At 39.2% G+C, this 72,089-nt stretch overlaps 1 protein-coding gene across 1 annotated transcript; it reads right to left on the minus strand.

Annotated features, from left to right (window-relative positions):
* Positions 1-23,879: 23,879 nt before the first annotated feature.
* Positions 23,880-27,093, minus strand: LOC146369185 (uncharacterized). The gene is made up of 2 exons (XM_084911204.1): positions 26,806-27,093; positions 23,880-24,116 (listed from the first exon to the last, which is right to left on the minus strand). Exons 1-2 carry the CDS (start codon positions 27,067-27,069, stop codon positions 24,018-24,020), a joined length of 363 nt encoding a protein of 120 aa, XP_084767330.1. The 5' UTR covers positions 27,070-27,093; the 3' UTR covers positions 23,880-24,017.
* Between the last annotated feature and the right edge of the window lie 44,996 nt (positions 27,094-72,089).

A 72,089-nucleotide genomic window follows, 5' to 3' on the forward strand; every position in this document is an offset into this window, starting at 1 on the left:
CAAGATAGTTGTCTAACAAAAAAATCTTTATAGAATATATTAGCTGACAATACATTATACATTCAGCATTGCTGGGAGCTGAGGAAAGATGATGGTATTTTACGTTTGCCTCTGCCTCCTTATTCATTTTTTTTTTTCTAAGACAGGGAAAAAGTGATTCTATGTGAACCAAGGTCAGTGTAATTCCTAATAAATTCATTACTTAACATACAAGGGGGAAAAGAGACAATTCAGATAGGTGCCCTTCAGAAAAGAGAGATCAGCTGAGGATGGGACATCCAAAAATGTGTATGTATTAGAGCGGGAGCTTTGTACACTTTTCTGTATATAGTACAGCAGTTAATTAGATAATCTCAAGAAGGAATATGAAGTAATAGGTGGCAAAAATTAGTTAAGAAGCTCTTTGATTCTTATCAGGTCACTTTCCAGTGTACTAGTCAATATTTGAAGTGATATACTTACAGTATTTGCTTTCTTGTCGGTAATTAGATCACATTGTTAAGTATGTAGCAAGTACTCAAATGGACTCAAATAGTTAACATATTCTTGGTACCATCAACTACTCTGTCTTAACCCCTGGGGGTAACAGCCAGTTGTTTTAGAGCTTCCAGTCTAGCCAGCAGATATCCTGGTCAAGACATTGTTTGTTCAGTCTGGGCCATCATAAACAACAAACAAAAGAAATTTAACAAAGAATATGATGCTAATTACACTAAAGCTTATGAACTCAGCTAAAAATTGATCTGGTGTTTGTGGAGGCTGTTTGAGTACAATGAACTCATTGTAATGCTCAAAAAGCCAATGTGAGATGATTTGAGTTTTGAGACATAGCATCCTAATGGAAGCAGCAATCCGAAGATGGGTACACTGTGCTCATAAAGGAATGGACATGGTTAGCAACAATAGTTAGGTAGGCTATTGAGTTGGTCGAATAGCTCGTAAAAGGCCCAAAGTAGGCCAAAATATATCTCCTACACCATTACACCACCACTACCCTGAATGGGTGATGCAAGACATGTTGTTTATGCCAAATTCTGACACTACCATCTAAAATCACGACTCATCAAACCAGCCATCTTCTGGTGCTTAACTTTACTGAGCCCATGCAAATTGTAGCCTCAGTGTCCTGTTCTTAGCTCACAGCAACAATGACAGGTGTGGTTGTCTGCTGCTGTAACCCAAGAGCTTCAAGGTTCCCCATGTTGTGTGGTGAGAGATGGTCTTCTGGATAACTTGGTTATTTGAGTTACTGTGACCTTCTGGCATTTTCAGTCAGATATTCCAGAGACAGGATATTTTGTCTTTTTTTAAACCAGTCACTATAAACCTTAAAGATGGTTGTGTGGGGAAATGCCAGTAGATGAGCAGTTTCAGAAATACTCTAGCAGCCTAGCAGACTAGCCCCACTGCACTCTAAAAACTAAAACTGACATTAACTTAAATTTTTTGAGGCAACACTTTAAAATATTGAGTTGATTGGAAACCAGTCAAATCTGTTCAATATACTTGATCAATTGAATAACTAAAGCTCAAACATATTAATTTGAAATGAATAATTGTAGTTGTTACACAAACATGAAAAAATTGAGTAAATAATACTGACATGCTTGGTCAATGTAACTGAAATATAGATGGTCAGTTAATCCAAAATTTTGTTCCATTTACTTAATATTGTAAACTGAACGTAATCAAAATTGTATTTAATATTAATATTATATATTAATATTGGCCTGTATTTGTATAGCGCTTTACTTAGTCCCTATGGACCCCAAAGCGCTTTACACTAAATTCAGTCATCCTGAATGTGTGTGTGAATCATTCAGTCATTCCCACACTGGTGGTATGCTACATTGCAGCCACAGCTGCCCTGGGCACCGGGCCCTCTGACCACCACCAGTAGACAACCGAGACTGTCGATGCTGGGGCTCGACCCGGCAACCTTCCGATTACAAGACGAACTGCCAACTCTTGAGCCACGATCACCCCCTAACATTCAAATATGAATGTTATTGTATTTCACTGGTAGTCTAAGTCTAAAAAAACCAAACAAACTAATATGCAGTTGTGTGTTTCATAATACATGTATGAAAAATGACCACATGTTAACATTTTTCCAAATGAAAATTTAATTTTCATAAACATGGCAATAACTCAAAATAAACAAGCACTAAAAAGACAAGAGCTTTTCCCCTTTTAGCTCAAAACTTCACATACTTTAAGGATAAATGGCAAACCAGGAGAGCAAACACAAAAGCTCAGAGTATTTAAAAAACAAAATGAACAAAACAATGAAAAAGGCTCATGGTACTCAATTACTCTACGATATCGTGTTTTACTTACACTTTTCAGTTGTAGTTGCTGACAATAAATAATATTGATTTGAATATTTAATGATTTTAGTACAAGATACTGATGCGTATAGATACCTATTTCTCAAATATTTTGATTCAATTTTAAACAAAAATATTAAGTACATGCAAAGAAGGTATTCTGTGAACCACATACTGATTTTTTTGTCTGAGATAAATGTAAATAAATACCTTAATTTAACACAAACACATTAACATTTTAGACATTTATTTCAACTTATCAAACTCAAATAATTACTAAAAGGATATTCATAGATTTTATCAGGCTCATCTAACTTGTATTCATAGTGATATTTACTAACCTTCTGAATTACGTTTTAGAGTGTGGCAATAACAACCACGCCACATTCAACATCCCCTTAAATCCCCTTTCCTCCTCATTCTGATGCTCGGTTTAAATTTCAGCAGGTCACTTTGTTGTTGTCTACATCCTTAAATGCATTAAGTTGCTACCATGTGACTGGCTTATAATCTATTTGTGTTAATAAGCAGTTGAATAAATGTACCTTATAAAGTCCAGTGAGAGTCTTCATACCAATTAATTAAGTTCTGGCATCTAATAATATAAAGGCGGCTTGTTAAGTCATCACTATTGCTATAAGCTGAAGTGCACCCTGATTGTTTTGCTTTCGATTTCGATCTGTACAGCCGTTTCATAATCATTTGGACACCAAGGTCACCACTGCTTTATCCTGAAGGTCTTATTGCCGAGCACCTTTTTATTCTGTTTTACAGCCACCCACATTCACAATATTTTATGTATTATAATTACAGGCCTTTCCAAGCAAGTCATTGTTGTTCAGAAAAAACAAGTGTTTGACAGAAAGAGTTCAGTAGGTCTACAAATTAATATGATCCAGCTTTTGTCACATCTGGCTTTACACAGTAAATATGATATTATACAGTCCGAAAAGGTGGCGTAATATTATTGCCTTAGATCCACGCAAAACAGTTGGAACAATGACTGACAGTATAAAACTGAAATGTTAATAGGCAACTTCTGCACCAATTAATATCACAGAAGTTTTCCTTAATAAGAGTTTCTTAAGATGGCTGAAACCAATTAATCTCCCTTTTGATCATTAAATCTTTTTTGTTACTTCAAAGGAATAATGCTAATTTGTAAACTGGAAATGTAATATTCTGCATGTCAGCAACAAAGAGATTTCGTGCAAGACTTTAATCATGTCTTTCTCCATTTGTAATGCCACAGCAAACATTAATCAATTGCATGCTACTGTTTTCCACATTAAAACTATGAAGTGTCCCTTTAGGCGACTTCATTTCCAATACTTCCTGATTTTTTTTTTTTTTTGTAAGATGCAAGATGAGTTGGGAAGGTCTCAATTAACACAAATAACCCCAATATTTGTCTTTCCCACCTTCTTTCTGTAATCACGTTTTTATTTGGATATCCTGAAAATACCAGATAGTAGACCATTTAAGTAGCTACCAAAACAAGAGAAATAGAAGACACGTTGTTATTTTTGTATCATTATCTAAAGGTTTTATTAAGCCACCAAATCATTGATGTATGGTTTATCTCTCGTATTGGGTGATCCATTCAAACTGCGCTATACATTACAAAGGTATAGTTAATGGCAAAAAAAAAAAGTTATATTAAAAAACAACAAAGTTAAGGAAAAGGGGTCCCAAGGTGTTATATAAAGTAATTCTTATTAATCATGATCATAATTTATTAACTTACTGCTATGTCCAGGTCATCCGCATGAATGAAACTATAAAGACATAAAAATATAGACATTCCAAAAAAGATCTGCATGTGAGAGCAGCAATTAAACCTGCCAGTTCGCTAGTACCAAGTCTGTGTGATGTCCAACTGCACCTATGTAGGAACGAGTGGGAGTCTCTTGTCCCGCCTCCTGCACATTCTTTCCAGACAGTTCCCTGACCTAAACTAAATGGAATGTTTCCAAAAGTGAAGCTTGTCTAGTGCAGACTATCTCCTGCTGTGTCAAAAAGAAAAAATCCTGAACTGAGTCTCTTTACTTTGTGCTGAATTCATGTTTCTTTAAAACATACAAGCTTGTTTCACATCCCTTAGTCTCCCAACCAGTGGCACCATCAGCAAGGATAAGAAAACACTTATCCACATCAGAATTGCCGTATTTAGGCATTGCAATGAAAACTGTCAATAAAAAAAGAAAGAAAAGAAAAGAAGGAGGCACAGGCTAGGCTCAAGACACACTTGATCTAAGATGAGTGTGCAATCTATATTTTAGATACCCATCTTCATACTGACATTGAACTGACTGAATCATTGTCCAAAGGTCTTTTAAATAAATGACTACTTTTTCTCCTCATAAATAATACTTTCTCTTTATGAAATATGAAAATCATTACATGGCTTAAGTGGGAACAGAAAGACGGCACACTTGATACTTTTCGATGGGAAGAGAGGGGCCATAAGCAATAAAGCGGCTAAGAATTTATCAAAAAAACAAAACAAAATCTTGTGAATTTTTGAATTTTTTGAATTTTTGAATTTGAATTTTGAATTTACAAGTATAATACAAAATGAAAAGAAATGGAATCCTGTGAGAAAGGTAAATAAAAACACAATGAAAAGATTTGCAAATCTCATAAACCCATATTTTATTATTCACAACAGAACACAGGAAGCATCAAGTCTTTACACTGAGACATTTTACTATTCAATTAAAAAAAGGCTTGAAAGTAAGTGCTACTAAAAAGAAATAGCTGGAGAAAGATTTTGCAACCCATTAGGATAATTGGCAACGGGGTAACTGTCTAGCTGTCAGTAGAGCAGTTCATTTACTAATCAGAAGGTTGGAGGTTCGATCCCTGGCTGCTCCAGTCTACATGTCAAATATCCTTGGCCAAAATATTGACCCCAAGTTGCTCTGTGATGCATGTGTGTGAATGTGAGACAGAAAACACATCAAAGGAGTTCTTTAGTATGATTGCATTGTTTACATGCTATCATCATTAGCTTAAAACATTTGGTGTATCATTAAAATGAAAAATGGCAAAGAAGACCAAGGACTGTTGAGCAGCTAGAGTCCTGTACCAGAAAAGAATGGGACAACATCTCTCTAATAGAGGATGCTACCCAGTGATAAACAGGGCATTGGTCTATCTTTTTTGAGACATGGTCCTGTCACCAAATTAAAAAATACAGTTTAGTTCACGTGCTTTGTTTATCTGTTTATTTATTAATTTCTATTACTGTTATTTCAGTTATTACAGTATATGTGTAGTATGATAATGTCTAAGTTGACAGTGAGGAAAAAAACAACAACAAAAAAGAAAATGGGAGAAAATGTAACAAAGGGATAGAGCACAAATACCAAAGTATGATGTATTGCTAACTGCTGCACTTGTAAGAAAAAAAAAACAAAGAAAAAAACATACAACTCCTAGAACAGAAAAATATGAAATGCATGTGTCTTTGTCACAAAATGTAACTGCTAATGAGAGTAGATGTTGGCCATCCGCAGCCCCCGGGAATACCAAAGACCTGAGGGCAAACATCTCGGCGACAACTGTGGCTATCCCAGCAGGAGAAGGAGGGATGGGTTCAAGATGGGGCATCCACAGCCAAAGGGTGAGAGTCCCAGAGAACCAAAGTCAGTGGATGACCAACCCCACCAGAGGTTTGTCACCCTGGCACAAGCAGAAAACAGGGCCCCAGGCACCCAAGAACCACCCGGCATCCGTTAGAGCCCCACCCTCCATGACCATGTCCCACAGGGGCCAAGGCTCAGCAAGCCCCAGACCCACTCACTCATTCAGACATACCCACCCACTAACAGCACACGAAGACACACACATACCCCCCTTCAAAGTGCAATCAAGCAGCTACACCTACCATGTAAATATTGTTGTTGTTGAGATTGGTACCAGTACCAGGAGTATCAGTATCTTATTGAGAAGGTCTAGCTTGGAAGGCTAATATAATACTATATATTTCGTATGATTTAAATTTTATAAAGTAAATTTTCTCAGATATTGTTGAAATCACTGAAGATATTTTAATTTTCTCGACAACATCATTTTGAGACAACATATAATTTTTACATTTTCCAACTGTATGCATAAACACCCAAACTTCTCTTTGAGATAAACAATACTTATATTATATTATATTAATTCTGTATTTGGCAAACATCTTGTTTTAACAGAAAAATGCTCCTTGATCACGCACATAGAAAAAAGGAAATAACCTTTGAGTTGAATGTTACACCATCAAAATATATGAAACTGCTGTTCTACTTCAAGTTGCTTGGTAAAATCATTCAAAGTAAGGGCTTCCTCTTTGTCATACCTGGCCCTGTGTTTCCTTACCTAATGGCCCAGAGCACAAACAAAGCTTAGGAACTTAAAAAAGTGGCTGTAGCTCTGAAGCACAAAGGCTTTTTCGTCTTGGTTCTGATATCCAGCTGACATCTTGGGTCCTGAGGGAGTTTTAGTTCCCTGCAATTTTTTTTCCCCCAGTAACTGCTATAGACTTGGAAAATACGAAGAAAAGGAGAAGAAAGGGATTCACTGAAGGCCAGGGTTGCAAACTGGGAATTTGACTTGACAGCTGGCTTGACTTGGCTTATTAATCTTCTTCACACAAGTCACGAAAAATGGCCTTGTAAATGGTTTATATAACTGGTCATTTTAATAATGAAAACATTTCTGGCAATATTTTCCTTCCAACTATAGAAAAGTTTATAATAAGTGTGTCTTTTTAGCTCTCATTCTATGATTGAATAAAAGTTGAACTCAGACCAAACACCCAAAGCAGTGTAAAATAAATTTTTTGCTCTCATGTGACATTTTTCTTTCCATGATAAAGGCAAACATTTTTCAAATACTGTGAACAAGTTATGGATAAGTATATAAAATAAGACTACAAGATCTCATAACCATAGTACACCTTGATTATACCTCATGTCACACAGATTTACTTGACAGCTTCAAAACCGAACTAGATTGAGTTCAGATGGGTTTCCATCCGATTCCTCCTTGAATGGTGATACTCTGTTAATGAAAACTCTTTTAAAATGACTTTACTAGCTCACACACTCATCTGACCGGTCCTGATTGCTTTGTCTTCATCAGTGCGGTAGTGCTGATGGCAGACCATTTACTGACAGCATATTTTGGAGGCCACAGCAAAATTTCAAGCTCCTATGAAACATCTGCAATTTTAAACAATCCATTCATAAGCAAAAAATATCCCACATCTGAATCACCTGTGTGGAAAAGTAACTGTTATTATTTTTAAGGCATATTATTATCATACTAATAGTTAAAATGCACCACAGCTGGAGAGCATCATCACTTATTTTATGGACTTTTTGGGTGAATATAGAATAGAATAGAATAATCCTTTAATTGTCCCATAAGGGGAAATTTGGTTGTAACAGCAGCCAAAAAGACAGATATACAAACAAACAGTACACAGGACACGGAACAGAAACATACACAATTTTTACATATTTACATCAAGGACAGTGGTTACTATATACAGAGAGTATTGTACAGTTATTAAATTAAATAAAAATAGCTACAGATAAGAGGCAAAGCAGGTTGTAGTGCGAATCGGTTGATTAACTTATTGCAGTTACAGCGCAGATGTAAACATCTATGTTTGTTGGGAGCAGTTCTGATTGTACAGTCTGACAGCTGCAGGGAGGAAGGACCTGCGGAAACGCTCCTTCATGCATCTAGGATGCAGCAGTCTGTCACTGAAGGAGCTCTGCAGTTCAGCAACATTTACATGCATGGGGTGGGAGACTCTGTCCATCAGAGGTGTTATTTTGGCCAGAGTCCTTCTGTCTCCCACCACCTGCACTGGGTCCAGGGTGCATCCCAGAACAGAGCTGGCCTTCCTGATGAGTTTATCCAACCTCTTCCTCTCAGCTGCCGATAAACCGCTGCTCCAACATACAACACTGTCAAAAATGACAGATGCCACCACAGAGTCATAGAAGGTCTTTAAAAGTGCTCCCTGGACTCCAAATGACCTCAGCCGCCTCAGCAGGTAGAGTCTGCTCTGACCCTTCCTGTAAAGAGCATCAGTGTTGTGGCTCCAGTCCAGTTTATTATTCAGGTGAACACCCAGGTACCTATAAGAGTCTACTATCTCAATGTCCACTCCCTGGATGTTCACCGGTGTCAGTGTGGTGGGTCTGCGTCTCCGGAAGTCCACCACCAACTCCTTGGTTTTCCCGGCGTTGATCAGCTGGTGGTTCTGCTGACACCAGTCAAAGTCCAGAGTCCACTGTCTGTACTCTGAGTCGTCCTCACCTGTGACGAGGCCGACTATGGCAGAGTCGTCAGAGAACTTCTGTAGGTGGCAGCGTGGGGAGTTGATGGAGAAGTCTGCCGTGTAGAGGGTGAAGAGGAACGGTGCCAGCACAGTTCCCTGTGGGGCCCCCGTACTGCAGACCAGCGTGTCAGAGACACAGCCCTGTGACCTCACATATCTTGCCTGATATTTTACATAAACTGTATACCAGATATTGTATTGGATATGCAATTGCCTTTAACAATATTATCTTTACAGCAAATTCCAGGCCAGCAATTGCTGCTTTTGATAAAATTTACAAGCAAAAGCAAGTTTTGCCCCTTGGCCTCTTGGCAAGGCAATCTAGTACTTTCGGGTAGAGACAGCAACACCTAACTTGATAGCTGAATGGATGGAGACAGTCCCATACCTGAAAGTTCTATACTCACTGAGACAGCAAAAAAACAACATGTACAGACTCACAACTCAAATCTGACAAACTACTTGAACAGTGTGATAATTATGTCCCAAAATAAGTACTAAAAAGCAGATATACATTCATAATGTTAAATGTTTCCAATGCTCGTTAGTCAGTGAGCCTCACAATCCGAGGTTCCATTAGTGCCAGAATTCACATGTGCACTCCCTATGAAAATATTCTTAGCATGTCTTTTCGGCTTTGAACTGCACATTAGTTATTATTTATCTTTTTTATCTTTTTTTTAAAGTGTGTGCACGTAATGCTCAAATAATAAAAATATTTCTCTGTATCCTGTTGCCCTTTTTTTCCAGTTACTGTTTGATGCCTTGATATGCACTTTTTGTGTTTTCGTAGCATGTCATTTTTGTTTAATGTTTCAGCAACAACATTCAGAACTACAGCACGACACACTCACACCAGATCAGCACAACAAGTGCATTACACTGCAGTCAAATGAAACACTAGGATGACTTTTATGATAACACAGTCCAATGCCACATGTTCACAGCGGTGAACAGTATTAATGTTCCCAGTGCAGTTTTCATAAACAAATTACACATATGAGTCAACAGTGAACTACTGTAGATTACAGCCCTATAAACAGCCCTACTATAAACATTCTGTACTCTACTAACAAAATGTTAGTAGAGTAAAAAAATCTGCCAGGCCAAAAAAACACCTCTAAAATGTATCAAAATGTTCAATCAGCCTGAAACAGTTGCCTGGCAAAGCACTGATTTCTAGAAGTGAGCTAAAGAAATTATCCAAATTAATGATACAAAATGAAATGAGCTTAAGTGTATCAGTTGTCATAGAAGAATCATATTCTTAACTATATTTACATTTTGCACAATTACCTTTTACATCAGCAGATAAGAGTAGTTTAATTATACAAAACAAATCAGCAGCCAATACACACTACCGCACTTCTAAAACAGTGTGAGAACATTGCTACCCATACCAATTCCTGCTTCCATCCCGTTTGAATAAACAAATTAATTTTCATATGACCAAAATGTTATACAAATATGAATTTGTATAACATGTTTAAATTGCATTTAAAGTGTAAAGTTTCCTGATTTCCTGCAACACTTCATTTTCAATGCAAAATAAATAAATATTTAATATAACACAGAGACATATCCGAAAAGGATATGTAGTTTAAAATAATCCATTTATAAGCAAAAAATATCCCACACCTGAATTACCTGTGTGGAAAAGTAACTGTGATTATATTTCAAGCACGCAAGCATGACCTGTATTTGCAGATCAGCACTAGCTGTGGAGGAAATTTGGCCCACTCCTCTTTCCTCTTTGTTTTTAATAAAAATAACTGATCTTTTTTCTCTTAAGGCAGACAGCTCATTCGAATTGGATTGCTCTTTACAAAGGCGAGAGAGGTGATAAATGTACTAATCATCTCTGGGCTTTACACTCTATATAGTGATGATTAGGCACACTTAACATTGATGTGGGGAATACAGGTCATCCAAAGCCGTCATACCTTATGGAAATCTGTATCAATTAAAGAAGAGAAGATGTCATTTTTCTCATTATTGTGTTTTCTGTTCTCACTGTAACACCCCCACCCCCAACAGCCACCCACTTTCTATCTGCCTCTTAGGAATTCTTGCCTCCCTTGGCGAGAAAAAACAAAACAACATACTATTTCATCTGCCTTGGAGAACACAAACAAACTTACCATTCGAGCTCTGCTAGAGTAATTCACGTCGTGGTGTATTAACTTTAGTGCGATTTCCCTGTGGTTGTATATTCCCATTGTCCTGGCTCTGGAAAGCGAACATAATTTTCAGATGGATGCACATCCTCTCGTGTATCCATCTGAAAATTATTTGAAGAGTCAAAGAGCCCGTTTCATTTGATCAAGAGTAATAACGAGCTTTCATTCCGAAAATATATATTAGCTGAGCAAATCACCATAAAAGAGAGTTAAAACACTTTTTTAAAAATACTAATTTCAATTAGTATTTATGAATTAACATATTCATTTAACTTATGGTGTCTCTTCTATTTTGTATTGTATAAATCTGTATCTATGTTCTAAGATTAAAATCCCATTACTATTAAAAGGCACCAAGTCAAATAATTACCAAAGTATGATTTGTGCAGAAATGACTTGACAGCTAATGAATACTAATAACTAATAAATTATCAGAAAACCAGCAGCACTCACGCCATAAAAAATCAGTTGAGGCATTTCCAATGACCAGAAAGATCTGATCTGAGCTCCAAGAGGGCATTTTTGCACCTACAATGTTTCAAATGATGTTAAAGATCTAAAATGCTAAAATTTGTATCTATTTTGTTTCAGTTTTGTTTGTTTTTTTCCTTTGGACGAAAGGACACAAAAGCTACATATGAACCATTTTTAAAATGCAAGCCTCTTTTTGTTGATGCACCATCTGCTTCAAAAACATTTGGGTAGAGAAACTGCAAACACATGTTTTGAGCGACATTTAATCAGAAACATTTTAATGTTCAGTGAGCTTAATAGGGTGAAAACTTCTTTAGCAGATGCTATTTAAATGGGAGCACAGCACAGCCTTATTAGCTGTATTTTACTGACACAGGATCCTGTCAGGTGGGGGGAAAAATGGCAGGAGGACAATGGTCTAATGTGAGAGGTATACCTCCCGGACCACTCAGCCCTAGAAAATGGCTGACAGAAACTCATTCAAAAAAAAATTATAGGCTGTTCTAATAGGAATTTCATATGGGCCCAGCATTAAAACTCTTGAGTCAGGAATGAGAGGTAGGGAAATAAGTGTAATGTCAAAATTGTGGTAGGAACATAGAAAGTTTGTAAGACACAGGATCGCTCTGACACTTTGAATTTTGTGTGTAATGCAGTAATGATAAAATAATGCTTTCTGCAAATAATTACAGTCAGGTCCATATATATTTGGACACGGACACAAGTTATGTTATTTTACCAGTTTACTGAAACATATTCCATATTCCAATTACAGCTGTATAATGGACATGGACATAACGTGCAGACTCTCAGCTTTCATTTGATTGCATCCACATTTAAATTGGATGAAGGGTTAAGGGGTTTTAGCTCCTTAACATGTGCCACCCTCTCTTAAAGCAATTGGACAGTAGACTCAAAGGCTATTTCATGGGCAGGTCTGGGAAATTCCTTCATTATGTCATTTTCAGTTAAGCAGATAAAAGGCCTAGAGTTGATTTGAGGTGTGGTGCTTGCATTTGGAAGATTTTGCTGTGAACAGACAACATGCAGTCAAATGAGCTCTTCATTCAGGTGAAATAAGCCATTCTTAAACTGAGAAAACAGAAAAAAAAACATCTGAGAAATTGCTACAATATCAGGACTCTCAAATTCTACAGTTTGGTATAGGCTGAGAAAGAAAGAAAGCACTGGTGAACTTAACAGTGCAAAAAGGCCTGGAGGTCCACAGAAGAAAATAGTGGTGGATGATCACAGAATCATTTCTATGGTGAAGAGAAACCCTGTCACAACAGCCAGCCAAGTGAACAACACTCTTCAGGATGTAGCCGAATCGATGTCCAAGTCTGCCATATAGACAAGATTGCATGAAAGTATATACAAAGGGTTCGCTGCAAGGTGTAAGCCACTCATAAGCCTCAAGAATAGAAAGGCTAGATTGAAAAATACCTTTAAAAAAAGCCAGCAGAGTTCTGGAAAAAACATTCTTTGGATGGATAAAACCAAGATCAACCTCTACCAGAATGATGGCAAGAAAATTTATAGAGAATGTGTGAAACAGCTCATGATTCAAACTGTACCACATCATCTGTAAAACTTGGCCGAGGCAGTGTGATGGCTTGGGTGTGCATGGCTGCCGGTGGCACTGGGACACTCGTGTTTATTGATGATGTGACATGGGACAGAAGCAGACAAATGAATTCTGAGGTGTTCGGAGACATGCTGTCTGCTCAAATCTAGCTAAATGCAGTCAAACTGATTGGCAGCATTTCATAATACAGATGGACAATGACCCAAAACATACAGCCAAAGCAACCCAGGAATTTATTAAAGCAACAAAATGGAAACATGATATCAAGGAGAAACACTCAACAAAAAAAAAGAAGTTGCATAAGGACCTGAGCATACTGATAAAGTTTACTATGCTGACAATTTGTCACAAAGTAATTTAAAGTAAGGTAAGATAAGGCAAGGTGAACTCAAAGCAATTCTTTGCATCACTCACAAGTTACACAGCTGACCGATAATTTCAAAGCAGTAATACACCTTCCTGTCAGAGTCGATGTCATTTGTACTACCAAGGGCCTGTCAATTCCAATGGCTTTACACATGTATACTGGTAAAAATCATGAATAGTATACTGTAATTCTGATGCTAAAAACAATCCACTTATAGCTACACAGGGAAGCTTTACATCGTAGTTCAAAAAATCCATTCAAAAATTGTTAAATTTGTTATTTGCCTGATTTTCATGACTGTTTTGGGCTAATTATTGCTTGATGTCCCAACATTTGCTTTCAATTTATTACATTTAATTTCCTATCATAATTTCCATTGCATCAGCTTCTCTTTAATGATGACTGGAATAAAACATGTGTTCAAGATTTGCGCTCAGAATAACCTTTTTTCATGCAAATTACAAATAGGATGATAAAAAAAAACATGTATCTAAACACATGTATATCCAAGTAGCACAAATACACTATTAACAACACACACACACACACACACACACACACACACACACACTACCCTCTTTCTGGACCAAACATACATGCACAGGTCCAGGGACTAGTCAGTATCCAAAAACTATTTTCACACACACACGTCATATTGGGTGGAAGCACCTATGTGCCCTCACATGCAAACACACACACCCTGACTAAAAGAATCAGCATACACAACAGGGGTGTTCTCATTAGCCGTGCGCTAATGAACATAAATTCAGTACTGCCTATTAATAAATGAACAGACGATGGTTATCAGGCTTCAGTCTCTCCCTGTGAGGGACTTTGCTTTTTTTCTTTTTCTTTTTTTTTTTTGCACTTTAATTAAAAATAATAACATAGTATTGCCATTGTGGGCATACAACCTATACATTATGCAATTCATTGGATTTAATTCAGAGCTTTCCATAAAGGCAGCACCGTCAGAACAGAAAGATCAAAGACAGATTCAGACTCTTCATAATTTGCATTGGTGCAACATATTTTTAAGAAGTTTAAATCCCTTTAACAAGTGCACTGTTATACAGGAAAAGCAAGAGACCATCTGTTGCTTGGGAATGTTTAAAAACCGTCTGTGTTTGAAAAAAAGATAGGTGAGTTAAAAAGCAGGATTGAAGAAATGGTGCAATTTGAGAAAATTAAGGAGCTGCATTATGGAAACTGTAGCCTCTGGTGTTTTTGGAGTTTGGGTCTGTACTAGTGATTGCACCTATGCTGGTCATGTAATTCAGCTCCATCGATAATAGGGCTTGTATTTCCTTTTGTATCGATTAAACCAACATATTGTAATCACTAGAGAAAATTAAAACTGGATAATTACAGACAAATAGCTAAATTAGTCAACACGAGCTTGGATTCATGAAGATAAAAACACACATGCTCACAGCTGAGGAATTAAAGCACCAACTGGAAAGACGACCACCTGCTAACCAAACACCAGCTGTACCAACCAGTTGTCTGCAGGGACAGTTGTACAGTACACTCACCTGCTTTCAATTAAAAGAGGCCACTTCATGTCAGAACTGCTTGGTCAGGTGTAGCAATCATTTAATGTTTAAATTGTGGAGAGGGGAGCGTAAAAGTCTCTTTGTGGCTTTGATGAGTTTCATTCAAAATGAAAATAAGTATGCATGTCCCTTCATGCTAAAATGATCGAGTTAATTCCTCGACAAAACTTCATCGTAAATTTTATACCGATCCAGTGTACTGTACCAACTCAGTCAAAAGGCTATTAGGTAAAGTTTTGACATTATTAGAGGAGACAGTTTATCCGTTTAAATTTTGTCTTATCTACTCTGATTAAAGCAGCTGATCTGCACATTTAAAAACAACTGAAAATATTTAAATTGTAGATTAAAGAGACAATGGCTCACATCTTCTGTAATGTAAGAATGGCTGCGGGGATGTGAAGCAGCATTGGTATTCATATCATGATTCAAATCTGATGAGAGCATAGCAAGAGGAGGACCTTAGTGGATTCTTGAAGTCACGCAAGCAAACAAATCTACATGACTACTAAAGGAATGATCATGAGCTCCCAGATTTCCTTAAATGAAATGCACATATTTTGAAAGAGAAATTCACACCTCTTACACACACACACACACACACACACAAAACATCAAACTAGTTGGCAGAGCAAAGGGGTGTAATTTAGTGGGCGTACAAAACTGGTTTTGATTACAAGCCTAGAGAAGAATTGCTGACCCTCTTATCCAGCACTGAGAACGTGCAGGTCATCCACTCAGTTCCTCTGGCCCATTCCAGAATAATGAGAGCCTGTCTGAACCAGTGGACCTTTGCTCGCTGGACTGTTAACTTCGCACAACATGTAGCACAGCTGGCACAAAGGATTCAAATTGAGGTCTGAAGTAGACCTGGAGTATCTATCTATCTTAAAGATATTGTTTAACTCATTTACAAGAATCTAAAATAAAGAATTGAAAAAAATGTTTAATACCACTACATTAGCGGAATGTGTAAGTGAATACAGAGTGGTAAAAAGAAAACTTCCAGTTCTAAGGTTTTATGTATCAGGGCATCCCATATGGAAAAGATATATATAAATCTTATAAAGTTTGTATCTGTCTTGTGTGAAACTTGTATGAAAAGTATATAAGAGTGAAAACAGATATAAGATCCCTTGAAAAATTATATAATGAAACTTGTATGTTTTGGATACTTACTAAAACAATATATGAAAGTAATGAGAAAGTGGCCACTTTCATGAGTAATCACATATAAGTTTTTAATATTTCTTTTCCATATGGGATTATACCCTTACTGCATAGGAAATAAGAGGATAAATACCAGCCAGCTGTTGTTAACCAAATGCATTTGTTTAAAATTTTTATTAGCAAGTGTGACAACCTTTGTAAACTGACATTTTCAGGTCTGGAGCATCCAGGTGTGTGTTAACACACTGCCAAGGAGGAAGGACATCAGCAATGATCTTAAAGAAGGAATTGCTGCTTTGCATCAGTCTTGGAGAAGTTATAAGATCTTTTCCACATAATTTGAAGGCCATCATTCTCCTCTGAGAAAGACAATTCACAAGTGGAACACATTCAAGACAGTTACAAATATTCCCAAGAAGAGAAACTTCAAGAAAATTTGGTAACACTTTATAACCCAACCCGCGAATAAGGCACAAGTACCTGGTACTTACATGCAATTTGCAGGCAACAGTTTTTCCAGGAAACAATGAAACAAGAACACTGTAAGTACCCTGTACTTTCTGGGGTGTAGGCCGTATTATGGAGTGACAAAGGTGCAAATACCCTGTAATACGTGCAATTTACAAGAAAGTACAGGAGAGTAAGATGTTAGATGGGGAAATAGTGTTTGATTTCTGGAAATTTGCCATGAAATACCCCAGTACTTAAAATTAATTCAATTAATTTTATGTTATTATTTTTATTGCTTCCTGTACAAAACTTGTTACTCGAAATTACATGTAATTACAACTACAGCGTAATTGTTTCATTGTTTACTGCAAAAACCTGACTAGTTGCCTGCAAAATGCATGTGAGTACTTGCACCTTCGTCACTCCATCACACGACTTGTACCCCAGAAGGTACTGGGTATTTATGGTGTACTTGTCTCATTGTTTCTTTCAAAAACCTGACTTGTTGCCCTCAAAATGCATTTAATTGCAGGGTACTTGTACCTATTTGTGGTTCATGTTATAAATTTTTACCGAAAATTCAATCTCAGGTTAGACTGTGGAATAATCGGAAAGAGAGAGAAAAATATCAGACTCCACAGGCCCCAGCGAGCATGTTAAATGTTAAAGTTCATGAAAGTACAATTAGAAAGACACTAAACAAGTGTGGCTCGTTTGGTAAGGTTGCCAGGTGAAATTTTCTTCTCCCTGAAAAAACACATGGGACCACAGTTTATTCATGCAAAGGTGCATCTTAACAAACCACAAGAGTTCCTAAACAATGTTGTTTGAACAAACAAGATCAAAGTGTAGATGTCTGGCCATAATGCACAGCTCCATGTCTGGTGAAAAACAAACGGCACATACCAAGTGTCAAGCACATTTGCAGAGGTGGAATGACTTGGGCTTGTTTTGCAACCACAGGGACTGGGCACCTTGCACTCACTGAGTCAACCATAAACTCCTCTAAATATAAGTATTCTTGAGTCAGATAGGAGGCTGTGTGACAGCTAACTAGATTGGGACAAAGTATGTTATGCAACAGGACAATGATCCCAAGCCAGCACCAAATCAATAACAGAATCGCAGAAAGAAAAATCAAAGGTGTTGCAATGGCCAAGTCAAAGTCCAAACCTGAACATTATTGAAATGCTGTGTTGGGACCTTAAAGACCTTTTTCCATTAGTACCTGCATGGATCAACTCAGCACAGTTCACCACTGAGTTTTCTTTTAGGTCATAGTACCTGGTACCAGTTTTTTTAGTATCTGCTCGCCTGGGATTCCAAGCGATCTGGGCAGGTACTAAAATGTGAGGTAATCAGACTGCATGCCACCGATTGGCTGGTCAGAAGCATCAGTCGATGAGTCATGAGAGCATTTCATTTATGAAACGGCCATTTTTGAAGCCTGGCAATGATGGAAATGGCTACAAATAACAATGCTGTGGTCCTCGAGTCCCCAAGCAACAGGTATATTCTTTCCTCAACATCGCACTTTTTTGTACTGTTTGTGTCGCATATTAATTACGTCGCAGGACGATCAGAGGTCGATCCAAGTTGGTGCTAATGGAAAAGGGGCTTAAGAGAGCTATGCATAAACAAATACCTGAAAACCTTGTTGAACTCAAGCAATGCTTTAAAGAAGAACTTGACGATATTCCTGCTAAAAGTTGCTCTACAAGCATAGGGTGCATTTATACATTTTTCATATGTTGTTGTTCAATGGAGATTGTATTGACCTAATTTTGAGATTTGCTAAGGACAACCTTAGAAATGAAAGAAAGTGTATTCTCTTTGCTGTGACTATATATAAATACACAGACAAGGTAAATAATGGGTAATTTCTAATGACATTAGAGCCAGGTTGACCATAAAATGCAAAAGGTTTTCCCTCAAAGTAATTTGGCAGCCTCATTTTGATTTTTTTAGTTCTTCTGTGACCTCTCTGTATTTCTCTCCATATTACAACTGCCTCTTCTACTTCCTAACTTCTTCAGAAAAAAAACATATTGTTCTTATTAACTTTTTAAGCAGTAAGATGACAAAAAACAATAACAAACAAACAGAAAAACTGAAGAAAAAAAACACAGTGGTCCATCAACATCATAAAGTGCAAAAAGCAGTTTTCACTCACCAAACATTTTCATGTATGTGGAGGTTCCCCTCATTCACTTTTGCTCTATAGATATCTCATATCTAATATAAATATTATATATTTAAGTTTTATAAAATAGAGTATAATTTCTATACCTCTATGGAGACAGAGTCTTTTAGCATTCAGATTGACAAGACTTAAAAGTAATGGTCGTAATCCGTGTTCTGACAAAACATTACCAGGAGCTGAAGTAAGTTGTTGCTTCCAGCTGTTTCTGTGAGTCTTTCATCTGAGCTACATCCATACCTGCAGCATCAGACAGCAACACGTTTCGTAAGCTTCTGTGGAGAAGAGGATTAATGTGCATTTAAATATGTGGCACAACAGCTGTAACTTTATTAATTACTTATAATAACTTATCCCTAACATGGCTACAGTTAATAAGCCACAGTTTTGCAACTGTTGCTAACTTAACGCTACGAAAGTATGCATTGATATATCCCTATGACCAACTGTAGAGTGTGGCATGTTCAATCATCAATGTAACTGTCAAAATAGAATTTTTCTCTGTATACCACTACAGTGGACTTCAAAAATCAAACAGTCAAGATAACATTAAAGTGTATGTTTTCAACTTTATATTAAGGCCTTTAACAAAAGCATCCCCTCAACTCTTTAAGAATTACAGCCATTTCTGCATTTGACGGAGGCTGAAGAGCCAAAATAAAACCATCAAAGAGATAGCAAAACCTTCTCTGGGGTGGCCAAATCAACAATCTGGTGCATTCACAAAAATAAGGAATGCAGTGGCCAACTCAGCAATGCCAAAGGGCTTGAAGACCACAGAAGACAGCTAAATTGGTACCAGAATGATAGGAGGTATGGTATCATCTGAAGCTTACCACATCATCTGTCAAATGTGGTGGGAGCAATAATATGAAATGGACATATGGAACTGCCAGTGTTTATTGATGATGGGATTGCTGAAAAAAGTAGCAGGATGAATTATGAAGTGTACAGAACTGTTCAGCCAAAACTGAAAACTGATCAGACAGTGCTTCACAGTACAACTGGATAATGTCCCAAAGCATGCTGCAAAAGTAACCCAAGAATGGATATTTTTTATTGGCCAAGTCAGTCACCTAAACCCAATAGAGTAAACTGAAAACTTAAGGCAAAGAGACCCACAAACAGGCAGCAAAGCTTGTTCATGATCACACAGAATTAACAATCTTGCAGCTAGAGTTCACACTTATGGTAAAATCAAAACTCTTCCTATCAGGGTTAGAGGCCAAGTATTTAAAAATGTTTAGTGTGTAGATATACACCAGTTAGTGAGAAAAAGAGAGTTGCACAGCAGGGGCGATTCTAGGATCAGAGCTTTGGGGGTGCTGAGGACCCAGAGAGCTGCCCAGCCAGGCAAGATAAACTTGTCACAATGAGACTTCTTCCCTGTCTCTGTCAGTCCCTGCATCCCTAAATGCCTCCAGTTGTCCCGAGTTCTCGCTGACTGTCTCCTTGGTGCATTTAAACCCCTGTTCCTCCCTGTCCTCGTCATCTGTTGTCTTCATCTCCGTTATCAGTCATCATAATTTTACCATCTCTGTGCAAGTCTGAAAATTTCTTTATTAAATCATAAGATTCTTAAATTCATCAAGTCTCTCTGTGCCTGGGTCCTCGTCTCAAAACATGAGATCACTGCTTTGTACATTTTAACACAATCAAAAGTACCTTTTGATTAGCCTTGTCTCGTGGTTTCTTGCTTTGTGGTAGGTCTTTATTCTGTTTTCACTGAGATATTTGAATGCTAATCAATAAATCGATATTCAATTCTAAAAAAAAATTCTAATCCCCACATTTGTGAAAGAAAAGCAAAACACTTATTTTTGAAAAGTTTGTAACAAAACCATCAAATCTGATAAAGGTTATTTAAATGCTGCAAAAGAACAATGGATTGGAATAAAAAATACATATCCTAACCTTAATTACTGGGGGAGAATAATGAATGATGCTCACAGTGAGTAAAAAGTAAACTGAGTGTATTTTTTGGACAGAGATTCACTTTTAAAGTGTGGGTATAATATAATACAGATATATAAAAAATACACTCCAAAAATAGAAGAGTCCTTGAAATGTACAAATGTACAAAATATTAATTAAAAAATAATAAAAATGGAGGCAACTGTGCCTATGGTACAATGTATGAAAAGATCTTTGCTGCAGATACTAATATGGCTCTGCAGATTTTTTCTTTTATTTTAACCTATGTCGCCTCACCTTGAGGCTGGCAAATCACTGTTTGGTGATCAACTCTCTCAAGCAGTTTAACAGTTTCTGTTGTGCCTGTCACTATTCCTGTCTGTTTTCTTACCTGAGTCTTCCTGACCTTGTACTTTCCCCTCTTTCCTCTCTCCCTCTTTGAACTGACAATCATATGCAAATACATTGTATTAGATGAAAAAATTAAATTAATATGAAAAAATACTATTGAAATCACTAATAAAAAAGTCCTCAGTGTACTTTCAACCAAAAGGCAAATAACCAAACCACATAAAATATATAAATACTGAAACATTGATCCAACATTATCCTTTATTGACGGATCATTTGACCTTACACTTTTAACTGAATGTGGCTCCTTTTTTTGAAAAAACGTCCTTATATCCATTATGAACCTGGCTGTCTCTCTCTACACAAACACCCCCCCCCCACACACACACACACAACAGCAGTTATAAGGTTAATGGGAATCCAGTCAGTTAGCTACTAATTACCTTGGGTTTAATATCGGCACATATGACAAAATAAGCAGCTTCTCTCATTCCTTTTCAAACAGGACAGTGGTAACAACAGCAGGCTACAGACAATTTTAAGTTTTAGATTGTATAAATTTCAATGGGAGCAACAGGACGGTCAAATGTCGCTGAATTTACTACAGAGTAGGACGGATTGCAGGTGTCGTGTTATTCAATTATACGCGGGTCCACTGTACGATTCATAACCACACTTTATTTTCTTGTTCTTGCTCTGCCCCACATAACATAACATTCTATACAAAAACACACCGGTCTCGCCCTCTAGCTGCCATCAGCCTAACTACACTGACCGGCTGCATTAACATCTACTGTACAATGCAATTACACCACATCTCCCCTTTCTAGAATCAATGGGTAGACTACCATTGACTCACCAGACCTTAGAGGGTTATTCTGCCTCTGTGGCTGGAAGGTCTGGTCCTGCGCTTACCTGTAAGGAATACTATATAACGAAAATCTTAACTCTAATTAACCTGTTAAGTAACACAAATTCTTACATGCTAACTCGTCACACCCCCTGCATTTCCCAACTTCTGAACATGCATATTTGAAAATGACAACCTTTTAGCTTTTACACTTTTACCCTTACTGTGCAAACAATACTACGAAAGAGGGGCATTCTTGTGTAAAACTGTCCTTTCCATCTTATCCGTCACAAGTCCAATCTGGTTGGTCTCACAACCACTCTTCCGGATCTGGTTCTGGGTGTAGATGGAAGCTCTGGAGAAACTGTCTCTGGCATGTCCGTGGAGCACTGCTCCCCGGCTTCTGCAGATTCTGGCTCCCCATTATTGCTCTCAGTTTGGTCTGGAGAGTGTTTCATGGGAACAAGATGCCAGCGATTCTGCCTAATTGTCCCACGAGGTCCCTCCACGAGATATGATCGTGGTGTGGAGTGGCTGCCAATAACGGTGCCGCTGGCTCTCTGGTCTGTTATCCACACTTCTTGGCCTGGAGTGAGCCTGTCGAGGCTGCGTGCGCGATGACGAAGGTTATATGACTGTGCCTCTTTAGTCCTCCTCTCCTTTTCCCTCCGGCCGACAACCACACTATCAGGAAGTGCGGGGTCAAGCAGAGATGGCAGTATTGGCACTGTGGTGCGAAGCCGTCTCCCCATCAAGAGTTGGGCTGGACTATAGCCATTCTGCAGTGGAGTGGCTCTGTAAGCGAGCAGAGCCAAGTGTGGATCAGCAGCTTTCCGCAATAGATTCTTGACAGTCTTAACTGCTCGTTCGGTTTCGCCATTGCTTTGGGGATATTTCGGGCTGCTTGTGATGTGACGGAAGCCATACACTGGCCCATTATCTGTTACCAGCTGCTCGGGGATCCCATGACGTGCAAAAATCCCTTTGAGATGATGGATCGCGTCCTCTGACCTTGAAGGTGTGAGAGGGGCAATCTCAACAAATCTTGAGGCATAATCCACAACAAGAAGGTAGGTTTTCCCTCTCAGCATAAACAGATCGGCTCCTAACTTTTGCCACGGCCGCCCCGGATACTGTGATGGCATCAGCGGTTCTGTGTGGTTTTCTCTCACTTGGCAACATGTCCGACAGTTAAGGACAAGCTCATTTATCTGCTGGCTTAGCCCTGGCCACCAAACCGACTGTCGTGCTCGCTGTCTGCACTTAACCACTCCCTGGTGACCTTTATGTAGTCTGGTGAGCACATCATTTCTCATAGTTGCAGGTATAACCAACCTGTCCCCTTTGATTAGCAGACCATCGTGTACGGTGAGGAACGCCCGTTCTGCCCAGTACAGTCTTAGCGCTGGTTCGCTGTTGAAATGTCCACAGGTGTTTGCCTGGTACATGCGAAATTGAGTAGGAATATCGCATGAGGCGCATCCTAAAGCGTTGAATTCTGGGAGGGAGCGCATCCAGAGTTTGTGCCCCCAGCAGACTTAGCAGCGGCTTATGGTCTGTCTCCATTTGAAAGTGTTTGCCAATAAGAAAGTTGCGGAACCGCTCACAAGCCCAGGTCAGACCTAAAGCCTCCTTTTCAACCTGAGCGTATCTCTGTTCTGTTGCATTGAGGGAGCGTGACGCGTAGGCAACGGGTCTCCACTCCTCATCCCATCTTTGAAGCAACACACCCCCTAAGCCATACGATGATGCGTCCGCTGACACCTTGCAGTCACGGCTTGGGTCATACATGGCCAACACTGGCGGTGATGTGAGCGCATCTTTCAGGTTCTGAAATGCTCTAGCCTGGTCAATGTCCCATCTCCAGCAGTTTTTCTTAGACAGTAAGTCTCTTAGAGGTTTGTCCCTCTCTGCGAGCTGTGGGATAAACTTCCCAAGCTGGTTAACCATTCCCAGAAAGCTCCTTAACTCACTCACACTTTGTGGCTCCTTCATCTCCCTCACAGCCTGGGTCTTGCTTGGGTCAGGGCTGATACCGCTGGCTGAGAGAACATGCCCTAAAAACGTCACCTGCTGTTTCGCGATTCAATTCAATTCAATTCAATTCAATTTTATTTATATAGCGCCAAATCACAACAAAAGTTGCCTCAAGGCGCTTCATAGATACAGAGAAAAACCCAACAATCATATGACCCCCTATGAGCAAGCACTTTGGCGACAGTGGGAAGGAAAAACTCCCTTTTAACAGGAAGAAACCTCCGGCAGAACCAGGCTCAGGGAGGGGCGGCCATCTGCTGCGACCGGTTGGGGTGAGAGAAGGAAGACAGGATAAAAGACATGCTGTGGAAGAGAGACAGAGGTTAATAACAGATATGATTCAATGCAGAGAGGTCTATTAATACATAGTGAGTGAGAAAGGTGACTGGAAAGGAAAAACTCAATGCATCATGGGAATCCCCCGGCAGCCTACGTCTATTGCAGCATAACTAAGGGAGGATTCAGGGTCACCTGGTCCAGCCCTAACTATATGCTTTAGCAAAAAGGAAAGTTTTAAGCCTAATCTTAAAAGTAGAGATAGTGTCTGTCTCCCGAATCCAAACTGGAAGCTGGTTCCACAGAAGAGGGGCCTGAAAACTGAAGGCTCTGCCTCCCATTCTACTTTTAAATACTCTAGGAACAACAAGTAGGCCTGCAGAGCGAGAGCGAAGTGCTCTAATAGGGTGATATGGTACTACAAGGTCATTAAGATAAGATGGGGCCTGATTATTTAAGACCTTGTATGTGAGGAGCAGGATTTTGAATTCAATTCTGGACTTAACAGGAAGCCAATGAAGGGAAGCCAAAACAGGAGAAATATGCTCTCTCTTTCTAGTCCCTGTCAGTACTCTTGCTGCAGCATTTTGGATTAGCTGAAGGCTTTTCAGTGAGTTTTTTGGACATCCTGATAATAATGAATTACAGTAGTCCAGCCTGGAAGTAATAAATGCATGACCTAGTTTTTCAGCGTCATTCTGAGACAGGATATTTCTAATTTTAGAGATGTTGCGCAAATGGAAGAAAGCAGTCTTACATATTTGTTTAATATGTGCGTTGAAGGACATGTCCTGGTCAAAAATGACTCCAAGGTTCCTCACAGCGTTACTGGAGGCCAAGGTAATGCCATCCAGAGTATGAATCTGGTTAGATACCATATTTCTAAGATTTTCAGGGCCGAGTACAATAACCTCAGTTTTATCTGAATTAAGAAGCAGAAAGTTAGCGGCCATCCAGGTCTTTATGTCTTTAAGACATTCCTGCAGTTTAACTAATTGGTGTGTGTTATCTGGCTTCATGGACAGATAGAGCTGGGTGTCATCGGCATAGCAGTGAAAATGTATGCTATGTCTTCTAATGATGCTGCCTAAGGGAAGCATGTATAATGTAAACAGAATTGGTCCTAGCACTGAACCCTGTGGAACTCCATAATTAACCTCAGTGTGTGAAGAGGACTCTCCATTTACATGCACAAATTGGAGTCTATTAGATAGATATGATACAAACCACTGCAGTGCAGTACCTGTAATACCTACAGCAATCCTGAAGCAATCCCGAAGGGCAGTCTCTTGAAGTAATAACGCCCAAACGGTGTGATGAAAGTGGTGTATTTGGCTGAGCTTTCCGTCAGAGGTATCTGCCAAAACCCCATATTAGCGTCCAGCTTGCTGAATATGCTGGCACCAGCCAATCTGCCCAATGTTTCCTCCACCGATGGCAGTATGTACTTCTCTCGACACACAGACTCATTGAGGTGTGTAAGGTCGACACATATGCGTACATCTTCTGTCTTCTTCGGTACCACCACCATGCCTGAGCACCAATCAGTTGGCTCCTCAATCCTGCTGATCACCCCTAGTTCTTCCATACGGGCCAGCTCCTGCTTAACTTTGTCCATCAGAGGCAACGGGATTCTCCGTGGCGTCTTCAAGGAAAAAGGTTGAGCTCCAGGTTTCAGTTTGATGTCGTACGGCTGACGTACTTCACCGAGACCACTGCACAGCTTTGGGTAGCACTTTTTAAGCGTCTCTGTAGTTATGCTCTCCAGAGCCACAAGCTCCAGCTTGCTAATGGCAGGTCTCCCCAGCAAAGCAGTGTGCAGGTGTCTGATGACAAAGACATCCTCAAGTATTTCTTTGTCTCCCTTCCTCAGTGCAAGCTCACTGACACCAACGACATCCAAACAACTCCTCCCGGGACCCAGCAGAGCCTTGGTTGGTTTGTGGAGACTGGGGGGGTGGTTGTGTCTGTAGAGCTCCTTAAACACCTTAAGGGGTAGGACTGTCACATCGGCTCCTGTATCAATTTTAAATGACACGTTTTTGTTGTTTATGCTTAAGTCGACAGTCCACGGCTCACCCTCACACTTAACACTGCCCAGGAACAAACCATGTTCATCCTCTTCAACCTCATGCACTGTTTTTGGTGCCCTGCATACACGCCTGTAATGTCCTTTTTTTCCACATGCATGGCATTTCACTTCATTCGCTGGACAATCCTGCTTTGAATGGGATGGAGCGCCACCACATTTCTGACAGGTTGGCCCTTTTTTGCCGTCTTCTCGGAATCCACGTGTTTTAGCTTGACGACTATCAGTCTGGAGCGGTTTGGTTCTAACAGGCTTACGACTGATTTTATGCACTCTATCTACTGACTTAGCATCGCAAGCCTCAGCTCTAGAGTCACCTCGCAAGGAGGATTGTTGTCGCTTTACCTCTTCACTTTGCCTCGCCATGTTGATAGCCCTCTGCAAAGTCAAATCTGGGTCAAGCTGCATGCGTTCTGACAGCCGTTTGTCCGTGAGACCGACAACCAGCCTATCATGTATCAGCTCATCATGTAGCACTCCATAGTTGCAATGTTCTGCTAGCGCATACAGTGCTGTCACAAAAGCATCCACTGTCTCATTTTCTCCCTGTCGGCGCATATTGAATTTGGCGCGCTCATAGATCACATTTTTCTTCACAATGAAAAAAGCCTGGAAACCATCACGTACCCCGTCATACGTTGTCCTTTGCTCCGCTGTTAAACTCAGACCGCGAAGCACATCGTCCGCCTCGTCTCCCATGCAGTAAATCAACGTGTTGACTTGGTTTTCCTCCGAGCTGACGTTCAAATTACTGGCGAGACGGAATCTCTCGAACCTCCGTATCCATTTGGACCACTCCTGCGGTTTTGAAAAGTCGAAGGATTCCGGTGGCTGGATGCTGAATGTCGCGCTCGGCCCCGCCGGTGCTCTCTGTGCAGTCTCATCCGCCATATTCTCCCCTCGTTTTTCCGCGAGCTCCGCCAGACACATGTTCATTCAGTCGAGGTTATATGGATCAGTACAGGACTTCTGACACCATGTCGTGTTATTTAATTATACGCGGGTCCACTGTACGATTCATAACCACACTTTATTTTCTTGTTCTTGCTCTGCCCCACATAACATAACATTCTATACAAAAACACACCGGTCTCGCCCTCTAGCTGCCATCAGCCTAACTACACTGACCGGCTGCATTAACATCTACTGTACAATGCAATTACACCACAGCAGGGTAACAAACATCGTCGGAAAACACGTTTCCCACACTGCAGGTTACCTGGGTGTAATGTTTTTCAGCTAAAAGAAACATGGCCTGACTCCTACCTAACTATATAAAGAGTCACAGAAGGTTAAATGCAGCTAATATGTCCTGTTTTAAGCCAGGCACTCCACCTCCGCTCCGCTGCGTCTCAGCCACCATCGCTCTGGCACAAAGGGCACCAGAGCCAGAGTAGGGGAGAGGCGAGCTGGAACAAACCATTTTGGGAGGGGGGGTATCTATTCTTTTGTTGTTAAAATATTACATCTCAACCAAGTACTGTATGCTTTCTATATTTTTTTGTAGTGTATCACACAAAAAAAATATGACAATATCCTGTACCAAATATTGTCAAAAAAGTAAGAAATCTTTGGGGGTGCTTTGATTAATTTTGGGAGTGCATCAGCACCCCGAAAATGGGCTAAAAACGCCCCTGTTGCACAGTTGTTCACTGTTAAATAACATTTGATGTAAAATGAACAGCCAGTAATAAAAATTCTAGATATTAGCTATATAGTTATTTTATTTCTAGAAGTTTCCAAATATATCAGTATCTCTGACATTCCACAGAGCCCAATCAATGTTCTTAGTGAAGGTAATATTTTGTATTCTTCAGGTTTGTTCTAGACACAAAACCATACACAACCAACAGTCAGTTCTCATCTGTAACTGTGCTTTGGACACTAGAATGAGCTTTTTACATGATTCAGGAGTGAAACACAGAAAGACAGCTTGACACATCTTTAGCATACAATTGATAGCGACAGTTTACTGACACCCTTTGGTTTTTATGTTATGGGTAATTGCCTTCTTACAAAAGCTGTCCACTACTAACACAGTGGTCTTCTTGAGTAATATGCAAATGAACTGAAAAATAGAAGCTGCACTCTAGTGGGAAATAAAGCAAGGACGAAGATTATATAGCTAGCGAGTATAATGTTGTCTTCTGCTAGCACCTGATTAGCACAGCTCCTTTATCGTCTGTCACATTACTTTATTCTCTGTTCTTGTTGTTCCTTGGGATATGGTGCAGCCAAGAAGTATAGATTAAAATCATTTTTTCAGAACAACTGGGAATTGGGCATGTAATAAAATGCTGGAGTGTGTCTGTGCAAATAGTGAAAAAAATATCATTTTTCTCTTCTTTGTGGACACTAAAGCTGCTCAGACTGACATCATTTAAATCAGTTACATCAGGTGAAGTCTTCTGGGAAAGTAAAGCTTAGTGATCTAAACAGAGCTGAAGCAGTTGCTGACATGCAGCACATAAGCTAGGCAAAGTAAATTGTTTTTATTGCACAATTCAACAGGAAGGAATTACAAAATGCTTTGCATAACACAAACCAGACAATGAAATGCACTCGAGTGAAGGAATATGACATTTTGGGGAACAGTTTAATGACTTTCATGAGTGAGATGAAAAGACTGAAAAGAAATTTTGTTTAGATCCTGTCAGGGCTCTGTGTGCAGGCGGATGGAGAGGAGGCTCCAAATGCGAGACTCTGAGACTGAATTGAAACTGAGAACCTTAGCTTTATTGCTGGTGATAAACAAAAACGTGAACTGAACAATGACACTGAGAACTGAACACACAGGCATAATTCTGAGGGTACGACGCGACACCGAGCATGGGAAAACACAGGGCTTAAATACACAGGGTAGTAATGAGGGAATGGGCAACAGAAAGGAGACACAGCTGGGGGAGATCAGGGCTAACGAGATGGGGGAGCTAAGCTGCACACACTAACATAAGACAAAGACTTTCACAATAAGACGGGAAACAAGAATTACTAAACCAGATGCAGACATGACACTGAGAGACAGACTAGACACTGAACAGAAACTGCAATACACATGAGAACCCAAAACCTAAGAACTGATCCCTCACCAAGAATAACAGAAACAGATCCATAATGATAATAATAAACAAAGCACCAGAACATCAGAAAACAATCCATAATGCAAAAATAAACCAAGACATAATAAACTCAAAACACTGGGCCCAACGGACCCAGAACCGTGACAGTACCCCCCCTCAAAGGGCTGGCTCCCGACAGCCCCAAACAAAAAAGCACAAAGCACCAGGGCAGGGCGGGCGGAGGGGGCCCAGGACGGAGGGACAGAGACCAAACAAAAAACAAGGAGCACCACGGTCCAAAAACGCAGAAAAGTACATCAAAAACAAAATGAAACCAGAGCTCAACAAGAGTCCATGAAAAGTCCAGGGGGCCGACCGTGCACACGGCAATGGCGGCGACGGGCGAACAGTTCTGGGGGCCGACCATGCACACGGCAACGGCGCAGGCAAAACCAATCAGGAGGAGGCCACTGAGCAGGTCCGGAGGTCGGCCGCGATGCCAGCGGCGGCGACGAACTCTTTCCGGAGGCCGTCCCCGAAGGCCATGATGCCAACTTAGAGGCCTGGAAAACGGCCGGCAGAGGCGAGGCGGAACAGGTCGAGCTGGCTCTGACGGCGGTGTGGCAACCGCAGGACCAGACGAGGCAGGACCAGGCGTGGATGAAGACACGGAGGCCGGACCAGGCGTGGATGAAGACACGGAGGCCGGACCAGGCGTGGATGAAGACACGGAGGCCGGACCAGGCGTGGATGAAGACACGGAGGCCGGACCAGGCGTGGATGAAGACACGGAGGCCGGACCAGGCGTGGATGAAGACACGGCTGCGGAACCTGACGGCAGCGGGACGGCTGCGGAACCTGACGGCAGCGGGACGGCTGCGGAACCTGACGGCAGCGGGACGGCTGCGGAACCTGACGGCGGCAATGCTGCAGGCGGTGATGCTGCAGGTGGTGATGTAGAAGTCGCGGGGGATGATTCAGCAGATGACGGCTGAACAGACTTCCCCAGACCGTCAGCAGACGTGAGGATGTGCTTGCTGGGTCCTCCAGGACCCCCAGCTGACTTGGCTTGAAGCTGGACGGGCTCCTCGGACCCTCCAGCTGACGACACTTGAGGCTGAACGGGCCCCTCGGACCCTCCAGCTGACGACACTTGAGGCTGAACGGGCCCCTCGGACCCTCCAGCTGACGACACTTGAGGCTGGCTGGGTTCTCCCGAACCCCCAGCAGACGAAACCTGAGGCTGGACGGGTGACTCGGGCCCTCCAGCTGACGACACTTGAGGCTGGACGGGCGACTCGGGCCCTCCAGCTGACGACACTTGAGGCTGGACGGGCGACTCGGGCCCTCCAGCTGACGACACTTGAGGCTGGACGGGCGACTCGGGCCCTCCAGCTGACGACACTTGAGGCTGGACGGGCGACTCGGGCCCTCCAGCTAACGAAACCTCAGGCTGGACAGGCTCCTCAGGCCCTCCAGCTGACGAAACCTGAGGCTGGACGGGCTCCTCGGACCCTCCAGCCGGAGTAGATGCAGGGCCAGACACAATTGGGACCCCTGGCTGAGGGTGAAGATGAGTGGCTGACTGAGCAGAAGACAAAGCTAACGATTCCTCCACTAGCTGCGCTACTGACTGGGCTATGGACTGTAATAAAGTCTGCAAAAGGTCTGATTGAGGTAGCGACTGAGCCATGGATAACTGAACTTGAGGTGAAAGTGGTGGTGGTGGAGTTGGTGACTGGGCTACAGGCGGCTGCTGAGCAGGAAACACTGGACACTGAGCTACAGGTGGCTGCTGAGCAGGGGACACTGGACACTGAGCTGGGAACTGCCATAAAGGTTGTAGTGATGGTGGTTGTGATGGTGACTGAGCTAATCCTCCTGAGCCTTCTGAACACGAGAAAAACTGCTGGAAGGGCTCACCTGAGCCTCCAGCTGACACAGGAACGGGTGCCGGCACCAGCTGAACACCAACCCCTCCCACCCGAGGGACTGAAACGGGTGGAGGGGAACGCTGGGCCCGAGCTACCCTAGGAGCAGAAACAGGAGGAGAGAGAAGCTCAGGAATGGTCTCAAAATGCCCAATATTGCCGACTGGGTCTGGGCATATAGTCTTAGCAGAGTGGGCAACCTCAGAAACATTCAACTGGGACACAGAACAGTCCCTGGGAAGAGCCACAGTCTTAATAGATTGTAGAGAGGTGCAACTAGAGTCCTTAAATGTCCTTGGGGAACAGACAGCCTCTTCCTTCAGAGAGCCTAAGTTACAGCCTGCAATTTCTGTCCCTACCAACTGCCTGTGCCCTTGCTGAAAAGTACATGGCTGAAAGGCTGGCTTAGAAACATTAACCACCTCCCTTTCAGCTGACTTGAAAACAGAACTTGAAGCCTCCGGAAATTTCACAGCAGTTCGAACATTTCTCCCCCCAGATTTAAGTGGAGTAGTCTTAGTCATTTTAACACTAGGTTCAGATTGTGCAGAATGAAAACAGGTTCTTAAATCCTCAGAGCAGGGGTTCACAGGGTTAACAAACACAGACTCAACTACCTTTAAGTTAGTAGATTTAGATTCACTTGCATGGCAGGTAGTCTTCAGAATCTTAGGGGTGGATTTATTGTTTGTTACGTTCATGAGGTCAGGAGGAGCATGAGAAAGACAGTCTTTGTTGCTCACCACTGCTGACTGTCCAGAGGAAGCGGAGCGACGGCTGCGTGAGCGGCGCTCACTCTGGGAAGAGGGAGGTAAGCCAGACTGCGAATCCTCCTGCAGACCGGGCCGAAAGTCTTTCGGTGGGCCGGGCTGGGACGAAGAGGCGGGAAGTTTGTGTAGCTCTGAACGTGGAAGTCCTAAAAACAAAGCAAAGGATTGCAGTGGAGTAAGCCCAGTGTCTTCCACCACATAATTCTTCTTTCGTCGCTGCTTGCCCCTCCTGCAGGGCCTGAATTCTGAGAGCAGCGGTGGAGTGACACCAGAAAACTGAGGAGCTACTGCCGTCGAGGGAGAGCGCTTGGCCCCTCGCATCCCTGACGGAACAGCTGATGGAACGGCGGTAGCCATCGCAGTTTGGAAGCTGCGGGGCCCACCCAGAGCCAAACGAGACCCATCGAATGGTGACTCGTGCTCCCAGGCACACCTAGCCCCCTGCCTCTCCCTCTCCTTGATGAAGGTGGAAACTGCGGGTCGCCGATACCATACGGAGTCTGCTGGATCCATTACTGGTCGCGTCGTTCTGTCAGGGCTCTGTGTGCAGGCAGATGGAGAGGAGGATCCAAATGCGAGACTCTGAGACTGAATTGAAACTGAGAACCTTAGCTTTATTGCTGGTGATAAACGAAAACGTGAACTGAACAATGACACTGAGAACTGAACACACAGGCATAATTCTGAGGGTACGACGCGACACCGAGCATGGGAAAACACAGGGCTTAAATACACAGGGTAGTAATGAGGGAATGGGCAACAGAAGGGAGACACAGCTGGGGGAGATCAGGGCTAACGAGATGGGGGAGCTAAGCTGCACACACTAACATAAGACAAAGACTTTCACAATAAGACAGGAAACAAGAATTACTAAACCAGATGCAGACATGACACTGAGAGACAGACTAGACACTGAACAGAAACTGCAATACACATGAGAACCCAAAACCTAAGAACTGATCCCTCACCAAGAATAACAGAAACAGATCCATAATGATAATAATAAACAAAGCACCAGAACATCAGAAAACAATCCATAATGCAAAAATAAACCAAAACATAATAAACTCAAAACACTGGGCCCAACGGACCCAGAACCGTGACAGATCCAATATTTCGGTCTAGTGCTGCTAGAGGTTACCAAAATGTTATTCAAGTGATGATACAAAATGTACATAGTTAACATGTTTTTTTAAGATTAAAATTCAATCATCACTTACCGTAGGAAAATGTAATATTTTTGTGAATGTTAGGAGCATACAGTGGCTGACAGAGATGGTCAAACAATCGGACACTGAGATGAAGCTAGTGAAAAGGCTAATTTCATGAACATCTTAAAGTCAGTCTAGCATTTAGCGCTAAACTGCCAAGCCACAGTTCGTCCATGCAGGTACTCATGATTGTATTGACAATGCACTTTGGCTGTACTTCACAAAAAGTACTCTGAGACTCTAGGCTAAACAGAATGCAACTATTAGAAGCCTGTTAGCCTGGCTTAGCGCAGGTTAAGGGCTTAGAAGAGCAGGAGAAAGCAAATTTGTCCAAAGTGAAAAAATGTTTCTGAATATTTCAAACAAGTTATATCTTTAATTAGTGGCTAATAATTAGCTTTCAAGGTGCTGGTAATTGGATTTTGTTACCTTTATACAGTGTTAGACTGGCATTTCACCCTGGTCTTTGTATTACAACACACCAATCATCTGCTGGCTGAGAGAAAGCAGTTCTCTGCTGATCTGAGTAAGAACTACAAAGGATATGTCCTTGAGCATGGATTTAAAAGCTGATGAAATTATAAAGGAAAAAATCACAAAGTAGTTGCCTTTTGCGAGATGGGAGTATGAATAAAAACATGTCAGTTTGTGTCATCTAACTTAACCAATACTCAGAAAAAAAAAAACTAAAAAAAAAAATCACTAAATAAATTCACTAAACTGAATCTGTTGCACTGCGTCTGACAGTTCCTTTGAACATTTGGGCTTCCAGTTCTATAGAAGTGCAAAAGACTGGACTACTCGCTGCCAGTGTGGCTAGTACAGAGTTTATTCCTAAGCATAGTGTCAGTTAAAAGTCCATATCGGTCATTAAAACCAAAAGGGATTTTCATCTTTGAAGCATGAACATGCTCAGCAAGCTTCATGGTGATCTTCCACTTAGAATATATAAATTTTCACCAAAGTGTTGAACAGACTGACAAACTGACTGACTGACCAGCAGCCTGCCATTCATGAGGTAAAGTAACAGTGAGAGAAAAAAAGTTTTCAACATTAGCAGAATTATTGGCATGTCAGTTTCTCAATACAAACACTAAAATTTCAAAGATATCAAAAGTGACCTCCTTGTATGATACCAGGCTGAGGGATGAATGAGTTTATCATACTTCTGGTCCCCTGCACACATTGATAGAAGTTAGCAGGTTGTATTAGTGGTAAAGAGAATAGCTCCTGCATTGCAGTGGCAGCATGGTTTGCTCTACACCTCCGTGGCCTTGTGCTGCAAGGTGAGCTCCATTGAGACCACACGAGAATACTGTAATGAATTTAAAAAGCTGCCAAAAACTTCTCTGTCTTTTGGCCTTAGGACTCAATTCCCCCTGGCAGCACATTGAGTTGGAATCAGATAACTACCAGGAAGTGTGGAAAATCTAATGCATATCAAGTGAAGAGACATGCTGACACTCCCCAGTGACAGAAACACTGTATTCTGTACTTGCAAAGTACAAACCCAGCATAAAGCTGAAAAGAATGGAGTGGAAAGGGAGATGGGGTGAGGGAAAAAAAAGAAGGAGAACCATAGGTGGGAAGGGCATGTTTATTTATTTTATTTTATTTTTCTCTCCTGAGAAGACAGGTACTAAAATGGCCCTTGAGTCTATGTGTGACATGTCCAGCAATTTATTTTTAGGAGTCAGGCTCACGTGAGGAAGGCTCATGTGTGTTATACTATGTGACAGGAAGAGAATGTTTGACTAACACATAGTCCTAGTGAGGCAGTATATTGGTGCTCTGTTCCCTCACAGCAACAGGGTTCCTAGTTTCAGTCTTCTGGTCAGTTTGCATGTTCTCCTTCTGCCTCCATGGGTTTTACCCGCATCCCAAAGACACACATGTCAAGTTACAGTAATTCTAAGTAGTTCATATTTGAGGATATAAAAGTGTTTTGTAGTGAAACTTCTGGAGCGACATTTAGAAGTATCTTTGTTTTACATTGATTCATGCATAATGGACATATCTTTGTGTCGGTGAGAGGTTAGGTCTATCCCGCTCTAACTGTAAAGGGCATGAGGGCTTTCTTGCAGGCAATGTGATCCTTTTATTCACTCTTTCTGCAGCCTCTGCTTCAATGACATTAAACACTGGGTAACCAGGGGAAACTCAAATGGATTTTTAAAAAGTAAACAAGTACAAAAGGAGCAACTAACTCTATAATTAAAAAGTGTATGTTGTTTTATAGACTTTACAGACTTAGCCTATTTATCAAAAATTGCTTTAAATTATTTGACAAATACAAAAAAATAATAAAAAGAAGAAAAAACACGTTTGACATTTGATAGTTACAAACTCTTAATGGCACAAAACATGTTTTGCCGTTGTCAAGGTAATGCACAAGCAAGTCCCAAAGTGCTGTCCCATTTCTATTTATACACCTCTTGAAGTCAGACAAAAAACCACCCCTGCTGTGCACACAGGTAACGTCATTCAAGTCTTTGAGGGTTTCGTGCTTGGACCTTAGGCCCTCGACAACTGCTTACCTCTGTGCGTGACGGTTCTCTCACTAAACTAGTGGAGCTTACACACACATGCACCCCAAGAGTACTCCTGCTCGTCTACTGCCAACCCAAATAGAGCAAGAGAGAGAGTGTAAGACACAGCTGGTAATATGGTTAAAAAATGACATTTTTTGCTGCATTTTCTTAACTGACAATTCAGAAATCTCACTGAAACCATAGTGAAAAAATCTATTAGGTTTATTATTGTGACTATAGACATCTTTTCACTGTGTGTTTTTTGTGGAGAACTTAAACATAGGTGACAGGCCACATCTCTAAATAAAGCTCCATAGACATATGAGCGTGCTCATTATTTTTAATCACGCAGGCATAATTTAATAGTACTAGATTGACAGTTGCCCAAATTTATAATGTGCAGAGGGTCTTGCAATGTGACAACGCTGCTTTATAGTGTTTGCAATAAAAAAAAAAAGCTAAGTGCCAAAAACAACCGTGCTCTACCTGAACAGGCTCGCGCACAAGCAGAGCAAGCTCTATAAATAGCCACCCCCGTAGGGTAATATTTGCATGTAGTGCCTCTACATCCTTTTGTTGATAATTGTGTATTTGAAATTGAAAGCTTGTGCATATGTTCTAGCTTCTGCAATGACTAAGATTTCTATAAATGAATCAGACATGGTTGAATCTAAACTAACTAAAAGAGTATGCATGCATATTTATGTCTCTGTGCTTACATACATGCATCGGATCCAAGATTGGCTCCCATGGCACACAGTTTCATCTAACCTACTCACATAATTACTTTTTAAAACTCTCAGTATGGCAGATACATTGTGCTTAGGTAGCATCAGTTAGCATCTCTCAATACTCATCAATATCAGAATGTAATTTTAAGACACAGCAAATAAGTCAGTAAGCTTTATATTCTAATCTGGGTCAGTCAGCTTCCTCCCTTTCATTTTCTGTTTTACCCATTTGGTGCTAGCTTGACTAGCACTTTACCAGGTCGCAGAGAGACTTGAGGAACATACCCACCACTTTACTTCTAAGGTAAAATGATTTGTCACTAATTCCTACTTCTAAATATTCATTCACTTATTCTGATCCATTATTCGTTTAACCTAATGGTAATGATAGCCATATAAGATACTCTTCAGACAGTAAGATCAATCCATAATCTATACTCTCCATGTTGTGGTGCTTCTATAGGAATTAAGCGTGTAAGCAGAAGCTAGGTGTTGATAATCAAAGGCACCGATGATCAGAAAGCGTGCATTCTGCTAGTCCGGAACATTCAGGTGTGACTTAACATACTGCTGAGCAGACAAGGGAACAGCATGATTTTAGAGAAGCAACTGTTGCTGCCCATCAATCTGGCAAGGGTTATAAGGTCTATTCCACACAGTTTGAAGTCCATCATTCTACAGTGAGAAAGATTATTCACAAGTGGAAAACATTCAAGACAGCTGCCAATCTTTCCAGGAGAAGAAAATTTAACCCATGGTCAGACTGTGCAATGCTTAGAGAAACTGCAAAAGACCCAAGAGCTACATGCCTCAGTTAGCTTGTTAAATGTTAAAGTTCATGACGGCTTAGGTTTGAAAAGTTGCATCGAACACACCATAAGACTTCTGGAGATGAGACCAAAGTGGAAATTTGAGTCAACCATAAACTCTTCTATATACCAAAGTATTCTAGAGTCAAATATTAAACGATCATTCTGAATGTTAAGGCTTGGCACAAATCATATAATATGAAAATCATCCCAAGCTCAGCAATAAATCAAGAATATTTCTGAGTAACTAAAAAAAGAAAAGAATCAAGGAATTGCAAAGTTCAGACCTCAATCCCAATGAAATGCTGTTGCAGTACCTTAACAAAGCTGTTCATAAATAAATGCCATCAAACTTTAATGAACTGATGTTGAAAAGATAAGTGGGACAAAATCCCTCCAAAACAAAGTAAAGAGTAATAATTTCTCTGTATAATTTGTGGGTCTTTACCTTACGATATAAAGTGCCTCAAGGGAACTGTTGTGATTTGGCGATATATAAATAAAATTGAACTGAATAAAGTGATACACAAAACAAATACTTCAGGTTATTCATGCTAAACCGGACTCCACAAGCTACTGAATCATCAGTCGTAGTTAGTTTTCACAGGATTCCATATAATCCTGTGAAATGTGTCTTTTTCACATGACTGTATTATCTACATTGGATTCAGCTCTCTGCAAACTCTAAATTGCGTTTAGAATTCAAGACTGACTTTACAGTATGGTTTATTGTTATAATTCAGCGAACACCAGCATCTCTGGATAGTTGCCTTTTTTTTTTTAACCCAGTGCATTTTGGGATAAGGTGCGACAAGCAATAAGCTGATAAATAGATGCATGACAGAACTTAGTGATTTTTTGCTCTTCTTTTCTTAATAAATACATTTTGTGACATTTATGACTTTTACACCACTTTGCTTCTGTCCTTATTACCATGGAAATTAGTTTAGCTCCGGCAACCTTCACTTTGTCGAATTTGAACCCACTAAGTGGATTTCAGCTTGCACTCTGAGATTTATTGTTCAGTACTCCTGGGGTCTAAGCGAAAATGATGATAGGTAGAGAAAGGTTTTGTTAAGGGAAGCAAGGGAGTATTTGGAGTTTGAGAACTTTAAGAGTACTGCTCAATTGGGGGTTTGAAAGTGGCGTACATAGAAGAAAAAGAAATGAAAAGAGGAAAATATATAGGGACAGAAGTGAGAGATCTGCAGAGCAAAATAGTTTTTTCCTTTGTGTATATACTGGTTATGTGACAGAAAGAGACTGGCACACCCCAGTGCATGTTTTATCCTACTTCTCAATTAGTTTTAATGGGTGTGCCTATTGCTTCCTTCTTATCACAACTTGACATACGGTATTATTATACAGTACCCGGAGGAACATAGCTTCCACTGATTTCAGACTAATGGCATTCCACTGAGGCAGTTTGTTCCATTTTTCCAGTTTTATTCATAAGGTGAAGGATTTGCTGCTTTTTCACCAGTCCGCCTAATATTCATATAAAAGCACTTTCAAATATTCAGCACATAATTATGTTTAAGGGAAGGAAAGTATTTTTTGTTCATGATGTGGCTACTGCTATTACCTTACAGGGATGTCCAAACGACCCTAAATTTCAAAAACTAAAACACCATGGCTTATTTTATAAACCTGCAATAGGCTGGTAACCTGTCCAGGGTGTAACCCACCTTTTCCTCTATTATAGCAATAGTAGATTAGCCCCGCCATGGATGGATTGATGGATGGATGGCTCATCTCATTAACCTCCCTGTGTCTCTTCCCAAGTTCATACGCTGCCAGAGTGTTTAGTTTTATTATGAGCCTCGTTCTGGAAAGTGCATTGTTTTTAAGAGGGAGAAAATACACGCTCAATCAGTGTAATTTCAGTGATCGAAGGAAGATACTTACAGCAAGATTAATTTGATTTGAACAAGTGAAAATATATTTTCAGACACATATCCAGTTATTCCTAGAGTTGACAATTACATCTTCTTTCACCCAGTTCCCTTCTCAATATCTATACACTTTCCAGTCAATACTTGTCTATCAACTGTCAAAAACACAAACTGTATATGCTGCCTGTTCTTAAGTCTGTGGGAAGTGTGTACATTATTATTTTTTGAGGTTTGAGGTACTTGAAGTTCTTAAAATCTCATAAACATGATGTCTAACGAGATTCTTACTCTGGATGGCATTACCTTGACCTCCAGTAACACTGTGAGAAATATTGGCGTCATTTTTGACTCCAAGACTTGAAGGATTTGTCCTTCAGTGTGCACAATAAGTAAATATATAAGACGGTCTTTATTCATTCGGGCAATATTACTAAATTTAGAAAACATCCTGTCTCAGAGTGATGCTGAAAAGCTGGTTCATGCATTTATGACTTCTAGGCTGGACTTTTGTAATTCACTAATATCAGGTTGCTCTAAAAGTTCCCTGAAAACCTTCAGTTAATCCTGAATGTGGCAGCAAGTACAAACTGGGACAGGAAAGAGATCATATTTGTCCCATATTAGCTTTTTTTCATTGGCTTCCACTTTTCACATACAAAATCTGGAATAATCGGGCCTGGTGATCTTAAAGACCTCATAGTACCTTATTATCCTAACAGACCACTTTTCTCTGACTGCAGGCTTACTTGTATTTCTTGAGTTTTCAAAAGTAGAATGGGCTGATCGCCTTCAGCTATTAAGCCCCTATACTATGGAACTGACTCCTAGTGATTAAGGAGACAGGGACTCGTTGCTTTTAAAACTTTCTTTTCTGTTAAATCTTATAGTTAGGACTTGATCAGGTGACCCATCTCTGATCCATCTCTTAGTCATGCTGCAATAGGCTTAAGCAGCTTGGGGCTTTCCTATGCATCAGGTGTTTCTTCACTTATCTTTTTTTACTTGCTTTGTGTTCATACACTATTACTACATTTAATCATTTTTAAACTCTGGCTCTCTCCTATACTTTGCCTTTTCTCTTGTTCTCTCTCTCTTCTCTTTCCCCTCATCCCCAACTGGTTGCAGTGGATGCCAGTCCCTCAGCCTGGTTCTGGTGGAGGTTTCTTCCTCTTAAAAGGGAGTTTTTCCTTCCCACTGTCACCAAGTTTTTGAACGAAAGGAGTGGTTTAGTTATTGGGGTTTTCTAGAATTTATATTATTGTGTGGTGTTTACCTTACAATGTAAAGTGCCTCGAAGTGAAAATGCTACATAAATGAAATTGAATGGAACTGAATTCAATTGATAAAAAGCAGTTCCTTTTTGGAAAAATTTACAGTAAATAACTGTCCATTTACATAGGGTATATACAGTGTTTAAAATATTCAATAGACCAGCCTGTTATCTTACAAAAATCTGAAACACAGGTTGATTAAAAAACTGTACATGAACTGAATTCATGTTTTTATACCCAAATGTGAACTTGCACACTGGACTGTGTTGAAAAATCAGAAATTATTCAGTCATAACATTCAATACTTTTACTGTTCAGGAATGCAATGTAATTTGGCATGATTTATAACCTTAAATGTTTATTTTTTATTATTATTCATCCATCTATTAGATTTATTGGGAATAACAGAAGGTCAAAGTTGTAATTATTATTGTATAATTTGCAATATGAGAGATTAAAGAGAACGATTTACTTTTGGAGTCTTTTAGTTTTGGGCTGCTCAGCTCTTGGTAGCTATTTGCTGGTAGCTGGCTGAGCTTTTTTTTTTTTTGCCTTGGACACAAATTGGAAAAAATTGTACAATTGCAATTTGACAAGTATTTATACTCTGCACCTGTCAAAAGGCTCATAGGAGATCCTGTTGCGAGAAATACAATTAGTGTTTTGCACAAATTACTATAATTTATGAATATTTCTACTTTACTCTTGTGCTTTTAGAGGGATAATGGCTTTTTACCAAAAAGAGAGGCAAAACTTTTAAATTATAGTTAAAAACTGTATTTCTCAAAATGCTTGAAAGTAGACTGATTATGCATTTCTACATATACTGTAACAAAGGTGTATGCTCATAGTAAGCACAACCAATGTTCTAAATAACAAAGGTATGTGCTAGTAATCCATTTAAGCTAAAGACTGCTCTAAATGCTCCATTTCATTTTTTTTTTTTACTACCATTGGATTTCTGTGATGTCAGTAACAGTGGTCGTCCTTGGTCATGTGCGTATGCACACATATGGGCATTGACATATGCACAAAGCTCTGGCTGTGAACAGCCCAAAATAAAAGAATAAAAACTGTTTAAATGGAGAAGGAAAGGAGCCAAAATGGCTTGTTTCAGACAGAATATGAGGTTGGAATCTGTGCCAAAGCCCCATGTAACATGAAAGAGATTATTTGGGAATCATGCACAACTATTCTAGTATGAAGAGTTTATCTAGAAATTGGAGCTAGAAATCAGCACTGTGGAGCCATAAATGTTAATCTGTATTCCCTAACCTCTTTAAAGGACAACAAAAAGCTCCTGTATAACTCTGAATTTAATATTAACACACAAATAATTCCTTCATTTTGTGTCAGCTGAATACCTTTTAGGTGACTTTGGTGAATTGTATTGTGAGGAGTAGCAGGAAACTGAACTCCCAAAGAAGTGAAAGCCTCGGTAATAATTAATAAAATCTGACGCCTTGGCTGTTTGTACAAGCATAAACAATGCTAAGCAAACAATTTAAGAAAAAGACAGAATACAGGAAAAGGAGGGGACTTGAAAATCATTTTACCTGACACTCTTGAAATGAGTTTGCTTTGACAGGAGTGTGCTGATGTGGAAATACTAAATTTCACTGTTTACATCTTCCTGTGGAGCTTCTGGCATTTAAGAGGAACACACTTAGCTGATGTGAAATTTCATTGAGTGTTGATGCAGAAACCTTTTTCTTTTAGATGGAAGAACATTTGTTTTGGGAAGTTGCAATGAAATGGAAGACAATAAACATCGCTTATTTTTTTTGAGAGGACAGGAAGAAGTACGATGACACATTCTGGTATACCTGTTGCCTGCTCGCAAGCTTTATGCACCACTATAGCATGCAGTATAATACAAAGAGACAGCAAGCTTGGAGTAGTGTTCACGGCAGAGTGGAAGGGAAGTCTGTTTGCCTGATTGTGTGAGAAATACAGTCAGCTTTCTGCTGCCTCTGTCCTCCCACAGCACTGCAGAGTTAAAACCCTTTCCCACATGGACTGTTTGCTTGTGATTCTTAACTATGTGGAAAGAGTTGTCAGTCAGATTGAGAACCTTTCTCCCCTCTAAATGGATTCAGTTCCAGTCATGCGCAAGGTGTAAAATGGACACGCTCAAGCAGACATCTCCACTGCACACGCAAACACTCCCTATTGCAACATCTTTGCTGGAATACTGCTCTCTCTTCTCACTCACACTTTTCTGCCCATTTCCGCACCTCTTTCCTTCTCTTTTAAGATGTCTGCAGAGAAGGGAGTGAAGAGTGACAGAGTGGCACACGATAATGACTAACAACGAGATAAAAAGCCCTTTACTACCTAACCTTGGCAGACAGGATGAGAGGATGTGGAGAGGGAAGATGGGTGAAGGCATTACCAGCATCCACGGTCCTCTCATTACCTGCTGCCAAGATTTCGGTGCTGGCACTGGTCCATCTTTCTTTTTTGTGTCCTGAGCGGAGAAAGAAAGGTGGTGTTTCTTCAATTTCTCTTATCTGTCCTACTATTTAACCTTCCTCCTCTTTCCACTAGCCTGTCACTATTGTGTTCTAACCTGAAAAAAAGGATAAAAAATGGTAAGGTTGGATGTAACAGCTTTTCAAAATCATACTATAATTAAACATTAAAAATCCCAACAGCCAAGTCAATGATAACCTTAAAGCCGCCAATGACTTCATTGCTTTCGTCCTTATATTCATGTATTAAATTCACTTTTTTGTTTTACTTTGAACTTTTAGAAATATGAAGCCGTGCTTTAACTAAATTCTAGTATTTAAATCAGGTCAGCAACGAATAAGTCGAATTTGGGGCTGTTGACATTAATACTGCTGAGCCATTACAGCTGAATAGGCAGTATTGGAACTGCAGCTCAGGTAGTTTAGTTTGCACTATCTCTGGGTTTTTTGCAGATATTAAAATGTAATTATGAGGTTACCTTTCTAAGCAAGATAAGCGACCAGAGAGGAGTGTTTAAGTCCTGACATTTTGGTGAATATTTAAATTGGCAGTGCAATTTTGCTCAAAACAACTTTAGGTTGGAAAATCTGTTTCTAAAAGTTTTACCTCCTGAGTGGTTCATAATGTATCACCTTGTTTGCAGGGTCTTTTATTTTTTTGTAATTATGTTTTAGTCTTTTCATTTTGCCTAGCAACAGCCGAAGCAGAATTGCTAGTCAGTATTTTAAGATGTCACTCTTACTAGTTAAAATCACATCATATTTCCTTCATCACATGTACACTCAGTGAGTTGACTTCACGGTTTGGCTTTATTTCTCCTCTTTTTGTGCCTTTTTTTACGGTCAAGATTAAGTGCTTGTCTAAACATGGGTCAGCAAACTAATCAGTGAGTCAAGTAATTACCATATATTTAACATGTCATCTGGACCAATCAACATCGAAGTTTACCGGAAGCCCACACACACGGACCAGTACCTCCTCTTTGACTCCCATCACCCTCTGGAACACAAACTTGGAGTAATTAGGACCCTACACCACCGGGCAGGACATGCTCCCTCTAAGCCTGAAGGAAAAAAGAAGGAACACACGCATGTAAAGGAAGCACTCAAAACATGCGGTTATCCTAATTGGGCGTTCATAAAGTCAGCAAAGAGGCACAGAAAAGAAGATCAGACACCAGCGAGGGAGGATAAGAAAGACAGACGCAACAACATTGTCATCTCCTATGTAGCCGGTGTATCAAAAAAAGTCAGGAGAGTTTTCTCCAAGCATGACATCCCGGTGCATTTCAGACCCAGCAACACACTCAGACAAAAACTGGTTCACCCGAAAGACAAAACTCCTAAACACAAATTTAACAATGTGGTGTATGCTGTACAGTGTAGCGAGGAATGTATGGCGTTATTTTTGTGCCACTATTCTGAGCGCACGTTAAAAAAATTTGAGCGCACGTTAAAAAAAAGTTTGCAGGTGCAAGTGTTGCATTTTGAGGAGAAATTTATTTTGAGCAAAGAAAATAAATAATCCGAAAACATTAGAGCACGTTTGCAAATATGTGATGTCTTGATGAATCAAGCAGATATTTGAAGTTTACACAGCACCATTCTCGCATGAAAATATCTTAAAAGTTTACTTTGTGACCCAGAAAGAGTAATATTTCAAACTCCGCCACTCTGTGTTCCTCCGCCACTGCCTTGTTTGAGTTTTGGACGAAATGGATTCTGGGATATTGCATTTCGTCACTTCGAGCTGATTGGAGACCAGAACAGCCAATCAGATATTTTTGCATCCAAGTCTGTGATTGGCTGGTTTTGTGGCACAAATATAACGGTGTAGAGAAAGAGTTGAGCGCACACGGGCAGAAATGTTGAGAGCGCGAGCAACACATTGCGAGCGAGCGCAAATACAAAAACTGAGCGAGAGGGGCTGCTATTGTGCGTGTGTATGGATAATAGCAAACACGGAAATACATTTTTTGCACGCAGCAATGAATTTTGTTCACTCAAATTCAGCTTTTCTTCGCTCAAAATAAATTTCTCCTCAAAATGCAACACTTGCACCTGCAAACCTTTTTTACGTGCGCTCAGAATAGTGGCACAAAAATAACGCCATAGGACTGCCCAGACCTCTACATTGGAGAGACCAAACAGCCACTTCACAAGCGCATGGCACAACATAGAAGAGCCACCTCCACAGAACAAGACTCAGCAGTCCATCTGCATCTAAAGGATAAAGGACACTCTTTCGAGAATGCCAATGTTCACATTTTGGACAGAGAGGACAGATGGTTTGAAAGAGGAGTGAAAGAAGCCATCTATGTTCACTGTGAGCGACCATCTTTGAACAGAGGCGGTGGTTTACGACACCAACTGTCTGCCATCTATAATCCAGTTTTGAGTTCCCTCCCCAGACGCCTTAACGCCCACTCACATCCTGGGCCATCTGACCTCCGAAAATCGCGTGATAAGGTGGGGTCAGGTTTCACAATGAGCTCACCCGAAACCCTGGCTGATTGGGACCCACACCCATTTTCACACCTTGGCTCAGGTGATTAGAGGATCATCAGGGGGTCCTTTTGTCCCTCTGTGGGGGGGAACTCCCACTAGGTTTAAATCTGGGACTCCCCACCATTTGACCTTAGAACTGAAGAAGCTTCTCGGATGAGAGGTGAAACGTCTTCAAGCAACTTAAAGAAGTCCAGACGCTTTTCTTTCCAAGCTCCTTTGACTGCGATGACCTGGATGACTGAGAACCTTCACAGATGTAAGAACAACAATTTCCCCCTTACATTCTACATTGCAGAAAATAGAGGTACTTCTAGAACTAAAATTCTCATGTCTGTTGTTGCATGTGCAACTTATTAAAATCCCAAATCGGATATTTCTTTGGATAAAATGAAATACTAGTCAGATGTAACAATGTAATGATAACAAAAGTTTTTGTCACAATGAGTATCACAAAGATTTGTTACACATGTGACAGAGTGAAGACTGATAATATACGAACAGAATACTAATAAGAGGAAGTGGAAAAGAGAAAAAAATAGCCACAAGAAACAGCTCAAGGAATTGAAGTTGAATATGATAAAACTAAAACTGACAAAACTAAGACTCAAATAATAACCAAAAGACTTAAAATAAAAAAAGCTTTCCAGTGGTTTTGGAAAATTGCTGGTAAAGGCTTATTTTGTAGTAAAGTTCCTTGCTGTGAAATTCTGTATGAGCTTATCAATTTAACAGACAATAAATGACTCTTTATTATGATTTTTCTTAATGTTAAACATATAAATGCATATACACTATTTTGCTATTGATTCATCAACTTTACTACTACTGGACACCAAACCAAGAGTGACTTTTAACTTATCAGAAACTGAAACCTTGCTATGCGCATTTCAATTGGGTAGCTTAATAATTCTAAAAAGAAAAAAGTAATTGAAATTAAAAGTTTTACTACCACCAGGCAAATATGAGTGACTGTGTAAATCTGCTAGCAACCGGTGGTTGCTATTGCAGAATGCTGGGGTTTTAGCCAGTGACAGCCAGCAACCTCCAAGAAATACTTGCCTATGACTTTGGAGATACATTTTTCCGTAGTGACTGGAGCTTACAACATGTTCACCGAGTGGTCTCTTGGGCTGTCTGACTGGGGCCTTGGCCTATTTTTAATATGTACAAGTCTCAGCAGATTCTGAAATGAGTTCGAACTTCAGTACTCAATTCCCCAACAGTGTTTTATTTTTGCAATTTTATTTGTTTGGACGTGGCAAAATATTCTCAAAGTCACATTCACACCTGCATTACACTAGGTTTGGGTCTGAAGAAAGTACGCATGAATGTTAATGCTAATTACTAGTTATCCCCCTGTTGACAAACAGAGTCACTCTCGGGCACAACAGCACACACTCACAAACAAGTGCCTAGAAATTTGCTGGTGCAATGTATCTCCACATGCATACACAGAACTGGGCATTCAAGTAATTGTCTTGTTAGTCTGTTCATTCCTAATGTGCATAATCAAACAAGCTTCCCCTAAACACATTCTGCACCATTGTTCATCAATTACTTATTTAGTATTAATTAAGACCTGCTCTGGTTTTCAAATTGGAATCTGCAGATAGTAAGTTCTCCTGAGGTTGCTTATTGCCTCTCTTTTGCTTCCTGCCTTGCAAAGTTTCTCTCTGTGTCATCAGCAGCTAAACTAAAAGCAGCCTCAGCATTTTGGGAAATGACTTTATTTGTCAAAATGCTAACAGTGGGGACCAGTAACTGATGAAAAAAAGATGTGAATTAATGAGAGAGCAATACTAGGTGAGAATTCTCCGTACACTAGCATTTAACCTAAAATCTAGAAATCGAGGGGTGTTAAAATATTTGTTTCTTCAAATTGCAGAAAATGCAGAAACTCTGTAACAGTTTACGTATCTTTAATGACTGAATCCAAAAGGGAATTGGGAAACTAAATAGCTTCTCAGTATATGAAGAAAAAAATACAGCGTTAAAGCTGTGCTGTGCTCCATATTTTATGAAAATGTTTAAACCTGAGCCAAACATTAAAAACATAATGCGCATATATATTCCAATTTTATCATACACCGAGATGGATGAACTAGCAGCCAGCCATGCAGGCTATTACACCCCTTTGTAATGAAAAATGCGCTCAATCATACATTATGCATATAAAAGATGTAAGACTGTGTTCTACATCACAAAAAACAGCAGTTTTCATAAGTGTAACAATACCACCGTTTTTTTAACCTCTGTGTACAAGGATATCAAAGAATATCTGTGTACAGGTAACTGTGAGAAATAAGATCTAGATGTAGCGCTAGTCAGCAACAAAACTCATCTCAATTTGGAAAAAACAAGTGTCCCAGAAGATGAGCAATCACAGAGGCGGGAAGTAAAAACAAAAACAAGAGATGTGAGAAAACTACTCCCCAGAGTAAACAGGAAATGGGTAAAACACAACCTAATACAAAGACACGAAGATTATGAAAGACAACTGAGCAAGGACAAGGGCATTAACTGCAGGAATAAGACAAAGGGAGGCAACACTGGAAAACACCAAGGGTACTAAAAACACAAAAAGTGATAAAAACAAAAACCGTAAAACAAACTTGAAAACTCAATATCACAAGAAGCCAGCACAACATCATCATTAGCACCTGGGAAAGCTCATGTGCATTAGTAGATCTACCCAAACACATGGTCATTTAAGGGAAGTTTCCATACATATGCCATAAATATGTGCAAGTGTAAATAATATTGTGTACTGTTGTCTGCAACAAGATGACCCTTTCTTTATGATGAATACACAAATGCATGATTGTAGATGTAACCATGCATGCATGTCATAAGTTGCAGGTTAAGTACCCAAAATGAAGGCTCAGGAGGTGGACTGGTTAAACAGAAGGTGTGCCTTTATTTTGGCTAATTCACTGTTCTCAGTAACAGACAGAATCATTTATATACATAGGGTTATTAGAGAAGTGGAAATATCTCTGGCAAACATGCTGACAGTCAAGGCTATGAGACATCAGAGGAAGTAAAACTAAGCACGGAGCACAGGTGATAGTTGACTACCGAAATAAAACAGGAGCTAACTCACTAAACACTACAGACAGCTATTTTAATAAAGGAAAATAAGCATGTATGAACAGGCTCTTTAAACAGTAATTAGAATTTAAATATAAGAAGATTTAAGAGGACAAAGGTTCATAATGGCAAGTAAATTAACAAAAACAAACAAGAACACAGGCTGACAAGGAAACCCAACAGAAAACACCTCAAAATGACTAAATAACAGACACTAAAAGCTGACACAGAATGCAAGGAAGCAAACATATAAAAGTTCAACTAGATTTCAAAGGAAACATTGAAACGTGAATGAAAGTAAAGCAAGAACCATAAATCCCATCAAAAATGTAGACAAACCCAGACTATAATCCTGGCCTCAAAATATAAAGATCAGCACTCAAATATTAGGAAACTGAGACAAAAACACAGAACTCAGAGATTAATTAAAAAACTTGAACACACAAAACAGCCACAACAGACCTACAGACCATGATGGTTATGTTTCTGCATAATGTGCATGGTTCCCTAAATGAAGCATAAATGGCATTAGTACAAATGGTGTGCATAATGAATACTAATAAAAAAAATGCAGCCATATTGTGTGTTTTGAGTCTGTCTGATAATCTAAAAGCACATTTTAAGTCATTTATATTAGGAACAAAATAAGTAAACAAAATATATAGTTATTTAAAAAAAAGCAAAAGTTGGTATAATGATGAATATAAAGGTAGGACTGTGAGGCTACATGTTAAATTATAGTGAAGGCAAATGTTATACAGATTATATGTGAGGCTTATTTTGAAGCTTATTTTTTTACATACCTAAACAGGTGGTGGATGCTGCGACGACGCAGAGTTTATATAAATTGTTTGATCGGGTGTTTATTTGTTGGTAACTCGACAACTTCCTCACAGATTCTGATTAAAGTAATTTCACACGATGAGTCGGTCCCAAACAAATGAGGCGGATGATCAAAGAACATAAATGCGCTTTTTTGGAAAATTCAAAAAAACAGCAGGAGCTCTGAATTGTTTCTGTAATAATCTGTTTCCATTCATTAGCATTTGTTTATTGTTTGTTTCTCTCTTTTTTTTTTAATATTGTACTTGCACATTTGTCGTTTTTGGGGTTGTTGGGGGGTGGTACTGCTATGAGATAGAGAAATCACAATCAAATGCCCCTCGTGTAACCACAGCACCAAATAAACTTATCTCACAGAGCGAGACACATCCTGACTTAATAACAGCCATCAGTCTTCACAGTGTAAACACCACACTCTCATTACATTTGTGTATATTGTGCGAGTGAATTAGTGAGTGTAGTGTCTGTGAGGTATGAGTTTGCATGGCAGAAGATTGTGTTTGCATGACAGAGAGAGGGAGAGAGAGGCATAGTGAGAGATTTTGTCTCATTAATAGTGTTGTTTACAGACAAGAATTGGAGAGAGTTGTGAGTTGGGGAGAGACAGCAGCTGACTTCCAGCAATTTAATTTTGATTATAATGACAGCATTTTTAGTCAAATGTAGATTTTATTTTTACATTTTGTACTCTGTCTGTCTTCTTCTGCTGCGTTCAGAATTCTGCATTCTTCTCCTTCCTCCTCCTGTGTGTCTCCTGTGCTCTGCCATATATTTCTGTTTCTCTCTTAACACTCCATTACTGCCAAATTCCCTTACTAGCATGTGTCCCCTTGGCCTGAGGACTAGTGTGTTCCCAGACTTGGCAGAAGCTCTGACGGTCCGTCGTGCTAGGAAGGCCAATATGACTGGCAGCAGACAGGGTGGGCTGCTCCAAGCCCATCACTGGGAGGGGGGTAAACAGAATCGACGGCATGGCTACAAACTCACTTGGGTGTGAAGCAAATGTCATCCCAACTCTGTTCATTCTTCCCTGCATTTTTATTACTTTCAAATGGCTTACACTGTATTTTGTGTGCACTAGAGCACTGCGTGTTCTTTTGAACTGTGCGAGTTGCTAGACTTTGATATAAGTTCACTAAAACTGTAGTTGTAATGCTAGACTGCCGCTGGACCTGTCTGGCCTTGATTTTGTAAATTTACATTCTTCTGTTTTCCCAACTGCTTATACAGTTTAGGGTTGCAGGTGAACTGGATCCTATCCCAGCTGTCATAGAGTGAAAGGCAGGCTACAGTTGGCAGTCTGTCGCAGGTCTTACACAGAAACAACAACCATTTACATTTATGGCCAATTTGAAATCACCCACTAACATGGTCCTAGATTCTGAGTCCAGATATTTTTTCTTTTCTGAACTCTAGTTTATTGTTAATTAATGTCTCTTTTGGTTATGAAATGTGAGTTGTGTTATTTGGAATCTTTATATTTTTCAAGGTTTTGTTTACTTTTGTACATAGTTTGCCTCTGTGTTTGGTAATAGTTCGTTTTACTTTTCTTTTCTGGGTTTTGTTAGTATTTAATTATTTATATCAGTTTTCTTTATGCTCAGAGTTAGTCAAGTCTCCCAGCATTTCTAGCTTATTTTCGAATTTTCGTCTCTGTGTTTAGTATTTCCCTGTTATGTTACTTCCTCTTTTACTGTAATACACTGTTGTCTTATGTGTCCTGTATTTAGTTTTAATTTCCCTGTCCTGTTGTCCTTGATTTGTTTCAACTGTGTCTTGTTTACCTGGTGTTTCCACTTCCTTTCAGCATATATTGGAGCCCCAGCTTTCGTTTGTCTAAGGATTTGTTTTTCATCTTTTTTGGAGAGTGTTCCTACCATTTGTGTCATGGTCCTGGGTCGAGCTACCCAGTGTTTGAGTTTTATGTATCTTTTGTATTCATTTGTGCCTAGCTTAGTTCACCTAGTTAATTTCTAGATTGCTGTTTAGTCTTGTTCCTTAGTTGTTTATGTCATCTCCCCCTGTACTAAGTCTCCCTGGTTCATGCGTCATGTCTGCGTGGTTATGTTTAGTTCATGTCATGTCTAATCTCCATGTTTCCTGTTTTACTTTGAAAGTCTGTATTCAATGTCAGTGTATTTAGTTTCACCTCTCCTGTCCTGTCGTTAGGTTCATGTGTGTCAGCTGTGCTCCCATGTGTGGCCACTTCCCCTGATCATCCCTCGTGTGTATTTAGTCTCTGTGTTTCATGTAGTCTGTGTCGCGTCGTCTGTGTTCCCACCCTCCATGTTGTCACAGCCAGTCTTTTGTATTCATAGTTATGGTTTCCTGTGTCTTCATAGTTTATCCTGGTATCACTTTCCCAGTTTAGTTATAGTTTAGTTTTGTCACTGCGCTTCTGCTTTGTTTGCACTCCTTGTCTTCAGCCACAATAAAGGCTCGCTTTTCGTTCGAACTCAGTTTCGTGTCCACGCCTGTGTCTGCACCTGAGTCCTCCACACACACCACCGCACGGTCTGTCCCCTCAGATCGTGACAATTTGTTGGAGTTCTTTGTTGTTTTGTCCCATGGACTTACATCTACTTCTCTACCGCCATTAAAAGGTGCATTTTAAATTGACCTTGTCAGCATTTGGGTTAATTCCTATGACAATGCATATCTTTGTATTGTTGAAGGAAACTAGAGTATGCAGGGAAAACCCCACACAGGCAGAGTGAAGATATATACATACCACATAGAATGGTGAGTGGATTGAAACACAGGCCCTTTTTGCTGTGACATAAAAGTGCATCCTACTCTGCTACCCTTCCCTTGACGATTGTATGCTAATAACTGTGACATTGATTGACAGGGATTAAGGAATGACAGCAGTTTGATTTTTTTTTTTTAAACAGTGTTTAGTTGAACAGATGTCTGTCAATTTGTCGCCACAGAAGTTTTAAGAAGCCTGTTTTTATTCCTGAAGTGTCAAATGTTTCAGTTTTTCTCAAAGCCACTGGCTTCAAAGAGGTTGTCCTTACATCTCTTTGCAAGATGATGTTTGGGTAAGTTTGATACACAAATATATAGCAGAATGTCATTGGATGAAAGATGAATTATTGCAGGACTGAATGCATCATGGATGGGATATTGAGCCGGTGGTGGATCCAGACTGGATGGCCTTCGGGACTGAGAAGAAGAGCGGAGGAAGTGAAGAGCTGCAGAATGGATGAATTAGATACAGAGGTCCAGGGAAGAGGAGAGAGGTGTGTACAGTGTGATAGACTTTCACTGTTCAACTTTGACAATAATTATTTGATTAAAATGGATTTCTTCTTTTGACATAGCCAGCCAAATTGATTTTTAACTTTTCCATCATTCTCTTCTTCTATAATGCGTAAATTATTTAGATATGTTAGTTATTTCGATTATTCTTGGATTCTAAAATGTATTTTACCCTATAACTTAAATTCTTTAAGAAGCGACTCTTTGCCATCTCTACTACTGTTGCAAAAGAAATGACATGCTCTGCCAATTTTAACCTTAATAAAAAATAGTTTCCTCATTTTTGATGTGACAGATATATGAGTTGTAGTGAGGACACTTTGAACTGATGGCTACAGATGTTCCAGGATGGCATACTTGGACGTAATCAACAACAAAAGCAGGGATCTGGATTTAAAAAAAACAACTTTTATTTGCATTTTATTCAGAGGTTCATTTACAAGTTTGTCAGATCCTGTCATGGTTTCTCTGTCCTACCTTTTATTTGGTGTATGTCTTGCTTTATAGGATTATAACATTTACAAAGCTTAAAAAAAAGAATCAGACTACTTGTCATAAAAACAAGAAAAGACAAATGCTTTAGAATTCTGTCAAAAAGGTGTTTAAAACTAAAAAAAATAATTTATTAGTCGAATAGCAAACTGAATTAACATTTTTATACCCAAATTTGAGACAGCACACTGGACTTCAATGAGAAGTTAGGAATTAATCAAGCATAACATTAAACCACTAAAACTAATTATTCTGTTCAGGAATGCAAGTAAATAACAAATTCATCGTCTTAATGAAAGAATGAATGAGGTTTTTTTTTTTTCTTTCATTTTTTTAGCATTAAAATTTTTGATTAAAGAGTTTGCATAGACTGGTTGGTTATTCATTACAGAAACACAAAAGTTTAAAAATTGCTCTTTATATGTTCTTCTTAGATGGGTTAATCAGTCTGGATGAAACTTACTATATTTAAATATCTATAATACCAGAATTAGCAACATACGTATGGCATTTGGGAAACAGCATCAAACAAACAGCTGTCAAACAGCAGCACTACATTTTCTTTATTGATGAAATTATTTGTTCATTATGTGATGCTGTAATGCATTTTGCAAAATATTTTTTTATAGTGCAGTTGCACAATGAGGTCACAGATACTGTATGCACATGGTGTCATGCATATTTGTGCACTAATAGTGCCTGTAATTGATTATTCAAAGAGTATGTAGCTTGCAAATATTTGGCTTTTCAATGGGATAAAAATGTGAAAGTTGGAAACTGTTAACAATTGCAAAATTGTCCAATTTCTGTTGTCTAATAATTGTGTTTTTGTTCTGTTTTGGCTAAGTTACTCAAAATGTATCTGTATAAAGTTAAAAATCATTTCCATAAACTATGAATATGCCCTTATAAGTCACCTTCCATTGTGTGTTGTTCTAAATAGAAATACTTAAAATAAATAAAATATTCTTGCCCTTGAAATGCAAACCCTTTTGCAGTAAAATCACCCAAAATAATGTTATAACTTTTTTAAAACGCAAGCATTGTTATAAAGCCTCAGCATGTGTTGCAACACGTGTGCTTTACTTGGATATGTTTTCACCTGTATGTCCTGTTATATTATTTTTTTTTTTTTTTTTTTTTTTTTTTTTTTTTAAAAGCCCTCTGGGTTAAAATGTGGAAACTTAGCTAAACATTTTGTTCCACATGCAAGCTTATTTTCTACTCCAGTGCAAAAGTACAGGCACAGTGTAAAAGCCATAATACATAATTCACCACCATCTGTCCACAGCACATGTTGTGTAATAAAAGCTGTCTTGTACCCTGTTTTCCTGCCTCTCGTCTCTATCTCCTTTACTCCCGCTCTCTTTGTGCTGTGTACACAGTTTTTCAAATTTTTGTTCATATTTATTTATTTTTGTCTCTCACACATTCTTGTTCATAGACTACTTCACACGTTCTCTCACTCTCTCTGTCTTTTTCTCTTTTATCATATTCCCCTTTTCTTGTTTACACTCTTTTATTTCCAGGAGTTTCTTTTTCCTATTCCATGCACAGTATTTTCTCCTCCTTCCTCTCAGTCTCTCTTTTATTTGTCTGCTTATTTTTTCTTAGCTGCTCTCCCTTAAACACTGAACTGTTCCTTCCGTCTCCCTTTCTAAAATACAGAACTTTCAGTGGCTCTCCATTTCAAAATGCATATCAGTATCCCTCTACTAGCTCCTAGTGTAGCTTCAGGTCAATTAGGATTTTTCTTAACTCATCAGGACTATTGTCCAAGACCATGCATGTGTCTATGTGTGTGTGTGTAGGTGTGTCCTTGTGAGGTCTCAATCTCATCAGGTCTATTGTGGAGGCTGACAATGCAGTGGCCCTGTGAATCAGTTTCTTTTGTAGTCCTTATAGAGTCAGAGGCTGCAGTATGCGGGTGGTTAAGTGTCTGTCTATCGCTCTATGTGCGTGCGCATATGTGTGTGGGTAGTATGCAAGTTTAGCGTGGCAAAACAGCCCACTATTTAACCTTCCTCAACATTTAGTATACATGCTCTTCATAGCTGCCCAGTTTAATCTGTGAAAAACTGAAAGAAGGGATGGAAATGAGGCAAGGACATGGAAAAGAAGAAAGCAAAGAATAACAAATAACTGTTTAATTAAAAAAACAAAAAACAAAACAATATTTCATTCGCCAGCTGTTTCATTAGGTATAGCTGTCCATTGAGTCAATACTGTAAATATTTAATTGAAAATAGCATGGCAGTAACTCAGTGCATGTAGATATGGTCAAAGTTTTTAGACATGTTAAGCTCAATCCAAGCATCAGACTGAGTAAAAAAGTTGATTCAAAGGACTTTGATGCAGCATGGTTCTTGGTGCCAGCCAGGTGGGTCTAAGCATTTCAGAAACTGCTGATCTACTGCAATTTTCTCACACAACAATTTCTAGACTTCACAAAGAATGATAAAGAAAATATTCAGTGAATTCTCTGGAACAAAACCAGAGATCAAAGGCGAATGGCCAGCTTCAGACTGAAAGCTGGCAGAAAGGCAATAGTAACTCAAGTAACCACTCATTACTACCATTATACGCACAAGAGCAACTCTGATCACACAATACATGACCCTTGAACCAGATGGCTACAGCGGCAGAAGACCACACTGTGTGCTACTCCTGTCAGCTAAGAACAGGAAACTGAAGCCATACGTCTCACAGGCACAACAAATATGGACAGTAGAAGACGGAATACTAGAAGGAAAAATCTGCATAGTGTAGAAAGCGTAGTGTGCTTTTAGTGCTTCATTGAGCAGAAGGAGTCTAATTAAATATCATCCTATTTGGTATGATAAGTCTTGATTTTACTGTATTCAAATGGAACCCAAAGTTCAGATCTCAGATCTCAGTCCAACAGAATACCTTTTGGATGTGGTGGAACGGGAGATTCACATTATGGATGTGGAGCCGACAAATCTGCAACAACTGTTTGATGCATTCATGACAATATGAATGCATATTGAATGCACTTTAATGACTCTATGTAACAAAGACTTAAAAGCGGTTCTGTAGCTCTCCAGCTTCAACAGTAGTATCTTTCTTATTGATATTATTGCACTGAGCTCCTAGGTGCTTCTTTTTAGTGTAGATGTCAGTCTTCTGTTTATATGTATTTAAGACATGCATTGCATTTGGTATTTCTCATTTGGGTCAATTGGCATAGTACCATGCCATCATCCATCATCTGATGCAGACCTTACCTAAAGCATGTGTTTCTTCTTTTCTGATTTTACTTTATGTACTGTTGGAAAATAGAACATTCTGCAAATTTACAAAAATGTTTTTATGAATGTAAAGTGGTAATATTCTATCAACCACATTATAAAACAGAGTTTAGTTATTAAAATATACTTCTTGCATTTTCTAAAACTCCTTGGAAAGCAAACTCGAGTTTCTTTTTTATTCAAAGCTTTTGATTTCCCTCTGAGAGGTTGTCTAGCTCCGATGAATGAAACAAGAGGTGCCCGAAGAAAGGGGAAGTGATAGAGGGGAACATTAGAGCTGGAAATGCAGTTTAAAAGAAGGCATTGTTGTGGGTCTTTTTAAGTTTTTTTTCTTTTTAAAATCTGAAAACTCTTTTGCCTTTATTTCTTTGTACATTTCTTTAAAATTTAATTTGAGGTAGTTAGGGCTACACGGGTTTTGTTTGAATGAACTGAAATCTTTTGGTAGTTAAGGAAGCATGCTGATTTGAACTTGCTGGTAGGGAGGAAGTCATACCTGTTTTGACTTTGGACTAATCAGCTCTTAAATACGTATTGAAAGGTGTATTCACAAAGGAGAAGTGTGGAAGTGACATTTTTTTTAAAGCACATGTCTTTATTGCTTGTTCTTGACTGTTGCATGGTAGTAAATGCCAATACTTGTAAAATATCTGCTTTTACATCAGCAAAACAGTTAACTTCCAGTAAATTTAACCTGCTTACAATGCTGATCATTTTGCTGATTTATGCCCGTGGCTTGATTTCTTTTTCTCTGAGCACCAAATATAAGTACATTGTACCCACTGCAGGATAAATTAGTCTGTTATTTCATTCTAATTTCTGTTTAGCAGTATCAAGTCCCTTTTTATGACCCAGTGATATGATGATCTTATTTTTTGTGTGACTGAGATTTTAAGCTTTAACTTAACATCGTTTTTAAGTGGATTTTATTTCAGCTTGTAGAGAGAAACCTCCCTCTAACTTGTGCATCGGAGTACGTATAGTAACGATTGCACTTACTATTGTGTGGTAACTAAATACAGTACATGAGATGAAGAAAGCGGGAGTTCTAAATCCATTTTAGGTAATCAAAGTTACTTCTTATTGAATGTGTTTTCCAGCATATGGTTGTTGCTCTAGAGATAAGCAAAATTTAACAAGTACTAACTCATGGCAATTTTCTCTTTTCCCTTAGCATTTAATAATGTGCAAGAGAAATGGTTCTCTTGCAGGTGAGCAGTTCCTTTCTTAAAACGACCTAATTGCCTAATTGATTCTTTGCATTTGCACATTGTATTTCATCTTCTGTTCTCCCTGTCATTTGCTATCCTGTGTAATTTGTGTCTTCTTTCCCAAGTCTTCCACATCACAGGGAAGTAAATTTGCTTTTGGATCTCTCTGGTCTTCACTGGCAGGCTTCAAACCCAGTAATTTAGAGCAAGGGAGGCCATGGAAAAGTCTTTCAAGAAGGATTCATCTCTCCGATCCCCAGGCCTCACATTTTATCACCAGCTCTTTAAAAGCATGTTTAATGTGCTGCTCAAAATGGGGAATTGCCCTTGTAGATCACCACCACACAATTCTCTGTCTACCTAAGGCCAATCGTGGTTTATCTATTTTAGTAAAGCCAGTGCCTGTATATATCTACTTCTTCTGGGTTTCGTTACAGGCCAAATTGTTCTGGATCAGACAACCAACTTCCTTCCTTGAGGAGGGAAATTGGAAATATAAATCCCCCTCTTTACACATACAAAATGATGCATGGTTTTTAAGAATCGTTATAAATGGAAATGGGATGCAGATAGCATTAGGTATTTAGGGGTGGTAAAACATCGTGATTTCACCAAAATGTTCAATGCCAACTATGCATTTTCTGTCATTGCTCATTTTTGAAAGGTGTCATGTGTGTTGGCAAGTCAGGGTCAGTACACTTTATGCTTTGTAATCATGTTTGTTTACCTTTGTGGTTCTAAGGAAAGAAGGCATTATTTTCCCAGAGTGATGGTGAACTGCTTTGATACTAGATACCAGCACGGACAAGGCTTTGCTAGACTTACAAACCTGATCCCATGGGCCAATAGGGAATTCTCTCTTTCAGATTGCTGCTTCAGCATGTTGATGTCATCTGTTACTGGCTGCTCGAGAATCTCAATTCACTGTGTGCTCAGCAGAGGAAATGTTCGGGAGAGTAGTTGCATGTAAGTCACTACAGGAAAGTAAATGTTCTCTGTGATTTGTTTCCCCAAATGTACAATACATTTTAGTTTTAGTGCTATCATTTTATATTAAATATTGTATTTTTAATAGGATACAGGTAAGTACCTAGTATATATTGAGTGTTACATTTATGTACATATTTACAGCATTCAGTATTGTGTAAACATTATGAACCAGTCTTTCTATATATTTTGTTGGGAAAAAATTGATTTATCCTCAACTGATGGTGTTCTATTGGGTATTTATCTATGCAGGCATGCTTTTACTATATTGGGAGTAAAATCATTGTCGTGCTGAAAATTGAAGCGGTTGCAAATTAGACACTTTCTGCAGTGGATAAAAATCTGAAGGCACTTTTCTACTTTCTTAATTTGGGGTTCACTAATGTTTTACAAATGCTGTAAACACTCAAGGATGTGAGTAAAACTACATATGATTACTTGGAAGCAAAATATGTATGTATGATGAATAATTTAAAGCTATTTATAACTCACAATAAAAAAAAATCATGAATGCATTTTAAGGATTGCTAAAATTATTTAGTGACTGGCATTTCAAGCAAAAATGTCAGTATTCAACTTCAAGACTTAAAATATAAATGTATGTAGTTTGGCCGATTCCTGACATGTTATGGTTTGATCTTAACTTTCATTGCTGGCACCCAAGGTCAAAGTTGACCTTGAAAAAATATTTTAAGAAACTATATCGAGTAATATACCATATGGAAGGACATGGAAATAGCTGTGCAGCACACTATTTATTTTTTCAAGACAACATCCTATGACATAACAATGATGCTATAACAGGCTGATGACATATTGTAAAATAAAAACGGGCTGACATCAGGATGTTGTATTAAAAACAAAGCATATCATAGTTTCAATATAGCCCTTGCTCTTTGGTGGGAGATGGTGACTGTTACCTACATGGTCACTAAATTGAATAAGTGAAGGAGTACCATAGCATAATTCTCTCTCTTTTTTTTGTCAGTGTCAAGTTTGACAATATTTTGGTTTATTAAGACCTCTAAGGGGTAATTAATTGAAAATTACAACTCAGTATGCAGAACAAGCAGGAGCAGAGTTGCTGAGAAAGTGAGAAACACTTCAGATTTAATGAGTTATCTGTGTGAGCACAGTCTGCAGCTTTACAGGGAATACAACATAGTTAACTTTTAGTTTAAAGCATGCGAGGAATTTAGAAACGGGGGAATGTCAGGCTAGGCATATGGACTGTCCATAACTGACTCGGTCCATTACATTTCTCCAGAAAGCACAGCTGCTGATCAGTAAAGTGGAATAATGTAGCATCATGCCACCATGACTAAGAAGGTGACACTGCTACATTGTTCAAAATTCAATTTATAATCCAGAGGAAAGTTAGTAGCAGTAACACACCAATCCCTTTTTTACCTGATTTTCAAAATGGACCATGGCAATGATCCACTTTCATTTCTACATTCAGTCATTCCCTTCTTTAAAACCCAGTTTCTGGGCAACAGTGCAACACTGTGTTCATGCTCCAAAGCTTCAGAACTGGTGTGCTCCTTAAACATAAAAAAACATGTTTAGGGATAAAGAGGCTGCATCCTATTGGAGTGGCCGGGGAGCCTAGCGCCGGAGGCAAGCTTGTTTCGGTGTCGGTGCAGTCAAAGAGAGAGAGAGAGAGAAAAAAAACCCCACTATACATAGACATAAATTTGAAAAACTATAATAGCTTTTATGTGAGAGAGAAAGAAAGAGGGATGCAAATGTTTGAGGGGGAGAGAGAGATGTTTTATATGCAGGAGGGAAAGAGAGAATAAGAGAATTAAGTGGATTAAGACAAGCAGTAGAGAAAAAGAAAGGTGAATGTAGGGGAAAGAAAAATACAAAAAAGATGGATGAAGACCGGATGGGAAGTGTCAGGAGAAGAAACAGTGAAAGACAGACGTGCAGTTTCAAAGCTCTGCTTGCTATGCTCACATAGAGCCGTTGTTGTTTGATAGCACTTTGTTCTGCATGAAACCAAAGAAGAGAAATATTGCGATATCACTCCATATTGCGATGCAGACACCGTTAAATGGAGCAGGTACATTTTTATGTGTTCACTCTTTACATATTACTTGTATAATAATATCAATCAATTACAACACATCCCAAACACACACACACTCAGATATTATTAAACACACTCTCTAGATTTCTGAATTAAAGAGAACGGCCCTTCAGTTTTAAAATAGTTAAAAAAAATAAAATAAAATAAAAAGTGGGCAATTACATCTTTAATTGTGGAAAAACATGAACATTTTTATTCACATCTCCGCAGATAATGTCCTTCCACTAAAATGTGTGTGCATGTTCACGCGTACACTCTGGCTAACACTTCAAACCGTTTGGAGAATAAGCGGGGAGGGTCGTGCAGTGAGAGGGCGGTTTGACTTGTGTTGGGTGGTAATGGGGAACAAGCGTCTTGGTGGGCAGCCAAAATCATTTATTCTGAAGCACAGGTAGGAGCTAGCCAACTTTAGAAGGCAGACGTGTTTATGAGCTTATCTGAAATGAATCAAAATGCTTTACCCTCAGAGCCTGAAGTGATTTCACACATATTTGGCAGCACAGAGTAAAATACAAAACAAAATGGACAAAATCCAGTCACTTATAAGAGGAGGCTATTTTCCTGGTGCCGCCAACGTATCTTTTTAATTATATTTAACTAAACCTCATATTTGTATATTTATTTCTTTTTTTCATGTTTCTGAGTTTGTAATTCTGAGGGCAAAGTTCAGGAAATTTCAGTAAAATTGTTGATTAGTGTTAATTTAGCTAAGTATTGGGTTTTAATAGCATACATGGAGGCAATTATAAACAACATGCAATTTAAATTGGCCCAGTTTTTCCATCCAACTGCTCGGGCAGCTGCAAAACATTTCTAATCACTTCCTGGAAGTCTTGTTTTCACAACTTTTGCTCTTGTTGGTGCAAGCTTGACCTGCACCACTGAGTAAAAAAACAACCCTTCAACTTCAAGACTTGTGTTTCATCTTGGGGAGTCACAGGAAATCTGGCAAATTGGGCTGGTGCAACCTAAAAGCATGATGTACTGTGAGTGGGTGAAAGATAGCATTATAGCATGTTCCACTGAATGTTATACCTCAGAACATTACAGTAAAATTCTGCTCTAGCTGTCTCACCCTAGAGGACAAATTCATGCCATAACCTCATGATAAAAATATTGAGAGCATGTCTTGGCTGTATTTCTTAACCTGATGTGTCACCTTTGGTATTGTACATTGTGCAGTTCTTGTTCACAGCAGAGACTCAGCTCTCATGACAGGAAGCAATCGATGACATAAAATAATAGTATTTGTGATGTTAGCTGTTCCTGTTTGCTCTTCGTGCAACTTTGAGGTCTATTGTGCAGTCACAAAGCTGTGAATGCAAGTGGTCAAGGACAAGGAAATTTAAATAACTAATCTATAAATACATAAAATATTCATTAAACTCATTTTCACCTGTCTGCCAACAAAATAACTGTGAAACAACATAAAAAATTCATTGCAGATGGATCACAGATGCACTGTGTTTTGTATTCAGGACTAGAATCGGCTGCATTGTCATAGCGTCACTCTTTAACATTCAGTGCAAATCCAGCGGAGAGATTAAGGGAACTAAAGGGTAAATATATACAGTGAATCTGTAATAACATTACCCAACAATGAAAACAGGGGTGCGTCAAGTCCAAGGTGGTTCCCAGAGGGTGATGAACAAATATGCCTGCTATCAGGAGCAGATCTAAAGGTGAAGCTTTGCATAACCATTGCTTTCACTCACAAAGGTCCCTCAGATTCATATTATGGCTTTTCACTCATAATCAACCAATTCGGTGAGCTGTCGGAAACATTTCTAAAACAATACATCTGCCTTTTAATCCATTACATTGCAGCCTAAGAACAACAAGTCCAGCTCATTGTGTAGTTTGTCAAAAAGGCTTCTTTGTGATGATGTTTGAATTAAAAATTACATAACCGCATGAAACCCTTTGTTAGAAAATACTGCAGAAAAAAATACTGTCAGGAAGAGAGAATAAACGACCTTAGATAATCTCTCCTCACTAGAAAATGTTATTTGATGTTGCTTTTACTGTGATTTCTTATAACTGTTTCAGCATTATTGCTTTATTAGTAAGCCGCATACCACTTGAAGATATGCTAGTGCACGATCACGGAGTACCTCAGCTATCCGAGCCATTAGAAATGACATTTTAAAACAGAGCAAAAGGACAACTCTCTCATATGAACTAATTAAAACTGCTTTGCTGAACAACAGTACAGCTGCAGTTTATTTTTAACCCCACACCTCACGCTCTCCTTCTTTTATTATTCTTGCTAGTGATTTTTTTCTCATGTTTTTTTCTTTTTTTTTTTTTGCCCGGTTTGCCACCTTTTTAGGTAGAGTGGCTTGAGTCCACATAAAAACACAACAGAAGCAAAATCTAAAAAAAATAAATAAATAAATAAAAAAAATAGAAGAAAAACCTTCACACACACAGTTGGATGGTTGAGGATGGTAGGGCAGGTATCTCTTAAAAGCAATGTTAAAAAGCACTCCAGCAGACAAAACACTTAGTCCACTTTCAGATCAGTCACGACATCAAGCAAACTACTCCCTCGCCATGTTGTAGTACTTTGTCTGCATACACAAACACTGCATCATGTCAGCATGTTATCGCACTTTAAACCTCCACCAGATGTACAGCGTGTGGGCAGGATCATACTAAGTGTAGGTCAAAGTGACAGCTTTTTGTATTGTATTCTGTTGGTGGAAAGTGCCTCTTATCTTGCTGAATATGCACCATATGTGATCACTGGCTACATTTGCTTCCCAGACTAGATTAGTAGCTGTCAAGCATTCTGTCTGCAGGAAACTGAATGTTATCTAATATCATTATGGGCAGAGGGATTACTACTCTCAAGAAAATGGTGCATAGAAATTTGTGCTGAAACACCGAACATGAACTTCAGATGAGGGATGAGGAGCAATGCAGTTTGAGTCTTTGTTGTGGACCACTGGACCAGCTCTTTATCCTCTCAAGGATATTCAAGGGTGTGGGAGTTTCCCCAATCAGTCTACATGTGTTTTGTGAACATGTATAAGGCATATTATCACGTCCTTTGGGCCATGATGTGATTGTTTGTGATTAAGAACATATCATGCTGTAGATAAATGCCTCGTAACACAAAATGGTCGGAAGCCTTTGTATTTTAACCCCCTTTTTTTGTGTCTTTCTTTGTTTATCAGCACTCAAGATGCTCTCCTGCCCGTACAGTCTCTAGTGAGTATTGCAGTTTATCTGCTAGCAAATGCTGCAAGAAGCCCAAGAATCAGAAATCACTGACAAGAAAAATATATGTGCACTCAGGCACTAGTGCCCAGTCAGAGAAGAGTATATAAGGTTAATGTTTACATAGAACCAAGCTACAGGCCATAATCAGATTCCTGCTCCTACTTAATGAGCTGTTTAAGACTGCCGCTTGTTAGAATTGTACAAATTCTGTCTTTTTGCCTTATGCACTGTATTTCCATGTATGTTTACATGTTGTTGTTGTTTTTGTATAGATCGCTGCATCCATTTCTTATATAAACAAATGAGCGGTGACTTAAGACATTTTTACAGTACAGTATATGAAACAAATAAAACTGATGAAGTTAAATCAGGTCAAACGAGTTGTCCCAATGGCGAAAAACCACAGTCCTGTTTCAGTTGTGGCCACACTGCCCCCAGAACTGTCAAAACATTTGGAAAGGAAGGCACAGGTGTTATAAGATTGATAAAAAGCTACCCCCTTTTCCCCCCTGTTTCATCACCTTTGTTTGGCTTAAAATTAATTATTTTAACAACAGTCACTTTTAATATCTTTGAAAAACACTTACAAGTGACTTTGAAAGTAAATCTTAAAAGAGCAATGACAAGATTCCAATTTTCTCTGTGGGCCAGCGAGGTGATGTGGGAGGGATTTATAGAGCAGGTGAGATTAGCTGTGAGGGGGGAACCATTAGAGAGACAGGAGCTTAAGCGGATGACTCAGTGGCAAATGATGTGTGTGAGAGTGGTTACAGGGAGTGGAACAGAAAGAGACTGGCTATCGGTAGTGGATTTCCTTTGTTCATGCGTGTGTGAAACCAACTACATGTGTTGGCACTCCTGTGAGTGTTGTTCTTAAGCTCTACTTCTCCGTCATCTTCTTCTCTATTGTGTTATCCCTTCATATGAAATATTCACTGGGGCCAAATGCAGAACTGTCATCCTGCTGTATATTTGTTAAAACAGATCCAGCCTCTGACAAGGTTTATGAATAAGTCATTAAAGCGACAATGACAATGAGCTATAAACTGAAATAATGAAGTGTTTCTTCCTTTTTTAAAGTTGTATGTTTATGACAAAAAATACTTTAATGGAACTTCCCTGTCCAGAATGATCAAAAACTCACGGGGGATAAATGAAAAAGATCATCATTTTCATATTTTTCATGTGTCTTTAAAGATAACGCTGACAGTGAACTGTGCTAAGGAAAAAAAAAGTTGAGTGTGACAGTGGTGTGATAAATGGAAGATCTGTGGCTGAAGATGGGAAGCCTTACTTTTTTCTGAATCTATGACACTGTGTCGGAATAAAAAAAAAACTTATTTTTTTCCCCAAAGTTATCTAAAACTATTTTTTAGATCCAAAGTTAAACTTTAGTTTTATTCATTTAAAAGTTTCAAGAGCTCAGGAGACAGCTAACAGCAAATACAACATTAAAGGAAGATTGTGAAATCCCACAGAGACACAAATTACAACACAGGTATTAAAGGAAAAGAAAGAAATTACAGTATGCTCAGCTGTTAGTCATTTGAAATGATATTTATTTGAAACCAACTATTAAATTGTATCTAACAAACACATATACACAAAAATAACATTATACTTAGAGTGCGCTTTTAGCCTTAACCCTTGAATGTATATAAAAGATGGACATAACCACTGGTACAGTACCAAGTGATTGGTGAAGTCCTCTTATGAAGCCTTGAGCAAAGCATTTTGGTTGTCACCATTTTGGCGTTTTGAAAAGATAAATGAAAATGAAGTTGGATGCTAATGAGGCACTTAGAACACAAGATAAACCTGACCCAAAGCTTAATAGGCATTATCATCAATTTTGACTCTAATAAGTAGTATAATTATTTAAAAGTAACATAATATTGCTTTCAAGTGTAAACAAGTGCCTGAGAAAGTTCCCACATTTCTTTGAGATGCACTTTTAATTGTTGTTCTAACCAACTGGGATTAGTTGGACCTCAAGTTTAAAACTAAACTTCAAGCTTTGACCAGGAAGCTGTTACTTTGGATTAGCACAACGGGTTTATTTTACATAAAATAATAAAGCCAACATTGCTTAACTAAGTATTAAACACTTTACTGTGCAGAAGAATAAGAGAAGCCAGAATGTAATGTTCCTATAAGAGGATGCTAGCATAGGTCAATATCGGTGTTTGCGATGGAACCTGTTTTAGCAATGAGAGGAGTCACCCCCTGCTGGTTAGTGCACAGAATGCAGGTTTTAGTCCTGTCTTCCCTCTTCAGACCCAAAATGCCTTGCATCTTTTATATACAGTCTGAGATCCTCATCAATCAATGCAAATAATCAATGATATCAACATCTATAATAATACTTTATTCTATTTCTGGGACATAAAGGTGTGTCACATTTGGGGTAGGCTCTGGGGTTCATACCCTAGTACTTGACATGCACACTTTGACACACACTGGAGAAATCGGGCCATTACGCATCAGCTTGTGCCTCCTGAGCCATAGTTGCCACTTAAATGTAGACAGATGTTCATTTGCAAAGGAAAGCAGTTTAGCAAACATAAACTAGAGAAGCAAAGTTTTCACTCTGGGGTTCATCCATGATTCAACCCTGATAGTGAGCTTTTTCTCCCAAAGCCATAAATTTGGTTAATGGCTATTAATCCACTATGCCAGCAGTTTTTTGTATTACAGCAGCTCCTTCTGCTAAGGCTGCTGGGTGTTCAGTGACAGACAAGCTTGGCACGTATCACTAATCTGATTCTTGTCGGCATTTCACATTGGATCACAACTGTGACATTATCTCGCAATGAGCTCGGTCAGCAGAACTTAATTGAAAACATGAGGGAGCATGATAAAATCTGAGCTAACAAGAGAGATGCCACCATCCTCCAGCGTCCCTCACACCGCCTTCTGCTATAATGCGTGACATCTTGAGGCTGCATACACAAGTTTTGTTTGTTTCCACTTGGCTTGTTACTCTGGTTAAAGTGTGGAAAATTGTGTCTGCAACAAATTTGGGACATTCCGCAGTGTAATGATGCCTGAAATGGGTGACAACGTGCTTTAGTTGCGCAGTGTTGCCTGTGCGCGCGGCTCTTAGTGTGCAGGCCCGACTGATACTCTGGCAAATGGAAGGTGCATTAGAGAAGACAGTTTCCCACCTCTGAGTGACCTAAAGACAATTTCTTTTTCTACTCCCAAAGGTTCCCTCGACCACCCTCATCTTTCTTCCAAGTGAAGTTATAGGAGCTCACTGTCATCACAGTGACACAGATTTCAACCGAAGGCGCAGTGAGTGCGGGGGAGAAATGTATCGACAGAAATCAATCAAGCGGGTATGAGGAAATGTAACAGAGTGTGCGTGTAAAATTACAAAATGCAGCACATACTGTTTGTTTTGCAGTATTTGTTTGGAGAGTCTCTCTGGGGGTAGCAGATTCATTAATTTCTTTTATCGTCATCATTATACGCCATGTATATTATTCATTTTGTATATTCCTTTTATCTGAATTTGTGACTGGAAAAAATATGTAAAGACGGGTGACAAACAGTGAAGAAATTAGTTTAAGGTATTTAAATTTTTAGCACGCAGCAGCGAGATTCCCCGTGCCTCCCACTGCTGATTTGTCCAATATGTGACAATCACCCTGTCGTCTTTGTTGTGGTGGCAAAAGGGTGGCAGGATTCAATTAATCAAATTTGTCATTGTCTGCCAAGACTGTTTATACAATCTGCTAAGGGCAATGAATTTCCCTTACTCCTGGCAACACAGCATACTAATGTATGCTTTGTCTGAGTGTGTATGTTTGGTTTGCCTCAACAGTACAATGCACAATCATTCAGAGCCTAAAAATTAGTCAGAAAACAGGAAATATAACGTATTAGATTAATAATGAAGGTTTACTGAGATTCTAAAACTGGTATTTTTGAATGACAGGATAGAGATGACAAAATTAGTAGCCCCTCCTTTAAAAATGCTTTTTTTTTAAACAGAGCAAGGGTTTTTTAATATAACATTTCTAAACATACTTTTCTCTTTAAAAGCAAAAATTGTTTTGATTTGCTCACAATAAGAGAAATAATTTCAAGAATTCAAAAATAACCAGGATTGATATTTATTTATAGCCCCTTGGAAAACAGACCTTTTTACTGAGATGTGCAGTGATGTTGTGCTTTAACTTTGTATTGCTCACTACTTGTAAAATAATAATGGATTGCATTTATATAGCGCTTTTCTAGACCCTCAAAGCACTTTACAGTTCCACTATTCATTCACTCTCACACACTGGTGGCGGCAAGCTACAGTTGTAGCCACAGCTGCCCTGGGGCAGACTGACAGAAGCGAGGCTGCCATATCGCACCATCGGCCCCTCTGGCCAACACCAGTAGGCGGTAGATGAAGTGTCTTGCCCAAGGACACAACGACCAAGACTCTCCGAGCCGGGGCTCGAACCAGCAACCTTCTGATTACAAGACGAACTGCCAACTCTTGAGCCACGATCGCCCCAAAATGAGCTTACCATCCAATTTACATACAGTAAAAAAAACTTCAGTAAAGGTTTAAGCTGTCACTTCAGAAAGACTCATTCCAAAAAACAAAATCAGTTTAGACAGAAAAAGAATTGTTTATCCATGTCCTGCTTTGTGAGCATACGCAAAGTTATCACATTTCCAAGGATCAAGAACTAGAGTGAGAAGTATCATTAAGAAATTCAAAGACAGCCAAGTACATATGAGTCCTGGCTGAGGAAGAAAGTGAAAGATTTTAAAGATAGAAAAAGAAACTAGTGAGAGATGTGTCTAAAGACCCCAGAACAACTGCCAAGACATGGGATTGTTGGGGATTGTGGTCTCAAAGAAGACTATTTCTAGAACTCTGCACAGGAATAAACCACGAGGTTGCAAACCAAGGAAAACTTCACTTCTGCAGAAGAGACAGCCTCAAGCCTGACTGATGTATGCTAACAGCAACCCGGAGTCCAGTTAGTACCCTGCCTTTTACTCAGTGGACCCTGGGATGGGCTGCAAGCCCCCCCTGCAAGTATTAGCTGGCCAGATCATTGGATAAAGAGCTGTTGGGTATAGCTAAAACTGCTTTCAGGCAGCCCAAGCTCTGGAAATGTCTTGTGGGTAAAGCATTAAATTTCTTACGCTCCATTAAGTGTTTTAGGAATATTATTTTTAGATGTACAGTGGAGAGTTTTATTTTTAACTTATCTGATTTCCTTTGGCTCCTTCTCTCACTTCCAGGAATACATAATAAGGAACAGAAAAGCATGCCCTTTCCCTCAGTGCTCAAGTATCTCTAAGAGTTTGTCTTTTGCTTTGCCACTTTTGCCTCCATTTCTGCATTGTCATATACACTTCTTTATTTCTTCTGTTCTTCCATAACCTCCTTCCTGCCTCCCCATTAACATTCCTTTCTTTCTGTCTCTCTCTTGTCCTCTCTGTAGCACTCCTCCTGTGGTGAATGGCTCTTGTGGAACTCAGAGGGTAGATGAGTCATTGTGTATTCCCAGAGCTACAGGCATTGTTGTGTGTGTGTGTGTGTGTGTGTGTGTGTGTGTGTTTGCGTGCGTGATTGCACACACATACGCACAAAGGTCAGTCATGTCCCTCTGGCTCCACAGCACTGAGGGTTATGAGGAAGAATTAATTTTTTTCATTCACACTTTAGGATGTGTAGTGTGTCCCAAACACTAATTTCCCTCCTTTTTTAGTCTCCTCTTCTCTCTTGCTCTACACGCTTCAGATTTATAACCCATTCCACGTCCACCAGCTGGAGTGAAATAGTTAGCCCTACAATGTTAACATTCCGTATTATAATCAATTTTCACCTCTGTGATAAATGACTTTGAGAGAGAGTGCAGCTGCACAGCCGCTTGTTTGCTGACATTTCAGTCGGCTGAGAGTAGATACGGCACTAGTGCTGCACTTTAAATTGGCAGTTTATGACGGCGTGATAAAATGTTGATACAAATATCTACAAGTGCTGACTTCCTATTTAAAGATATCCTTTGACCTCGTGACTAAGAACAGAAATAGGGAATGCATGTAACAAGCACACACGGGTCTACCAAGGGATTCAATAATTAGAAGACCTTTTAATCCTTTTAAAAGATTTAAACGACCGTGTAGGATAGTGTAATAAATTGCTGTCATGTCATGTTGTCATCAGACAATGATTTAAGATCGTTATGGCAACAATCAGCGTAGCACAAAAATTACCCGCTGATGTAAAAAACCTTATTTTCCAGTTTGTTCAGTTTCAGTTTCAGTTTGTGGATAAATGGAGTGCCATTAACTGATAGCAGTGTATGTACATGGTGAGGTACGGTTTGCCTTTTCTTGCCTTTGTAATTGCAAAACTCCAACTCTTTATCTGTAACACTTTGCTCTCTGTGAGAGAGATGGTGAGATGCAGAGAGGGATAGGACATGACAGGAATGACTAAAAATTGAAAACAAATGGGGCGTAAGAAAGAAAATATTAGAGTCACGCAGGTGGTGGTGGCATGCTGAGAAAGAAATTGTTCAATCAAATCAAACTCTAAACAACCTATTTTCTTTTCCTTTTTTTCATCTTTTTTTCATCTTTTTTTTTTTTTTTACTGTGGAGTAATCCAAAGAGAGCATTATTTTTTTGTGAGGCACATTGATTTTAATTTTGCTCATAAGTGAAAGACGCAAGAATATTTCCTTTTTGCTAGTGAACATAACAAAGGAGGATGAAATCTGGTATTTTAAATACAGAAACAGATCAGAGCCTACAATCAGACCCCAAAAGCTTAAAGGAAAAGGCTAGCATTGTTCTGTGTTTTTCACTGTCTGTGACAGGATTTGATAGCAGTATAGAAAATGTTCTAAATATTTGTTCATTTGATATTGGAGCAACCCAGGGCTTGAAAGTGAAAAATATGCAGTAGTATAGTTAACTAAAATATTTTTTGAGTTATAATTAGAGTACCATCTGGAAACTCCAGATGGCATTTGCTTCATTTCTGTGACTGAGAATTTCATGCTAAAAAAGTATTCTAGATGCTTGCTTTTATAGTATTTTGAAAGTCAAGTATATACCATTCAGAAATTGTCACTAGTTATCTTTTGCAAGGTGAAGCTTTTCTAATTATGTGTGCTCAAATATGAGACTTTAAGGGAGTGCTGGACTTTTCTTTTAATTTTAACTAGCCAAAACATAAACCTTTTTTGATGCGTCTGTCCCAAATTACAGCTCCTTATTCATTTTGATGGTAAGAAAGACCAGTAAAAATTTCAGGCTTTTACCTTTAATAGTATTTGAGATATTCATATTTAAACATAGCTATAGATTTTAAAAAGTAGTTGAAATATAAAGCTAAAATTTCACAGCAATTGCTACCTATGTTCAAACTCTGGATCATAAAATTTGTATGCAAATCAGAGCTGTATGAGCAGAAAATGTTCTAAAAATTGCCTGATTTGAGATGGTATGACCCAAGTGAGAATGTAGGAAAGTGTTTTGAGTGCTTGAATAGAGGGAAAAAGTGTTTTGTGAAATACCAAATTATAGTTAACCACCAGTACTTATACTCTACGGTGCCCTGTTCCTCTTTGAGAGATTGTAAAGACAAAAAAGCATTAAAACATTAGATAACTTTGTTTTGCTTTACATTTAAAGGTATTTTGTTGTTCTAATTGCTAAAGCACAATTTATAAATACAGTGCTATGAATAAGTATTTTCCCCTTTCGTAGTAAGTAAAGTAATTGTAATAGTATTATGCTGGTATTCATACTATCATTATATGAATGCTGCTATTCTGTATATATCGTATTTATTATTGTTTGAGTACTTCGGTTGTTTTATTGTATTTTTTATATTTTATATTTATATTTATTATTGCATTTTGCACCAAGGGAGTGGCACTCCAATTTCGTTGTACCTTGTACAATGACAATAAAGGCTATTCATTCATTAATTGCATCTCCTCAAATTATGAATTAACTGTGATGAAACACTTATTTTTTTTGTAAAGCTGAGTTCAATTTCACCGGGGACACACATATCTGGTTACTAAAAGACCTGTTGAATCACGAAATCACTTAAATAGAACCTGTCTGACCAAGAAAACTGAATAGTGGTGAACCAAAATTAATGCCAGGGATGCACGGCAAACTTATCCAGGACGTTACAAAAGATCCCAGAACAACATCTAAAGGTCTCTCTTGCTGTTGTTAATGCCATAGTTCATGATTT

Source organism: Perissodus microlepis, chromosome 17 (genome assembly GCF_051167445.1).
Source record: "Perissodus microlepis isolate ML-2025 ecotype Zambia chromosome 17, ASM5116744v1, whole genome shotgun sequence".
In the NCBI taxonomy this organism is placed as follows: domain Eukaryota; kingdom Metazoa; phylum Chordata; class Actinopteri; order Cichliformes; family Cichlidae; genus Perissodus; species Perissodus microlepis.

Excerpts from the sequence above, each read along its gene's own strand:
- LOC146369185 (XM_084911204.1), bottom strand. The coding sequence starts at position 27,069 with ATGGCGGATGAGACTGCACAGAGAGCACCGGCGGGGCCGAGCGCGACA. Across the intron at positions 24,117-26,805 it reads AAAGGACAACGTATGACGGG|CATGTCTTTTATCCTGTCTT; the intron begins GTACGTGATGGT and ends TCTCTTCCACAG.